We start from the raw sequence: 70,220 nt of genomic DNA, 5'->3' as shown, positions 1-70,220 counted from the left end.
TGTCCATAGGACAACAATCAGTCGTACACTGCACAAATCTGCCCTTTATGGAAGAGTGGCAAGAAGAAAGCCATTTCTCAAAGATATCCATAAAAAGTCTCGTCTAAAGTTTGCCACAAGCCACCTGGGAGACACATCAAACATGTGGAAGAAGGTGCTCTGTTCCGATGAAATCAAATCCAACTTTTTGGCCACAATGCAAAACGATATGTTTGGCGTAAAAGCAACACAGCTCATCACACTCAACACACCATCCCCACTGTGAAACATGGTGGTGGCAGCATCATGGTTTGGGCCTGCTTTTCTTCAGCAGGGAAAGGGAAGATGGTTAAAATTGAGGGGAAGATGGATGCAGCCAAATACAGGACCATTCTGGATGAAAACCTGTTGGAGTCTGCAAAAGACCTGAAACTGGGACGGAGATTTATCTTCCAACAAGACAATGATCCCAAACATACAGCAAAATCTACAAAGGAATGGTTCACAAATAAACGTATCCAGGTGTTAGAATGGCCAAGTCAAAGTCCAGACCTGAATCCAATCGAGAATCTGTGGAAAGAGCTGAAAACTGCTGTTCACAAACGCTCTCCATCCAACCTCACTGAGCTTGAGCTGTTTTGCAAGGAAGAATGGGCAAGAATTTCAGTCTCTCGATGTGCAAAACTGATAGAGACATACCCCAAGCGACTTGCAGCTGTAATCGCAGCAAAAGGTGGCTCTACAAAGTATTAACGCAAGGGGGCCGAATAATTTTGCACGCCCCACTTTTCATTTTTTTATTAGTTAAAAAAAGTTTCAAAAATCCAAAAGATTTCGTTCCACTTCACAATTGTGTCCCACTTGTTGGTGATTCTTCACAAAAAATAAAAATGTTATATCTTTATGTTTGAAGCCTGAAATGTGGCAAAAGGTTGAAAAGTTCAAGGGGGCCGAATACTTTTGCAAGCCACTGTATATAGCGCCGACAGTTTACGCAGCGCTTTACAACATTAGGGCAGACAGTACAAGTACAATACAATTCAATACAGGAGGAATCAGAGGGCCCTGCTTGTTAGAGCTTACAATCTAGGAGGGAGGGTCAAGTTATACAAAGGGTAATAGCTGTGGGGGATGAGCTAATGGAGAAAATAGTGCAGTTGTTAGATGGAGGCAGGATAGGCTTCTCTGAAGAGGAAAGTTTTTAGGGATCGCCTAAAAGTGGATAAAGTTGGAGACAGTCTGACAGATTGGGGTAGGGAATTCCAGAGGATGGGCAAGGCTCGGGAGAAGTCCTGAAGGCGGATATGGGAGGAGGTGATGAGGGAGCTAGAGAGCAGGAGGTCTTGGGAGGAACGGAGAGGGCGATTAGGTTGGTATTTTGAGACGAGGTTAGTGATGTAGCTGGGGGCAGAGTTGTGGATGGCTTTTTAACTTATTGTTAGTATTTTGAATTTAATTCGTTGGGTGAGTGGTAGCCAATGGAGGGATTGGCAGAGAGGGGTAGCAGACACTGATCGGTTTGTAAGGTGGATGAGTCTGGCAGCCGCATTCATGATGGACTGAAAGGGAGGAGTCTATTTAAAGGTAAGCCAATGAGGAAGGAGTTGCAGTAGTCAAGGCGAGAGATAACCAGGGAGTGAATCAGGAGCTTTGTGGTTTCATTGGTTAGAAAGGGACATAGTTTAGAGATGTTGCGGAGGTTGAGGCGGCAAGCTTTGGAAAGTGATTGGATGTGGGGCTGAAAGGAGAGTTCAGAATCCAGGATAACACCAAGAACCCTGACATGTGGGGACGGGTGGATGGTTGTGCCATTGCTCTTGACAGACAAGTCAGGGGAAGAGGCACGTGGGGGAGGAAATATTATAAGCTCGGTTTTGGACAAGCTGAGTTTGAGGAAGTGGTGTGACATCCATACAGATATGTCGGTTAGTAAGTTAGTGATTCGTGAAGAGACTGATGGAGTGAGTTGAGGGGTGGAGAGATAGATTTGCGTGTCATCAGCATAGAAATGATATTGAAAGCCGTGAGAGGCTATCAGCTGACCCAGGGAAGAGGTGTAGATTGAAAATAAAAGAGGTCCAAGAACAGAACCTTGGGGGACCCGACAGAGAAGGGAAGAGGAGTGGAGGAAGTAGAATTGTAAGTGACACTGAAGGTGCGTTGGGATAGGTAGGATGAGAGCCACTGAAGAGCACAGTCATGGAGACCGAGGGAGTAAAGTTTTTTGAGGAGGAGGGGGTGGTCAACCATGTCAAAGGCAGCTGAAAGATCCAGAAGTAAGAGTACAGAATAGTGTCCGTTGGTTTTTGCAGTTAGTAGGTCATTTGTGAGTTTTAAAAGAGCAGTTTCTGTGGAATGTTGAGGATGAAATCCAGATTGAAGGGGATCAAGAAGGTTGTTTTTAATGAGGTGGTCACTCAGTTGTTTGTAAACCAGGCGTTTACAACCAATATACAAACAACAAATATATCCAAGAGAGTTAAAATGATAGAAAAAGGGGGGGGGGGGAAACAGTTATATGGCAATATAACAACCAGGCTCTCCCCAGACTAAATTAGGAGCAGCCCATAAGGCATAATTACTGACCTATGCATTAAAGTGTCTGAACAAGTAAACCCATAAGTCAGTCTTCGTCTCATAAAAACATAAAAAAACCCCCAAGAAGTATTAGGTCACTTTCTAGGTAGCCCATCCGGTTTAAATACTGGGGGGGGCCTAAGATGACTCCATCTAGCCTCCTCCAGCATGTCCATTGTGGTCTTTTTAAGCATTGTATCCTTTTTTTGTTATGTTGCTCTATTAATAAACCTTTTTATGACAGGTGGAGCATTGGCTGAAGGGTTCCAAGTTCGCATGTTTGAATTTCAGAACTTTGAAAGAAGGTTTGAGGTAAGTTTTTGTCAGTGATGATAAATGTTATTTTTCTGTCGTTATTTCAGATTATTGAACTGTCTATTTCTGTCTGGGCAGGAGTGCATCTCACAGTCAGCTGTAAAAACCAAATTTGAACAACATACGATGAGAGCCAAACACATAGCAGAGGTTTTACGGCAAATCATGGAGTCTGTGCACGTGGCCGCCCAGGAACAGAGGTAAGAATGTGATTTTAGACCATGGCGTGACCGCTATAGGAGAGTATGCCACGGTGTAGAAATCTCCCTTAGTAGTCTGTGCAGTAAACAGAAATGAATGAAACAACACATGACTTTTCTCCGCTAAAACCTCATTGCTTCAGCTGTCTTTGTTTTCAAATACCGTATTTATCGGTATTTCGGTATCGGTATTTTTTTCAGGGGAAAATAGTGGGTGCGCGTTATATGCCGATCCCCACTGTCTGGAGGAGCGAGCGCCTCCGATATACACATAGCCGAGTGTACTGTGTACTCGGCTCAGCTCGGCTCCGCTCGCAGTCACGCCCAGTCCCGCCATTGGACCTGTGTTATGTCCATCATAGGAACCGGGCCAAGGGGCGGGACTGCAAGAGGAGCTGAGTACACAGGACATCCGGCTCTGTGTATCTCGGCGGCGCTAATTTTAAACAATGAGGCTGCAAATGACACTGGGCAAGGCTGCAAAGGACACTGATCATTCTGCAATGATGGACAAGGCTGCAGATGGGCACTGATAAGGCTGCATTGATGGGCATTTAAATGTAAGGTTTTTTTTCTTAAACTTCCCTCCTAAAAGTTTTTTTTCCTTTAAAATTCCCTCCTAAACTTGGGTGCGTGTTATACGCAGATAAATACGGTAGTTTGTTATAAAATTTTGAAAACAGGTGCTTTTTTTTTTTTCTCCTTCATTGATGTGCACTGGTAGGTGACACTGATGGGTGGCACTGGTGGGCATTGATTGGCTGCACTGGTAGGTGGCACTGGTGGGCATTTTACAGGCTGCACTGGTGGGCATTGATAGGTGGCACTGTTGGGAAAAGGTAGGTGGCACTGGCGGGCGCAGATTAGGCAGCCGTGGCTCTCTGTGTGAGGGACCGTTGTCCCTTTGACAGAAGCCGGTGATCAGCTTTTTTTGTTTTCAGCGTGAGGGGAAAAAATAAACGATTACTGATCTTCTGTTTACATCACCTGATCAGCTGTCAGCTGATCACGTGGTAAGGGGCCAGGATCGGCCCCTTACTCCGATCCGTAATCAGCTGTGGGGGGCGCGTAGGCAGGTCATGCACGGGAGGACGTCATATGACCAGCGCTTTGCCCATTAAAGAGGAAGTAAACCCTGATGGGTTTTACTTCCTCTTTTGCTCCCTGCAAAGCCTGCAAATTAAAAGCATAATGAGCTAGTATGCATCGCATACTAGCCCATTATGTGACACTTACTTGCAAACAAATCCATCGCTGTCCCCTGTGCAGGCTGCGTCCATCTTCGCCCCTCTTCCTTCCGGGGACCGCGGACTCCGGCTCTGTGACTGGCCGGAGTCCTGGCATGCGCGGGAGCCGTCAGTAACGGCACACGCTGGGGAAGAGATGACACGGAGGTCCGTTTCTTCACAGCTCATTGAAGAAGATTACATCATCGGCGCACTACAAGTGAAATATCTCCTAAATGGCGTACGTTTAGGAGATATTTCCACTACCTATAGGTAAGCCTTATTCTAGGCTTACCTATAGTTAAAAGTCAGGAGGGAGGGTTTACAACCAACTTTAATGGCTCCCAACAGCATTTCCTTTCCTTTACTTCCCTGTTATGCTGCGCAGCCCCCAAGAGGGATAAGAGGAAGCCCCGTGTAAGCCTAATTGTAACTTGGGGCTTATATAAGGCTGTAAACTCTATCTTTGCCTAATGTGTTGATGTTGGGCAGTCGTACACCTTTTTCTGCCGGCTTCCCATCAGCCTTTAAGGGTTGTAAATGTGGCAATTCCTGGGCTTCCTAATCATGTGATTGGACTATCGCAGTGATCATGTGATTGGGAACAGTTAGAATGGCTACCTTGCAACGTAACCAGGAGCTGTGAGTGAAAATGTGGTCACAGCGCTGGGGGTTTACTAGCTGTATGCATATATACGGCAGTACAGCAGAAAGCCCACCTGCATGCTGCGGCATATATTTTATAGATGCAGGAGGAAGGGGTTAAATAACAGTGTTGCGTACAAGAAAGGGGAGTGAGTCGGATGTTCTCTACACCTGGATGTACTGAGTATTTCTCTTTGCTCCCTGCAAACAAATGGTACAGTGATATGAGGCAAAGGAAAGGCAAGTCTGTGTTGCTGGTGGTCATTATGTGCACACATTGTTTTGTTCTAAGTTGGCAAATGACAGGTTCATTTTATCTACTTGTTGCCCACCCACAGTAGTTGTACTGCGGACGAGTATGTTGGTGGAGCTCTTCTGGGTTTGCTGACTGGGCTGTGATCGGCACAGCGGGTCTCAGCAGCCCGGTTCTACTGGATCACAGGAGAGCCGTGTGTGTGTGTATCTTGACTATGTTCCCACAGCGCAGGGTTTTTTATGCTGCAGTACTTGGTTGATAAAGAGTAAAAACAAGAGACGTTTATTGCTGTATATGCAACCTAACTGTAATAAAGTAAGAGGGTGCAGTTTAGTTTTGAGGCTCGTTTCACGCTGTCATGTGACTTGAAAGTTCAAAGTCGCATGAAAAGTCGCACCTCATTAACTGCAATAGAACCATTCTAATTGGTGCAACTCAAAGGTTCCTGCACTACTTTGGAGCGACTTGCATTGACTTTTGTTAACGAAGTCGCAAGCAAGCTGCAGTGAAGTCACGCAGGATGTTGGCTGTCAGCGCAGATGTGAACCGGCACTGAAGGGCAAAGCAAAAGGGGTTTTCTCGCTGTACACTAAAGGATATCTGTCAGGGTGGCTGTTGCTTGATACAAAAAGGTTTCCATGCAACACTGCTGTAGTCCAACTCCTAGATATTATACTGTACATGACGTTGGGGATGTTTTTGCTCTACCATTAAACTAGCACTGCTTCCAGTTATTGGGTATGACATTCTCTAGCGCCTCCATAGTGACAGGTTCTCTTTTTAATGTTTTTTTTTTTTTTTTATTGGTTGCCTTTCATTCTAGAAAATAATGCTCCGATATCAGGAAGCAGTATGCTTAAACTCAACAGTTTAAGGGACTATCTCAGTCCTGGTTCTCAGTCTTCCCATCATATACATCAGAATATGTCTCATTCTCTCTGCAGAGTTTATTGCCTGGAAAAGCGAGAAGAATTCAGAGACAGATTGGAGTTCATTGAGAAACAACTGGAGCTCCTCAGCGAGGACTATAGACTGAAAATCAAACAGATCACAGACGAGGTGGAGCGACAGGTAAACGACGTTATAGTTTTCAATGGAGTTCATCTTAAAATCCAAATTCAGCAGACCTAAAAAAATGTTCCCTTTGCCGAGGGTCTGCACCCCTACTGCAAGGGTTAAAGCGTTTGTTAACCCCAAAAAAAAAAGTTTTAATCTGGTTTCCTTAAAGCATTTTATACAGCACAGTACTTGTGCTGTGAAATTTTGGCCCCCTGTAACACCTGGTTGATCCTACCAGTTTCTCCCCTCCCCTGTGTAAACTGACCATGGTGTATCATGGCTGCTGAGCCCCTGACACCGTGGTCAGTTTACGTGCCTCTGTCATCCGCAGCCTGATATCTGCAGCTCTCCTCTCTGCTCCTGTGTCCTCCTCCCCCCTCCCCTCCCTGCCTGCCATCTCCTGTGTGTGAGCCACCCCTCCCCTTCTATTATTATTATTCAGGATTTATATAGCGCCAACAGTTTACACAGCACTTTACAATGTATAGGGGGACAACACAATTACAGTACAGTTCAATACAAAAGGTACAGGAGGGCCCGGCTCGTAGAGCTTACATTCTTCTATCACCATTCCCAGCAGTATACACATTACTGCTCCCAATCACTGCAAGCCACTCTGCTAGGATTATATGATGTGTGTGTGTGTATATACTATATGCCATGTTCTAAAATTCTTCTTATAAATACCGTTTTTATTATCCCTGTTCAGCGGTCATGTGACCGGCCGGTACTGTATGTATTACAAAGAGAGGGGCTGAGCTCTCCCCCTGACGTCTGCCGGGCGGTCACGTGACAGCCCGGCACCGTCTTCCACCGATGTTTGTATTACAGAGGGAGGTCGCGTGACCGCCGACAGACATCAGAGGGAGAGCTCAGCCCCTCCCCCTGGAATACATACAGCAGAGAAAGACGGCGCCGGGCGGTCACATGACCGCTGATCAGGGATAAGAAAAACAGTATTTTTAAAAAGAATTTTAGAAAATGGCATTATACACCATATAATCCTAGCAGAGGGGCTGGCAGTGGCTGTGTGCACTGCCTTAACTACCACTTTAACTGCTCCTGCAGGTTTAGGGGACCTGTAAAAGTAGATTTACTTGCCCAATCCTCCGTGCTGCAACACCAGTCCTATGATTTTACACAGCGGGTCCCGATGTCCGCCGGAACTGCTGATCGTTCGGTACTCTGGCAGAATGTAAACAAGGCAGACTGTCATTCTACAAGCACAGAAGACATAGATCCTGTGAAGCAGGAACACCGATCCATGTCTTCAAGCAGTAAAAGCACCTCCCTCACAGTTAGTACCCACCCCCTAGGCACACATTTTAACCCTTTGGTCACCTCTGCTGTTAACCCCTTCCCTGCCAGGTCTATTTGTGCAGTGCCAGTGCATATTTTTAGCACTGATCACTGTAATAATGTCACTGGTCCCCAAAGTGTCAGTGTCTCATTTTTGTCCGCCGCAGTCCCGCTATACGTCGCTGATCGCCGCCATTACTAGTAAAAATAAAAAACATCCCATAGTTTGTAGACGCTATAACGTTTGTGCAAACCAATCGATATACGCTTATTGGGATTTTTTTTTTTTTTTTTTACCAAAAAAAACATGTAGCAGAATACATATTGGCCTAAATTTATGAAGAAATTAGATATTTTACATCTTTTTAATGGATATGTTTTATAGCAGAAAGTAAAAAATATATATTTTTTTTTCAAAATTTTGGTCCTTTTTTAAATCGGGCATTTATTTTAACCTATAAATGTCAGGTGTCCAACGCCATGGCTGAGGAGATCCGCCGTTTGTCTGTGCTGGTGGATGAGTTCCAGTTGGAGTTTCACCCTTCTCAAGTTGTCCTCAAGGTTTACAAAAATGTGAGTGACCCGCTCCTGTTATTAGAAAGTTCCCCCGAATTCAGGTCCTGGCATCTTGCGTAACCAGTCGGACTGTGTTTTTTTTTTTTTTTTTATTCTTTAGGAGCTTCACCGCCACATTGAGGAGGGGCTGGGGAGGAACCTGTCTGATCGATGCTCCAGTACGATTTCCGTGTCACTGCAGACCACACAGCAGGAGATGATCGGTAAGAGGAAGGCTCTGGGACAAATTGTATAGCTGAAAAAAAGTAGCAGAGCTGCCCGTAGTTAATTTAGTTACACAACAATCCAAGATTTTGGGGAGCTAGAAGAATCCAGAGCACTTGCAGTGGAGAACATACAATTGCTGTGTAGAGTGTCCATGGTGGGAATTGCATCCAAAAACCCAGTACTGCAAGTGCCAACATCATGTTGCTACTTTTTTTGTTTTTTTTTGTTTTTTGTTTGTTTGGTTTTTTTTTTTTTATGCACCTGTTCTTTTATGATTTCTTTTGGAGGAAAAAAAAATAACTATGACTTAGATCTTATTAAAGGGATACTTGTAAACTTTTAAAAACATAACAAAGGATTCCTGAGCTCTAGTATCTAAAAAATACACCATAGTAGCCTGTCTTTTGGCAGCCTTTATCTGACTGAAGCCTCAGGCTTGGCTGTTGTAAAGCCAAGAATACATGGATCGAAATTCTGCCAGTTCAGCAGGGACCAGTTGAGTTTCGATCCATGTCTGAGTAGGCTGATTTACATTCTATTCTTGCCGGCGGATATAGCCACAAGCAGTAATCGGTGTGCTGTGCTGGCCAGGAAGGCTGCACAGCCCCTTTTTTTCCCCTGGCAGAATACAATAGATCTGCATGAGGCATTCCCCCATCAACACTGACTGAAAATCAAGTAATCTATGGGATGCATACAGCAGAACTTCAGTCATTTTCTCATCTTTCCATCTATTAAATCTTCTGCCCTTGTTGTTTTATTTTTGGATAGTAAAACATTTTTTTTTCTAAATACCTTATATACAGCCCACTTCCTGTTTCTTGTCTGGTAAAAAGCCTAGGCTTATGACGACATGCACAGCCTTCTCTCTCGAGTCTGACAGGAAGAAAGGGGGGGGGGGGGGGGGTGAGTCATAAGAGGGCCAATGAGAGCTGTAGAGCTGGAGGTGTGTCTGTGTAAATCCAGGAAGTGAACAGGCAGGAGCTTCAGGTGCCCACAGTTAAAATGGCTGCAGCCAGACTCAGTGGAGGGAGATTTCTGCAGCATATTTGACAAGTACAGAATCCCGGTATATATAAAATAATATGCAAAGTGGTTGGAGGGAAGCTTCAGAATGGCAAAGATGTTTTTATTACAAATTATGTGAGCGGACTGCAGTTCCTCTTTAAGGGATTTCTCGGGCCCTGATGATGTGGATAGCTGTAGGTTTAGTTGTTGTGTCAGTGTAGCAGTTGGGCTGCTCCCAGATTCGTGTTTCCATCTACTCACTGAGGGGCTCTGGGTGAAAACTGAGATGAGGATGAGGAGCACCAAAAGGAGGAACCAATAAGGTGGTTAGGGAAAAACTTTGGCTTTTCTAATCATTTAAAAGACAAAATGTTTTGGGGTTAAGAGAATCCCCCATCTTCAGGGCTTGGCTGTACATGAGAGCAATTGGCCTGTGTTTCTGTTATTGAAGTAGTAAAGCTTAAAGGGGTTGTAAACCCTCAAGGTTTTTCACCTTAATGCATTCAATGCATTATGGTGAAAAAAACCTCCTCTGCTGCAGCAGTCCCCCCAGAACCCCCTTTTTACTTACCTGAACCCGGTCTTTCCAGCGACGGGGACGAGCATACCAGCTCCAGCCGGTGTCTCAGGTCCTGATTGGATAGATTGAAAGTAGTTCAGTTTGTTTTTTTTGTTCTTTTGTTTTTTGTTTTTTTTTAAACAAACCTTTACATATCCTTTTAAAGGGGTTGTAAACCTTCGTGTTTTTTCACCCTAATGCATCCTTTGCATTAAGGTGAAAAAGCACCTGGCAGTCACCAGCCCCCCAACCCCCCCATTTTACTTACCTGAGCCCCTTCATCTCTTCGGCGGGGATGCGCTGTTCTTCTCTCCACGGGGTCCCGGCTCTTGATTGGATAGATTTATAGCAGCGCAGCTATTGGCTGCCACCTGCTGTCAATCAAATCCATTGACACTGGGGGCGGGGCCGAGTCCGGTCTGTGGACGCAAATGCTGGACTCGAGAGCCCGCCCGCAAGGTAACCCCCTCGGGAGAGCGCTTCTCATAGGGGGGTTATATGATGCGGGGAGGAGCCGCGAGAGCTGCCGGGGGACCCCAGAAGAGGCGGGGAGGAGCCACGAGAGCCACCGGGGGACCCCAGAAGAGGCTGTTCGGGGCCACTCTGTGCAAAACTAGCTAACAGTGGAGGTAAGTATGACATGTTATTTAAAAAAAAAAAAAAACGATACTTTGCAAACACTTTGATTCAAACAATTTTTTGCATTGATGCATTTGGCCAGCTTGACTCGATCAATGTATGCATATCAGATATTGATGAGATCGCTGGGGATGCTGTAAATTACTGTAGAAGCTTGTGCTACTTATAGTGAGAGACGTGATCTTCCAGGATCTCTATGAGCAGCTTCCCCTCCACGCACTGACCACAGGAGCTTGCACATTCGGCACCTCCGTCAGTCATAGAACGACTTGTAATTTTTGTAGTAGCGCTGGCTACTGCAGTGACTTGCAACGTCCCCAGTGGCCCTCTGGATATCCAAAGTGCATACCTTTTTTATGCATTACCTTTCATAATAATGGTGCACATAGATTTGTCAGCTTTCAGTGTAGGTATTGACTCTCTCTGATCCCCTTTCTGTTCTTCCCTATGCAGAGGGCCTTCAGCCCCTCCTTCCTTCTTCTTCCAGAACACAGATGGACCTGCTGGTTCCCCGCCAGTGCTTTAACCTTAGCTATGACCTGAGCTGTGATAAGCTTTGTGCCGACTTCCAGGAGGATGTTGAATTCCACTTCTCTCTGGGCTGGACGATGCTTGTCAACAGGTTCCTAGGACCTAAAAATGGTCGCCGTGCCCTGATGGCCTACAACGACCAGGTATGTAGGAAATTTGCAACTCGGCAGGAACTGCTGTATAAGGATATGTAATGGTTCTCTTATTGGGAAACTTACACTTCTGTTTTATTACCTGTCAGATACCTAGAAATATGCCTTTAACCCCAGTAAATCCCAGCATGCCTCCGATGCAGCAAGGTGCCATGACACAGGAAGAACTGATGGTTTCCATGGTAACTGGGTTGGCGTCGTTGACGTCCCGGACATCCATGGGCATTCTAGTGGTGGGAGGTGTGGTAAGTGTGTGTTTGTTTTTTTTACCTTTTTGGCGTATACTTCCTACTACTAAGCTGTTATTGCTAATATGATATTACTTAGTTTATCTAAACCCAGGGAAAAAAGTGTAATATTGCGTCTTTACGAGACGAGGAGAGAACAAAAAGGTGGGACTTTAAATGAGGCAATGAATGGGTAGGTTCATCTGCCTCCATCACTAATATATATATATATATATATATATATATATATATATATATATATATATATATATATATATACATACATACACACGAAAAGGGGGAGGGCTGGGTGGGACTTCATATGAAGCACGGCTAAGTATTGAGGTATGCAATCACATGATGGTAATGCCAAAGAAATATACCTAGTATAATTAAAGATAACGTGATAGATAGTATTATCACCTAACAGTTTATTGTACATAGTTCACAATAATAATAATAAATACATGTATAATAATTTCAATTCATAATAAGGATAATCATGTTAGTAATAATAAAATTGCATGTTATTGAATCCCAGAATCACATGATTGAAATGATGTAGCATACGGCTAGGCAGGGGCGTTGCTAGGTCTACAAAAGATCTGGGGCTAGAGCCCATAGCAACGTAGTAAAGAAAGTCATACGCTTGGGCGGGCATACACATGTATATAATATACGTGTGTGTGTATATCCCCAGAGAGCCTCCCCCTTGCATCAGGGTTCCCAGAGAGCCTCCCCTCCCTTTGGGGACCCCTGCAGAGACTCGGGGCTATGGGCCTGAGATTCGGGGCTATAGCCCCAAAAGCCACCCCCTAGTGACGCCACTGCGGCTAGGATTAAACAATAAAATATGTAGTTAAATCTCAATCACATGATTGCAATGATGTAGCATTCGGCTGGGGCTCTACGCGTTTCATAGAAACGTCCACTCGTCAGGAGCACTAACAATCAGAATAATTCTGTAGTAACAAAAAAGCAGAATGAACAGATGTTTGACACACATGGAACACTGGACAGGAACTGTTATGACAATAGAACACCACACCCTCTTCTCTTTTCCATAACCAAGGGCAGATGCTTTGTAGTCCTCAGATAGCTGGGAACAAGGAAACGGCTGTCAGCAGAGTACAGATTAGTTATCAGCTCACAAACCTTCTTGCAGGATCAACTGATATTTTTTGCACTTCTTCATCTAAAAAAAAATCAATAGTATGGTTAACAGACAAAGGGGGAAAGTTAATTGTTAGGATTTCCATACATTTTAATCTATGCTTGATGTGGGTTTGCCTCAGTGGTGATGCGTTTCTTGTGGCATTATTTGCAGGTCTGGAAAGCCGTAGGCTGGCGTCTTATTGCATTGTCGTTTGGACTTTATGGACTTTTGTATGTCTACGAACGCCTCACCTGGACCACCAAAGCGAAAGAACGCGCCTTCAAACGCCAGTTTGTTGAATACGCAGCTGAGAAGTTGCAGCTTATTGTCAGCTACACCGGATCCAACTGCAGCCACCAAGTCCAACAGTGAGTAACACCGCCCGCCAGTCTCTGTAGCAGCTTCAGACGTGAGGAAATTTATGTATTTTATACAGTGAAGAAAAGCCTGTTTAAAGATTTAGTTGGAAATCAGGCTTGTGGTTGGGAGTGTCTTCTGTGTAACCTGATGGGAGGAGAGGGAGGTACTTCACCACTTTCTGCCCATGTTATAGCCGAATTACGGCTTCAGCGCGGACTTCTTTCCGTGAACACGCAGGACACGCGACCGGCATGCACTGTGATCAGCGAGTCCTTTGGACTAAGCTGATCACACAACAGAGTAAAGGGCCAATCACAGCTGGCCCTTTTGCACGTGATCAGCTGTCAGCCAATGACAGCTGATCAGGAAGTAAACAGAAGCCGGTTATCGGCTTTTTTTTTTTCTCCTCACGATCAGCGTGAGGAGAAAAGAATAAAGCTGGTAACCGGCTTCTGTTAGGGTGACATTGGTCCCGATCTGTGCCACCTACCAGTGCCCACAAGTGCCACCTATCAGTGCTGACCAGTGCCGCCTCATCGGTGCCCATCATTCACCATTTATATAATGAATTTTAAGTTCTAGGGAAACTTTTTTCATGCTATTCAGTTTCTTGCTGAACTGCTGCACAGATCTGGAAGAAATACACAAAACACACCAAGATTTAAGTAAGAATACACATGACAAACGGGTTTAGTCAATGTTGTTTTTTTTTTTTGTTTATTCCAGAGTTCAGCTTTAAAGAAAGAGGCAGGGTAGCATAATTCTGCAGAACTGCAAAAAATCAGTTCCTGGCTTGTTTTTCAGCTTTGTAAATCTGTTATAAAACTATTGGGAGAAACCTTTGAAGCGGTGGCGGCTGGTGCTCAATTTTACTGGGGGGGGGCCGCGGCAAACTGACCCACCCACCCACAGCGCCCCTGTGCCCCGTATGATCGGCTGCCACTGATATGAAGGCTGCTTTTATTAATGCAGCCAGGCATTTTTTTTTAGGATAGGCTATAGCAGGGGTCTTCAAACTTTGTAAACAAAGGGCTGGTTTACTGTCCATCAGACTTTAGGAGGGCCAGACTGTGGCCAGTTGTAGATCAAGCCTCCGTGTCAGTGGTGGTAGACAATGTCTCGGGGTTGGTGGGAATAAAAAAAAAGAAAAGTGGTCTGTGCCTGTGGTCAGTAGAGGAGGAGGAACTGACACACCGCATCTCTGATCTCGGTAAAGAGCCAGTGACGTAGGCTTCTTACCATGTGATCAGCTATGTCCAATCACAGCTGATCACGTCGTAACCAGGAAGTGCAGGTTTTTGGCTTTTCCTTATTGACAAGGCGCAAGTAGAGGAGAGACGATAAGAGGCTCTCCTGCCGGGGGGGGGAAGGAAGTGGGGGCGTCTGCGCTGATAATCAGCGAAGACCTATCAAGTGCCAGCCCATGCCCACCAGGGATGCCAATCAGTGCCTCCTCATCAGTGCCATCTATCAGTGCCATCTATCAGTGCCCATCAGCACACATCCGTGAAGGAGAAAACGTACTTATTTACAAAATTTTATTACAGAAACAAAAAATAATACTTTTCGTTTTTTTTTTGTTTTTTTTTTTGTTAAAGCGGTTGTATAGTCTTTTTTTTTTACTTTTACCTACAGGTAAGCCTATAATAAGGCTTACCTGTAGGTAAAAAAAATATCTCCTAAACCTTTACGGTTTAGGAGATATTCCCCCTGCTATGCACCGCTGATTGCAGCGGCGCATGCGCACAGGGGATTCTCGGCTGAAGCCCGGCAGCTGCAGGACCTTGCCGAGTAAGAAATCTCCCGCGCGCATGCGCGGGAGTGATGACATCGCAGCTCCAGCCACTCACAGCGCTGGAACCGCGATACCCGGAAGACACGCCGAGGCAACATGACAGCTCCCTCGGCGTGGACCAGGTAAGATACTGACGCCTCGTTCTAAGGTAAGTATTTCATAATGAGCTAGTATGCAGTGCATACTAGCTCATTATGCCTTTTGCTTTACAGGGTTAAAAAAAAAAAAAAAAAAAAAATTTGCGGGTATACAACCGCTTTAAGCAAAAAATAAAAAAAACAATGGTAATTACATACCGCCAAAAGAAATTTCTATTTGTGTGAAAAAAATGATAAAAATTTCATATGGGTACAGCAGTGCATGACCGCGCTATTGTCGTTCAAAATGTGACAGCACCGAAAGCTAAAAATTGGCCTGGGCAGCAAGGGGGGGTATAAGTGCCCAGTTTTGAAGTGGTTAATCAAATTTGTTTTATGGAATAAACAAACATTTCCTGAACACAGGTCTACCAGCTCTGTTCATTAGATAGTTCATTAAAAGTTTATACAAACATACATTTAAAATTCCTTGGTTCCTCTGTGCACTTTCCACTTTTCTAACTCTGCCCCCTTGCCCTCCCACAGGGAGCTGTCCGGCACCTTCGCCCACTTGTGTCAGCAGGTGGACATAACCCGGGAGAACCTGGAGCAGGACATCGCCGCTCTGAATAAGAAGATCGAGGTCTTGGATGGCTTGCAGAGCAGAGCTAAACTATTGAGGTAAATTTCTGTGCTTCACTTTATACTTGTGTTTAATGACCGGTTGCCCTCTCCCATGTGACAGCATTTGGACCTAAAGATTGGCCACTCAGGCTTGGGCACCGCATTCTGAGAGAAAGATGAGAAGGTCACATGCTCCCCCAAGCCCAGGGTATACATCATATGGAAGATGAAGCCATGCTGAGAACCCTTTAGGGCACATTTTACATTTTTGTGGTGCATTAAAGTGGTTCTAAAGGCAGAAGGTTTTTTTTATCTTAATGCATTCTATATATTAAGATTAAAAAAAAAAAAAAAAAAAAACTCCTGTGTGCAGCACCCCCCTAATACTTACCTGAGACCCATCTCGATCCAGCGATGTTGCATGAGAGCCTCAGGTGTCCAGGACTCTCCCCCCTGATTGGCTGATACGCAGCAGCGGACGCTATTGGCTCTCGCTGTTGTCAATCAGTCAGTGAGCCAATGAGAACAAAGGGGGCGGGGGGAGATCCACAGCTCCGTGTCTCAATGGAGACACAGTGCAGCGGCTCGGCTCAGATGCCCCCATCCCCATGCTGCTTGCTGTGGGGGCAGGAGGGAAGGGCCAGCAGCATTGTTGAGGGACCCGAGAAGAGGAGGATCTGGGCTGCTCTGTGCAAAACGATTACACAGAGCAGGTACGTAGAACATATAATAAAGAAATGATGCAGCGCTATGATAGTACAAAATAGAATAAGTGATATTGAAAATAATCCCACAAGGGAAAACTAAAGCAGTTACTAAAAATAAAAAAAACATAAAATGAATTATATTTTTTACATAAATAAGTTGATTCGTGCCAAAATAGTGATAATAAAAAAAATCATCATATCATAAATAAGTGCCACAAAAGGATAATTAATCCACCAAAAAGAAGACAAAAAAATGTGTGATAAATAGTGAAATCAAATAAGATGAAACACCAAATGACATCCAGGCACTATTTAACGCCATAAATAATGAAACAATAAATGTATATAAAGTCCCATAACAAACGGTGCAAAAATTAAATTAAAAGAGTAAATTGTCCATGAACATAAAAAAGATGCTAATCCAGAAAATGTGGTATAGATGGGTCCAATCTCCCATATGCTTAGCACACCCGAGCGAGTAATGAGGCTCCTTACGACTCAGATGACCACCCAGGTGCTTTGTTTAAAAAAAAAAAAAAAAAAAAGACTTTAATATCACTTTAACCACTTCATGCGAAATGACGTACCTGTATATTGCTTTGAGGAAGTGGATATACCGCAGCTGGCAGACATTTTTTATTTAGAGCCGGCGGGCGGCTTTCTAGTGATAACAACTGATGCGGCTCTGCCATGATCACCAGGTGTGGCAGGGGACATTCCCACCACCAACCCCCACCCCTCTCCTGCTGCTCTGCCCAGGTCTCCTGTCCCACCGGAAGACCCGAGCGACCAGCCGGCACAGCGGCTGGCTGGGAACCTGAACAAAGCCGGAATCGGCTTTGTTGGGGTCTCCAATGTAAAAACCCGGAAGCAACGTCACTTCCAGTTTACTCGGCTGCCGATTTAAAAAAAAAAAAAAAAATTCAATATTCCAAAATACCGATTTTTGGCGTTTTGAATACTTTTAAGTGCAAAGGAGGGAACTTTTTTAAAGCGCCCAGTTCCCGCGCACCAAAGAAAGCGCATACGTAAGTCGCGCCCGGAAATGTAAACGGTGTTCAAACAACACATGCGGTAGACGTGGATGAAAGAGTTTGGGGTGGAGGAATGTGACTGACCTGCACAGGGTCCTGACCTCAACCCAGTAAGAACACCTTTGGGATGAATTGGAGCGGAGACTGCGAGCCAAGCCTTCTCGTCCAACATCCGTGCCTGACCTCACAAATGTTCTTCTGGAAGAATGGTCAAACATTCCCATCGACACACTCCTAAACCTTGTGGACGGCCTTCCCAGAAGAGTTGAAGCTGTTATAGCTGCAAAGGGTGGCCCAACTCAATATTGAACCCTATGGACTAAGGCTCGGTTTCCACTTGTGCGACTTGTCATGCGACTTGGGACTGCAAAGTCGCATGACAAGTCGTACCCCATGATTTCCAATGAGTACCGTTGATATCTGTGCGACTTCAAGTCACAGTGACTTCAAAGTAGTCCCTGTACTATTTTGGTCCCACTTTGATGCGACTTGAGGTCCATAGACCTCAAGAATACACAGGCGTTGCTTCAAGTCGCATCAAAACCGCGCGACTTTGGGGTTACATACATATAGTTACATAGTAGGTGAGGTTGAAAAAAGACACAAGTCCATCAAGTCCAACCTATGTAAATTAGTTGCATTGCATTAGTGGAAACCGAGCCTAAAGCCTCGTACACACGATCGGATTTTCGGCAGGGAATTGTGTGATGACAGACTGTTGGCCTAAAATCCGACCGTTAGTACGCTCCATCAAACAATTGTTTTCCAACTTTCCACCAACAAATGTTGTATAGCAGGCTAGTAAGTTTTCGGCGGACAACGGTCTGTTGTCAGATCCTCCTATCGTGTGTACACAAGTCCATCACACAAAAGTTGAAAGTACAAACACGCATGCTCGGAATCAATGCTCACCAAACACGACATTAGCAGAAGGTGCCCAAAGGGTGGCGCTCAAGAGCTGAAATTCCTCGTAGTATGTCACTGCGTTTATGTTTGTTGACCGACAATTGTGTGCCGTTTGTATGCAAGACAAGTTCATGGCACACGCCCTTCGGACAAAAGTCTCAGGCTTTGTTGGTCAACAATCTCATCGTGTGTACGAGGCTTAAGACTAGGATGCCATTTAAAGTTTGAGTGCGTGTAAAAGCAGGCGTCCCAATACTTTTGACAATATAGTTTAACATACATTGCCACAATGCTGAAGTGCAAATCGGCCTTTAAACTACAGAGCAGTGTATTTAGGAAATGTTCTTGTCTTCTAGGAATAAGGCCGGCTGGCTGGACAGCGAACTGAACATGTTCACTCACCAATACTTACAGCAAAGCCGATAGGACATCCGGTATCTTCATATAATCACAATATTTCCAATACGTTTTTCTTCTCCTACCTTTCTCACACCTTATCTGTGGTATACATATGAAATGTGTACAGAGATCACCGGGGGGGGTCTGTCCTGCCATCTTCTGGAAGTTCTATAATTTCATGCAGCTCTTAACCTGCTGCTGCAAAGGATGCTGGGAAGATGAAGAGGTGTCTGGGAAAGATTTGGATGCTGCTTTGGCAAAAAACACTTTAACAGAATGAAAATTGGCAAGTGACACGGGTAACATTGGGGTAGAATGAAGGACCTCGGGGCGTATGATGTCTCTGCTTCCTGTATCAATCAGCGCTGTGCCAAGACTGCCATTCCAGATAGTAGATTTTCAACTGGAGTTTGGAAATAGATAACAGAATAGATATGGAAAATACGTAACCCAATCCATAATCTTCTAGCAGTGCATGTCAACTTCACAATGTGGGTGAATCTATCTTATTGAGTTAATGTTTGGCCTATCAGTTCCCAGAGTGACATCACTGAGGTACGTCCGGCTCCATGTGAATTGGTAAGGCTGGCCATTGACCAGATCGGCCGTCAGCTCTACATCTAACCCTCTTGAATTTTTGGACTTTTTTAGAGATAATCTAATTTATATTTTGTTTCTGTAATGTATAGAATGTGTCATTTTTTTTTTTTTCTTTTTTTGTGCCATTTGTCCCATTTGGCGAGATTTGCCTTCACTTCCTGTCCCACAATAGGAGGTAAGTGCTCATCCTTGGCTGCAGCAGTACTTTACCCAGGATTTTGTGCACATGGCCCAAAGGGTGGGAGATTTACTAAAACTGGAGAGCGCAAAAACTGGTGCAAGCTCTGCACAGAAACCACCTTCCAGGTTATAGTCCCTGTTCACTTTGATGCATATTCCGCACCGCATCCAAATTGCACCCCGTTGTGTATGGCGGGCCTCATATAAAAGTCCCAGCTCCTCCTCTGTCCTGCAACTCACAACGGGGATGGAGGCCCATCATTTGGCTGTGCCAGGTCACACCTTCCTTTATGCTCCCCGTTGTGTATGTTAACGACACACCCCGAAATCAGTTTGCAAAACACAGTGAGATTTACAGAATCTGACCGCTTGGGTGTTCACACCCATGCGATCCGATTCTGATGCAGCCAAAAAAAGGCTCCTGCACTTTTGGTGCAGATTCAGTGCGATTTGAGCCATAGAGAATGGCTCAAATCGCACTGCTGAAGAATCGCATGTGATTTGAACAGGAATGCGGTGCGATTCCTGTTCAAAGTCGCATGCTGTTCCCACATCGCATAGTATGAACCGCCATTTATTGTCAAAGCTTAAAGGGGTTGTAAACCCTCAAGTTTTTTTAGAATGCATTAAGGTGAAAAACCTCCTGTAATGCAGCTGCCCCTCTCCCCGAGCCCCCCCCCTTTTACTTACCTGAACCCGGTCTTTCCTGCAACAGGGACGAGCAGCTCCAGCCGGTGTCTCCGGTCCTGATTGGATAAATTGATAGTAGTGCAGCCATTTGGCTCCCGCTGCTGTCAATCAAATCCAATGATGTAGGAGCTGGGGGGGGGGGGGGGCGGGTCCGAGTCCTGCTGTCTGTCAATAGACGCAGCGGCAGGACATGGAAACGTGCCTGCCTGAGTGCCCCGAGGGAGAGCGCTTTTCCAACAGGGCACTCGAGAAGAGGAGGAGCCAGGAGCACCGCTGAGGGACCGCAGAAGAGGAGGATCGGGGCTACTCTGTGCAAAAGCAACTGCACAGAGGAGGTAAGTATGACATGTTTATTTTTGTTTTTTAAAAACACAAACCTTTACATATCCTTTTACGTGAACAAGCTGAAGTTAGAAGCTGATTGGCTACCATGCAACAGCTGCACCAGATTCTGAGCATTCCAGTTTTAGGAAATCTCTCCCAATGTGCCCTGCCCTATACACATTACAGTCTTTGCAATCTCTCTTGTATATGTAGCGCAAGGGCCTGCCTGCTTAGCCAATCAGAGCCTCACCTTATATAGTTTTGGTAATTCCTAGAGGATATTGTACAGAGGTTGTACAATCCAGATTGTAACATGAATTGTCAGTTTTAGTAATTTTGCTCTCAGACGGGTATAGGACAATCTATGCAGCTCGTAGGTTTAGGCAGTACAGTCTCTCAATTGATGAAGTTTTGCTTTGCGTTGAAAATCCTTTTTCTTTCTGTGACACGTCTGCTTTCAATCATTAACTAACAGAAAAATGGAACCGATTAACTAGTCGGGAATCTCAGGCACAAAATGTGATTAGCCGTACAGATTTACTGCGAAATCCACCAGTCGTAATCTGATCATATGTGTTCCCTGTAAAATATTAAAAAGAAATAGGCGAGAGAAGTGCTGGATCATACACAGGAAACCTTATAAGGCCAGACTGTACTTAAAGGGACGCTTCACTCATACAGGAAGTGTATAGTATGATAGTGACGTTCCTTTTTCTTTTTATTTATTCGGATGTGCAGTTTCTCCTGCAGCATTGCCTGCATTGTCTTTATTTTGTAGATTTTTTTTATGGGTTTTCCTGTCAACTGCAGGCCTATTTTATTTCTGCTGCCCTGGGATAGGACTGAACTTGGCTGCTTTTGTGTCATGTCTCAGGACAACGGAAATCATCCTCCTGATGGAGGTTAGAGATAGAGGACAGAAAACTGCAGAAAGAAGCTTTAAAGCAAAAGGAAGGTACATGGACAAAAGTTGCAGGAGGGTTTGTACAAGGACCGGTAGATGGAAGTTGGCTAAAGAATTAATTTTAAAAAAAATGTTCCAGTGTTTTTGACTTTTTTTTTTTAAGTTCAGTACATTGTTTACTTCTATAGGAACCATTTAAGCCCAAGTTTAAAAAAGAAAAAAAAACTTGGGCTTGATTTAATTTTTTTTTTTTTTTTTTTTTTTTTACATTTTTGCATGTCTGCTGTAACACTTGACAATAAAAAAAAGTAAAAAAAAAAAAAAAAAAAACCAGCACAAGGGACAGTTCTTGCATTTAATGCTAAGTGTCTCTTGTACTGGTGTTGGCTCTCATAGTCAAAGTCTTCTAACTGCTGACCTTAAAAGCAGCTGTGATGCTATTTGGATTTTTTTTTTTTTTTTTTTAATACAGAGTTTCCAAAGATGAAGATGACAAATACCTACCCCTCCAGCGGGTGCTAACCCATATTTTTGGTTTGATTGTAGGAATATGGCCGCCTGAAGAATTTTAATATCCAAATGCTTTTGGGAGTGTCATATACCTGGTCCCCCTCTGTGGTTCCTTATACCCCCCCTCGACACTGTTTTGTAGAGAAGTAGAGGCCTGTGGATGGAAGTACAGAGAGCGCAGGGAGGACCAGGCATCTGACTCTTCTGAAAGTAATGGATATGAAAATTTTTCAGGCGACCATTGCTCTGCATGACAGTGAAGATCTGGTTCCCATTAGAGCAGAGGGTGTCAAACTGGAGGCCCTCCAGCTGTTGCAAAACTACATGTCCCATGAGGCATTGCAAGGCTGACGGTTACAAGCATGACTCCCACAAGCAGAGGCATGATGGGACTTGTGGTTGCGCAACAACTGGAGGGCTGCCAGTTTGAGACCCTTGCATTAGAGGGTGCGAAGTATTTTGCAGGCAAATTCTCAAGCTTTTTTTTTGGATAGCAACAGTCAATTTAAAGGGGAGCTAAACCCATCAATTTAACAGTTTAAAAAAAAAAACTGTTACATTCCTGGCATACCGGGAATTCTAACTGTCACATTTGCTTGTGTTCTCAACCAAACTATGAACCCATCAAATGGATGGAGTCCTAACTGATTGCATGTGCAGCACCATGGCAGTTGCAGATCAAACGGATGCTAAGGCTCGGTGTACACCTATGCAGTTTTCTTTTTGAAGCAAAAAGGAAGTTCTGAACAGCCACACTCCGGAATATAACCTTTATTGTAAAAAATCCAAAAATACAGGCCACAGCAGAAAATGAGACAAACGAGCTGACGCGTTTCACACTTAACAGCGCTTAATCATAGCTACCCTACCACCGAAAAACAATGTGAGATATATATATATATATATATATATATATATATATATATATATATATATATATATAAAATATATATACACGAAAATATATTAGATTATTTTTGGATTTTTTACAATAAAGGTTATATTCCGGAGTGCGGCTGTCCAGAACTTCCTTTTTGCTTCATTTGCTATATGCTTAGCCTGCACCTGGTATTCCAGTTTTGAGGAGAGTCTTGTATCCATATATCCACCTGGAGCGGTGATCCCTTCCCCTCCCCCTTCTGTTTCCAGTTTGCTTTTTTGGTCGTTTTGCGGCAAAAACGCTCTACATGCTTTTTTGCAGCTTCTCTATTGAACTAAAGAAGCAAAAAAAAAAAAGTTCGCATTTAAAAAAAAAAAATCCAAAAATGTAGTGGCTGAAAAAAAGCATAGATGTGAACTTGTCCCATAGGAAACCATGTTAAATGGACTGTAGCGTGTTTCTGCAAAAAAAAGCACTAAACAAATGCATAGGTGTGAACTGGGCCTTAGATGGCAGCTTCCTTGGTGGAAAAGGATAGGAGGGTTTAGTTCCGCTTTAAAGAAAGCAAACATAAGAAATATGGAGACTGTCATTACTGGTTTTCTAAAAAAAAAAGAAAAAAAAATCCATTCATTATGTTGCTGGTCCATTGCTTGAATACGTTGAGTCATTGACTTCAAGCAAGTATGAAAAGCTGGAGTTCTAGCATAACTTTCTGCATGCTTGTTATGGGGCAGTTGCTAGATGCTTCAGCAAGCGGGGTCAGTATGGCAGTCTGGCAGGAGGTCAACATTGGCAATCTCCCTAGTTTAAGGCGAGTACTCCTATTGTGAGTCCATTTTGGTTATGAAGGGAGGACGTTACCTTTTTAAGGGCATCGTCAGATCAAGCAGGAAGATTTATGACTCTGCTGTCATTCATCAATTCTAATACTAAAAAAATTGGAGCATAGAGTAACTTTGCACTGACCCCCCCCCCCCCCCCCCCAACCTCGCCATTCCCAAATCCCGGCCCTGTGACTGCACCCCTAAACACTAATTTATCCAGATATGAAGGTTTCCTTCCCTCGATGAAGTGTACCTCCCCTCTAAACCTTGGCACGCAAAAGCTGCGCCCAGTATGATATAAGGAAGTGTAGTCTTTGTATGTTCGTGTTGGTTACTGCTGAAATATTACGATTTCTTTCTTGCTCTGAAATAAATTAAAAATATTTAGCTAAAATTGTGCTAGCCATTTTGGCAGCCAGGGAAGGGCACTGATCTAATCGCTGTCAACCCTGATGCGCCAGATGGTTAATAAAAAGATTTTTTTTTTTTTTTTGTAAAGTGTACCTGTCACCTGTATCTGTGGAAGCATTTTGTGGGCTATTCAGCCTATCACATCTTTAGGATCTCACGACAACACTGATACATGCTGAGAAGAGGCAATGTTCCCCAGGTGTTGTCATCACTGTACAGACTGGATAGGCTGCATTCTGAATATTACTGGTATTCTGAAAAGAAACTTGTTCTCAGAAAAATGGAGGTCGCAATTGCCCTCTTTCTCTGAAAAGTGCTAGTTGCCTGGCTATCGTGGTGATCCACAGGCTTCCTTTCTGTGTCACTGACCTGAAGTGTGCAGATAAAGTTCCACCTCACCCCCTCTCTCTAAAATCTGCAGCCTTGTTACGGGTCTCAAAGTATTTAGAAACCTGGTCTATTTAAAGGCTAAGTTTACCTTTTCCATGTGAAGGTGGGTTGGTGATACTATAGAGGTAGGTAGGTTTATACACACTGATACTTTTTCGGAATGGTCAAGGTGACGGGATCTCTTAAATGTCAGAGAGAGCCAGGGAACTAGGACTATCAGAACCAGGTCAGCAATGTAAACCTCTGCATTTCTTGGTGCAGGTTTACTTTAAGTCCACAAAATGACTCCGCAGATTTTCGGGTGATTTGAACGCTAAATGAACTTGATGTAAGGAGCTTTGGATAGAAGGCGCTTCAGTGACGCTAGGTGTTATGCACTTTATTTACTAGAACATTGTTTAAGTCATGGGTCAGTTGTAAAATTGATTTATTTTCTACGATTTATTTAATTTTTGCATGTCTGCTGTAACACTTGACAATAAAAAAGAGAAAAAAAAAACGGCTACCGTCCTCTATTGTGTATTGTCTTTAATCATATTGCGAATTGTGATGGAACGCCTGGCACCCAGCCTGGGTGCGCCCGCCAAGATACAGCTTCCTCCAGTCTGGAACAAGGTATTATAGTTAAACATTGCACCCAAGAACTAGATGACACTAGCTTAGATGCAAACTGGAACTCCCTTTATTGAACAGAAATACAGGTTTTTATACACTTCTTCAAAAAAAGGGGCAGTCACCACATGAACAATAAGAACAAATATTACACATTGGGATAAACATCCCACACTGATTAGGTAATGAGGTAAAGTTAACACAAGACTAATCCCACCATGTAGGAACCTCCAGGAGGACTAGCCAACAGACAGAAACAATAGGTGACTCAATTAACTCTAATAACAATATGACAAAGACACAACGCCTCAATAAACAGATTGAGGAGACAGGTTCATGCACAGATGTCTATTTAAATTGCCCCCGAATGCGCCAAAAGTAGTGCAGGAACTACTTTTGGGAATCGGTGCGGCGCCGTAAAGTCAGCGTCACACCGATTCGGACCGTGCCATTGCCAGCAATAGGCGGCGATTTGACATTTCAAATCGCATGTCAAAATCTCCCGCTGTGAACGTGAGCTCACGGAAAATGATAGGAAAGTCCCCGTCTCCCAGTTGCATTCCTGTGTTCTCACATAGGCTTCCAGTGGAGACTACAAGGGGCTGTTTTCAACACACAGGCATGGTCTGCTGTTGTCACCATCACGAAGCCCACCCTGGGAAATGCCATGCAGCCAGCACTAAAGTGCATGCACAGTTGTGATTGAACAGTACTTATTGGCAAATTTAAGGCTTACAATATCTTTATATCCTTTTCCATCTATATAAAGTTCCATTACCTTGTTATGCAGGTCTTTTGCCAGTTCGTTTGCTCTCCATGGCTCAGTATCCAGCCTGCTTAACGCATTCACATGAGGGCTAACCAACTCAATTACTATTTTATACACGGTCACTAATTGCACATTCCAGGGGATGGAAACTTAATCAGGGCCATTTGGGTGATTTCTGTTATCATTCACATTTAAAAAGGAGCCAAACAACTATGTGATAATAAATGGCTTCATATCATCATCTGTATCCTTAAATAAAATGGATATGGCATGATCGGGCATATCTTCAATATCGACGCCAACATTTCACGATTTCTGCCAGGGTTTGCAAACTTTTGGGCACAACTGTAGACAGGATGTGGCTGCAGGAGATCATCAGCAACTAGATACAACCAAAGGTGAAAACACATGAAAGCAAGTTTGTTTTTTTGGGTTGTTGGTCAGTTGTAAAAATGTAGGAACATTTCTCAAGACAGACCAAGCCTCAGGAACTTAAAGAGGAACTGCAGTCTGCTCACATAATTTGTAATAAAACATTTGCCATTCTGAAGCTTCCCTCCAACCACTTTGCATATTATTTCATATATAATTGATATTTATTTTTTATTTATTTGAATGGTTGAACTAGATGGGCTTGTGCCTTTTTTCAACCGGACTAACTATATACATATACTGTGATTCTGTACTTGCCAAATATGCTGCAGAAATCTCCCTATAGTGAGTCTGGCTGCATCAATTTTAACTGTGGGCAGCTAAAGCTGCTGCCTGTTCACTTCCTGGATTTACACAGAGGCACACCTCCAGCTCTCATTGGCCCTCTTATGACTCGTCCCCCCCTCCCGGCAAACTCACAAGAGTAGGAGAGAGCTGTGCATGATATCATAAGCCTAGGCTAATGACCAGACAAGAAACGGCTAGTGGGCTGTATAAGGTATTTACTGTCAGAAAAAAAAAAATGTTTTACTATCCAAAGTTAAAACAACAAGGGCAGAAGATTTAATAGATGAAAAAAAATGACTGAAGTTCCGCCCTAAAACTATATTCTTATTCTCCAAAAATAATCCATATATCTACACTACTTAGGAGCTTAGCTCACTGACATGGAAATTTATAGATAGGCAACTCCTATCCTCATATTGATTACTTGTTCCAAATTAATAACTACTGCAGTAGGGAACAGACACAAAAGATACACTCTGCATCTTTCCAAATAACTGTTCTGCTTTATTATGACGCAATTGAAGGTTATTATACACATGATTACATAGGTATCACATTTAATATTACAATTGTAAGTTTATGGTAACAAGGGGCGTAACATAGGCAGGCTAATTCTAATCAGGACTCGAAAGAATGCAAACATGAAAACATCATTATTAGTGCTGTGTGCACTGTGACTGAACTCCAGAGATGCAGTCGGGAGATGGGAGAACGTTGTAGAAAGTCAACCATCACTGCAGCCCTCCACCAGTCGGAGCTGTATGGCAGAGTGGCCTGACAGAAGCCTCTCCTCGGTGCAAGACACATGAAAGCCTGCATGGAGTTTGCTAAAAAAAAACACCTGAAGGACTCCAAGATGATGAGAAATAAGATTCTCTGGTCTGATGAGTCCAAGATAGAACTTTTGGCCTTAATTCTAAGCGGTATGTGTGGAGAAAACCAGGCACTGCTCATCACCTGTCCAATACAGTCCCAACAGTGAAGCATGGTGGTGGCAGCATCATGCTAGTGGGGTTTTTTTCAGCTTCAGGGACAGGACGACTGGTTGCAATCGAGGGAAAGATGAATGCGGCTAAGTACTGGGATATCCTGGACGAAAACCTTCTCCAGCGTGCTCAGGACCTCAGACTGGGCCGAAGGTTTACCTTCCAACAAGACAATGACCCTAAGCACACAGCTAAAATAATGGAGTGGCTTCACAACAACTCTGTGACTGTTCTTGAATGGCACAGCCACAGCCCTGACTTAAACCCAATTAAGCATCTCTGGAGAGACCTAAAAATGGCTGCCCACCAACGTTTACCATCCAACCTGACAGAACTGGAGAGGATCTGCAAGGAGGAATGGCAGAGGATCCCCAAATCCAGGTGTGAAAAACTTGTTGCATCTTTCTCAAAAAGACTCATGGCTGTATTACATCAAAAGGGTTCTTCTACTAAATACTGAGCAAAGGGTCTGAATACTTAGGACCATGTGATATTTCAGTTTTTCTTTTTTAATAAATCTGCAAAAATGTCAACAACTCTGTGTTTTTCTGTCAATATGGGGTGCTGTGTGCACATTAATCAGGAAAAAAAAATGAAATTAAATGATTTTAGCAAATGGCTGCAATATAACAAAGAGTGAAAAATGTTAGGGGGTCTAAATACTTTCCGTGCCCACTGTACAAAATAGAATACAATTATATACAGAATAGAACAAAAGTTGTGATTCTTACACAAAGACTGGGATTTTTGTAAGGAGATAATACGTCTATATTCAAGTAGGCATAGATGAGTAAATAATTAAAAAATATAATTTTTATTAAATTATTAAGATACAAAACTTATATATAAATATACAAAAATATGACCATCCAGTATTGTGTTCAAAATTCAATCGTGTCTTTCAGCCAACATGTTTCGCAAAGATTAATTGCTTCATCAGGGCATAGATCGACATCATAGGTTCATTTGAACTATATAAACAACAGATAAATAATCTAGGGTTATAAGATGGTCATACATATTAATATAACCACATAAGGTACATAATCAAAACTATCAATCTAGTAATCTCACCTACTGTTATGAATCTAAAATCAATGCACACACCACCATTGCCAGGTGTCATCCACTGTACCAACTGGTGCAAAAAATCCAAGGGTGCCAGATCCCAACTGGATAATGCCAACAGGGGAACTGGACCACACAATAGCAGGACAAAGGTCTAATAAAGTATAAAAAGAAAAGAAAATAGAGCCAATAAGTTCCTAGTTCCAAGAAAAATGATGATTAATCTATACAATATGGCACTAATCACTCAGACTATGCCAAAGCATAACATAAATGAGTGAAATATAGTCATGGTCATATATGTTAAAAGATACACCTTACAAAGTAGAGAGCAGATAACTATATCCATATATAGGATCATATCTGGTGCATAGAAGAGGTTTTGACTATCTGTAGTTAGTTTTAAAACACATAGTGCCCTGCAAACTGCAGGCAACTAAATGGGAAGTATTGATATTAACTTGAGCAATAGATAGGGTTGACAAAAAATATATAATATATATAAGGGCCATATAGCATTTGTATAATGCTGTATATGACTAATACAGGTCCCCAGATCCTATATTGTAAGTGGCTGCCAAGCCCCAAGAAATAAACAAATAAACAGCCACTGTGTATTACTGCATAACAAGCAGATATAACATACAATGCATAAGGTCCCCAAAGCAACCAAAAGCTATCCTAGATAGCCAAAAAGTAAATACCTGCAGAGGCCGACGAATCGTGATTGATTACTACAAGGTGTCTCCTCCTGCCAGTAAGGACGGACCGGTGCCGAGTGTGTCTGTCAGACTACACACCGGCGCCGCCATCTTTTGTTATATACAGAACTTCCAAATTTCCTTTACACTCACCTTTTCCGAAAAAATGAAAATGTGAATCCACACCCCCTGTCCACACAGTACTTGCCTCCGTGGGTGATGAACTGTTGGTGCCCAGCTATTTGGTACAGATTGATTAAAGCAATGCTCTGTGCCAGCGCTGGCCAATCAGAATCGCACTGATCCATCTGTTCTGTCTGTGTGGCCAGTGACGCCTCACTTCTGGATGTAAGTACAGTTGAGGATAGACTTTGTTAAAGCTTTCGGAACGCCAGTCAAAGCCCCTGTTACTCACTACATAAAATGGTTAGCTTACAGTCCTGTTTACACCTTGCTTTTGCTTTGCTTCAAAAATTGTACCCCCTGGAACTTCAGTGGTGCTTCAAAGCCTCCATCGAAGTCTATGGCAAAGCTCGCTTGAAGCCCCACCGAAGCCTCATTGAAGCCCCAAGCAAAAGCAAGGTGTAAACAGGACAGTAAGCTAACCATCTTTTTTTATAGTGACAGGAGCTTTGACTGGCGTTCAGAGAGCTTTAACAAAGCTTTTCAAAAGCCATGTTTTGAAGCAAGTGTAAATGAAGTCTTAAGGGCTTAATGAAATTGATTGTGGTTTTTTTTGCCTCCTTTTAACGTCCTCCATGAGCTCACAAACCTCTCCTTTTCTCCGTCGCTTCCTTTCTTTGGAACAAGCAGTACACTTTGTTGCGGTCATGGGCACTATGCACACTACACATCCCATAGTCCCCAGTTTGTCATGGCAGTGAGCAAAAGAGGGAGGGTATCTAGGTTCCTACATATAGTTGGACCAGGGAGCGTGAACGTTGGCACCCTCTAACAGGAAGTCAGATCACAGCAGCAAAAAAAGGGATATGGAGGAGGCTGAGAGCAAAAGAAATGACAACTTGTAGTCTTCATTGGGAGCCAGTGTGGCAGGGTGACAACACAGGTGCTCAATTTGGGGAAAAGGGGTCAAATGTGGTCACCCTATAACAGGAAGTGCCTGAAGAAGAAGGTCCTTCATGGCAGGATCGCCAGGTATTATTTTAGTAAAAGCTGCAAATGTTAAAATCTACTTTTGAAATTATATTGACATGTTAGGAGCTTGTGTGAGATCTGAATTTTTTTTTTCAAAGGGACAGTGTAAAAATAAAAAAAAATTAAAAATGTAAAGCGCCCCATCCCTCCGTGCTTACACAGCTGGGGGACTGTGTAATGTAAAGGGATCCAGAGGTGCAGGGCTGTGTAATGTAAAGAGATCCAGAGGTACGGGGGCTGTGTAATGTAAAGGGATCCAGAGGTGCAGGGGCTGTGTAATGTAAAGGGATCCAGAGGTGTAGGGGCTGTGTAATGTAAAGGGGTCCAGAGGTATGGAGCTATGTAATGTAAAGGGGTCCAGAGGTGCAGGGCTGTGTAATGTAAAGGGGTCCAGAGGTGCGGGGCTGTGTAATGTAAAGGGATCCAGAGGTGCAGGGGCTGTGTAATGTAAAGGGATCCAGAGGTGCGGGGCTGTGTAATGTAAAGGGATCCAGAGGTGCGGGGCTTTGTAATGTAAAGGGATCCAGAGGTGCAGGGGCTGTGTAATGTAAAGGGGGGTGCAGGGGGCTGTGTAATGTAAAGGGGCCAGAGGTGCGGGAGATGTGTAATGTTATCTTCTTTTATTAGCAGGTGAATGCGGCACTCCATGCATTCACATACATTGAATCTGGCCCTTAAGTGGAAAAAGGTTGCTCACCCCTGGTTTAAGGTTTCCTCTCGGTGCAGGTTCTCTCACTCTTGGCCATGTTACTGGTGTGTGGGAGATTATGAAGGTTTAATATAAATACATTTTGGAAGGAGTAGCACATTATTTTTCTTTTCCAGTATTATTTATTGCATTTTTCCTATAAAGGACACAAGAGATTTTTGAAGATCCATATACAATATCCAGAAAATATAAGAGGTAAATTACCAGTCATTACAACTTTTCAGCAAACTCCTTTCTCACAATAATCACACCTGTTAGTTCACATATAAATGATAAAGAACTATGCAGAATTAAACATACAGTGGGGTTAATTTTACTAAAACTAGAGAGAGAAACATCTGGTGCAGCTGTGCATGGCAGCCACGAGTGTCCCCATGGAAAGCGGCTCTCCGCAGGGGGCACTCGAGAAGAGGAGGTAAGTATGACATGTTTGCCATTTTAACTGTGGGCAGCTGAAGCTGGTGCCTGTTCACTTCCTGGATTCACACAGAGGCACACAGACAGACTCACACCACTGCTTGCCTACATATTTCTCCTCTTGTGATGAATACACATGGATCTTTGCAGTCTCCTCCTATCTCTCCCCCTCTCTCATCCAGCCCCTCCAGCTCTGCAGCTCTCCTTGGCTCTCCTATGACTAATCCACTCTCCTGCCCCGGCCCCTCGCTTTCTGGCATGATGTCATAGTCCTAGGCTAATGACCAGACAAGGAAGAGGAAGTGGGCTGTATAAGATATTTACTGGCAGAAAAAAAAATGTTTTACTATCCAAAGTTAAAACAACAACAAGGGCAGAAGATTTAATAGATGGAAAAATGACTGAATGGTCTGCTTTGACTTCTGCCTGTTCTGTCTGCTCGGGGGCGCGCAGCGCGGCGATCGTGGATGAGGGCGTGTCCCTCGTGACACAGCCCATCCCTGATCAGGGTAAAGAGCCAATGAAATTACTGTTTAAAGTGTGAGAGCGCTGAAAGCTGAAAATTGGTCTGGGTAGGAAGGGGGTGAAAGTGTGCGGTATTGAAGGGGTTAAACATGTTCATTATGAACAGACCAGGCCTCAGATAGGTACTTGGTTGAGGCACAAGGGGGTCTGGCTGCAGACTGGAGCTCCATGTTTGTCAGGAAACACGTGGCCTCCACTCCACCTTTCTGGCAACGAAAGGGTTAAAGTTTATTTTAAAAAAACTGTGGAGGTCCTATGTTTCCTGTGGAGCTCCAGTCTGCAGCCAGATACCCGGGAAATGCAGAGGTGACAGGAAACATCATGTGGAACTCCACTTCCACCAGTTGTGTCTATTGTCTATTTAATGTTTGTGACATTAAAGTTCATTTAAAAAAAAGTGGAGTGGAGGGCACATGTTTCCTGTCAAACGTGGAGCTCCAGTCTGCAGCCAGGTCCCCTTGCTCGGCTGAGGTGGTCTACTTCCTGTGTCTGGGATCCAGGCATTATGAATGGAGCTCAGAGCTCTGTATTGTGCAGCCACAGTCATATGGAGGGTGCAGACACTGCGGAGGGACAATGCAGCTGGATCTGGTAGGTGACTGTGATCTCTGTAACCCTTTCTCTCCCAGAGGTCTGTCTGTACACTCCATTGGCTGGCTCTATAACTTCTGTATCCTGCTGGGTGCTGTGCATGTATTCTGTTTATGGTGACCTCACAGGTGGGACTTCCACCGATAACTATGCAGTATAGTGCACACCGATTGTTTACAATCTCTGTTGGCCTCCCTGTGACCTGAAGGCATTTGGGATGATCCTGCACACAGCACAGCCAGCTTAACAAAAGGAGGACACGCCCACCAAACTTGTCGCCTTGACAACCAGGAACAGAGCGCGTGATACAAACATCGAACAAACTGCCAGCTTCACGTGTGATCCTCCTGTGTGGAGCCTCTGCAGGTGAGTGTTCATTCTGCACAGCGCAGACCTGACCGCCGTCCCTGCAGCCTTATACCACCATCCAGGGCGACACCTTACACCCGGGATCGCATGGCGGCCACAACACCGAGCCTGTGCGCCCTGGATCCTGTGAGAGCGTTTTATACAACTTTTCATTCACTTGGTATTATTGTGCAAGATGTTTGTGCCTGTTAAAAAAAAATATATATATTTTTGTTTATCAAAATGGTGGCTGGTATGTACAGACACCTGTCTGTTAACTAGTATAACTAGCAATACCGTCCCCCACCTGTCTATTAACTAGCAATACTGTCCTCCACCTGTCTATTATTAAATAGTATAACTAGCAATACCGTCCCCCACCTGTCTATTAACTAGTATAACTAGCAATACCATTCCCCACCTGTCTATTAACTAGCAATGCCGTCCTCCACCTGTCTATTAACTAGTATAACTAGCAATACCGTCCCCCACCTGTCTATTAACTAGTATAACTAGCAATACCATCCCCCACCTGTCTATTAACTAGCAATGCCGTCCTCCACCTGTCTATTAACTAGTATAACTAGCAATACCATCCCCCACCTGTCTATTAACTAGCAATACTGTCCTCCACCTGTCTATTATTAAATAGTATAACTAGCAATACCGTCCCCCACCTGTCTATTAACTAGTATAACTAGCAATACCATCCCCCACCTGTCTATTAACTAGCAATGCCGTCCTCCACCTGTCTATTAACTAGTATAACTAGCAATACCGTCCCCCACCTGTCTATTAACTAGTATAACTAGCAATACCATCCCCCACCTGTCTATTAACTAGCAATGCCGTCCTCCACCTGTCTATTAACTAGTATAACTAGCAATACCATCCCCCACCTGTCTATTAACTAGCAATGCCGTCCTCCACCTGTCTATTAACTAGTATAACTAGCAATACCATCCCCCACCTGTCTATTAACTAGCAATGCCGTCCTCCACCTGTCTATTAACTAGTATAACTAGCAATACCGTCCCCCACCTGTCTATTAACTAGTATAACTAGCAATACCGTCCCCCACCTGTCTATTAACTAGTATAACTAGCAATACCATCCCCCACCTGTCTATTAACTAGCAATGCCGTCCTCCACCTGTCTATTAACTAGTATAACTAGCAATACCATCCCCCACCTGTCTATTAACTAGCAATGCCGTCCTCCACCTGTCTATTAACTAGTATAACTAGCAATACTATCCCCCACCTGTCTATTAACTAGCAATGCCGTCCTCCACCTGTCTATTAACTAGTATAACTAGCAATACCGTCCCCCACCTGTCTATTAACTAGTATAACTAGCAATACCGTCCCCCACCTGTCTATTAACTAGTATAACTAGCAATACCATCCCCCACCTGTCTATTAACTAGCAATGCCGTCCTCCACCTGTCTATTAACTAGTATAACTAGCAATACCGTCCCCCACCTGTCTATTAACTAGTATAACTAGCAATTCCATCCCCCACCTGTCTATTAACTAGCAATGCCGTCCTCCACCTGTCTATTAACTAGTATAACTAGCAATGCCGTCCTCCACCTGTCTATTAACTAGTATAACTAGCAATGCCGTCCTCCACCTGTCTATTAACTAGTATAACTAGCAATACCGTCCCCCACCTGTCTATTAACTAGTATAACTAGCAATACCGTCCCCCACCTGTCTATTAACTAGTATAACTAGCAATACCATCCCCCACCTGTCTATTAACTAGCAATGCCGTCCTCCACCTGTCTATTAACTAGTATAACTAGCAATACCGTCCCCCACCTGTCTATTAACTAGTATAACTAGCAATACCGTCCCCCACCTGTCTATTAACTAGCAATACCGTCCCCCACCTGTCTATTAACTAGTATAACTAGCAATACCGTCCCCCACCTGTCTATTAACTAGTATAACTAGCAATACCATCCCCCACCTGTCTATTAACTAGCAATGCCGTCCTCCACCTGTCTATTAACTAGTATAACTAGCAATGCCGTCCTCCACCTGTCTATTAACTAGTATAACTAGCAATACCGTCCCCCACCTGTCTATTAACTAGTATAACTAGCAATACCATCCCCCACCTGTCTATTAACTAGCAATGCCGTCCTCCACCTGTCTATTAACTAGTATAACTAGCAATACCGTCCCCCACCTGTCTATTAACTAGTATAACTAGCAATACCGTCCCCCACCTGTCTATTAACTAGTATAACTAGCAATACCGTCCCCCACCTGTCTATTAACTAGTATAACTAGCAATACCGTCCCCCACCTGTCTATTAACTAGTATAACTAGCAATACCATCCCCCACCTGTCTATTAACTAGCAATTCCATCCCCCACCTGTCTATTAACTAGCAATGCCGTCCTCCACCTGTCTATTAACTAGTATAACTAGCAATGCCGTCCTCCACCTGTCTATTAACTAGTATAACTAGCAATGCCGTCCCCCACCTGTCTATTAACTAGTATAACTAGCAATACCGTCCCCCACCTGTCTATTAACTAGTATAACTAGCAATACCGTCCCCCACCTGTCTATTAACTAGTATAACTAGCAATACCGTCCCCCACCTGTCTATTAACTAGCAATGCCGTCCTCCACCTTTCTATTAACTAGTATAACTAGCAATTCCATCCCCCACCTGTCTATTAACTAGTATAACTAGCAATTCCATCCCCCACCTGTCTATTAACTAGCAATGCCGTCCTCCACCTGTCTATTAACTAGTATAACTAGCAATGCCGTCCTCCACCTGTCTATTTAACTAGCAATGCCGTCCTCCACCTGTCTATTTAACTAGCAATGCCGTCCTCCACCTGTCTATTTAACTAGCAATACCGTCCTCCACCTGTCTATAAACTAATGTCACATCTAATATATCCACAGCCGGTCTATAACCTAGTATAGTGTTGAATACCAGCCACCATCTATTAACGTGTATTCTTCTCTTCCATCCACATCTGCACTGATGGTCCGCATCGGAGGGCTCCCCCTACAGGAAGCTGAAAGGATCACTGGTGGCAGTGATCTAAGCTACAGCACTCTTTTGTAGGAATCCTGGTTGAGAGAGACTGATCTAGTCCATGTCAGTGGATGACAGCTGCCCTCTGGTTGCATTTTAAACCCCATTTTATATATTCTTTGCCTCAAGGTTTATGCATATACTATGAGTTTCTCTGTTACACAGGATGCTGCGCCAGTACTAGGGGTGCCACCTCATCCCTTTAAACCCCAACACACATGAATTACACAGGTTCTGAGGCTAATTTAATGCAGATAAGGCACCAAGTGGGTTTATTTACCACCTTAATCAGCCACAGAACCTGTGTAATTCATATGTGTTCGGGTTTAAATGGGTCAGGTGGCAACCCTAGCCGGTACAATGGTGGTGAATTCGTGTTTCATTATTGTGTAGTAAATGTCAAATCTCATTTGTTTCCAAAGACAATCTGATGTGAGAAAATGTCTACTTCCGGGGAACTGGAGGAACTGCGCAGATTGAACAAGTCTCTCCTGGAGCGTCTGGCGAGAAAACAAGACCAGTTTAGGAAACGGAATCCTGCAAACAGCCCTGCACCGAGCCGAGACCAAGATGGAGGCACAGCAAAGGTAAGAACGCTGAGAGGAGATCCATGTCATGACTGTGTGCCCAGAGGTGCAAGGCATTGCTTTATCACCTCATAGCCAAGTATGGAAGTAATGACCCCTAAATATTTCATTTCTCTCACAGCCAGCCTTGTGACTGTCACATATTGTGATTTTTACAAGCTCAATATATTCCATAGGTCCCAACTGTCCCTGGATTTCGGGGAACTGTCCCCCCCCCCCCCCCCCCCCCCATCAACATAATGACATTTTTAAAGTGGGAGTACAGTAAATATATCTGACGTGTGCACCGTTTAGGACAGGGATATGCAATTAGCGGACCTCCAGCTGCTGCAGAACTACAAGTTCCATGAGGCATAGCAAGACTCTGACAGCCACAAGCATGACACCCAGAGGCAGGGGCATGATGGGACTTGCAGTTTTGCAACAGCTGGAGGTCCACTTATTGCATATCCCTGGTTTAGGAGATATTTACTTTAGATGCAGCTGGTGGCGTCATCGGCACATTGCGCGCTGAAGGAACGGCATACTCGAGCGGTGCCATAAACAGCTTCTCTGACGCACATGATTTTTTTTTTTTTTTCCTTTCATGCGGTTTACTACCACTTTTTAAATAATAATCTCCCATTTTTTTCAACCCAGTGACATCATCACCAGGTCTTTGTACTTCTCTATGCAATGCAGACAGAGCATGGCTGGTGGGAGGGGCTGGCTGGGTGCTGTACATCATTTCCTGAGAACCTCACAGCACCCGGCCTCAGTACTTCTCTCTAGAGCCCTCAGCCCTGATACAAGCAGTGGGCTGGCTTTTGGTAGGGAACACGTGAGCCTGAGCCTAGATGATGCTGGGTGTCCTCCAGCCAGGAAATGAGGTGGGCTCTCTCTGACTTGCTGCAGCTTCCTAATGCCCATGGAAGCTCGCAGTGTGCAGTGAAACCTGAGTAAGCAATTTCAGCACAGCAAAGGAGCCGGTACAACTGTGCAAGACTGAAGGGAAGCCCGGAGGTCAGATTTAAATACATTTTTGGATCAAGAGGTTTATTGAGTGAAAGAAGAGGGACTCACAGCAACCAATCAGAAGCCACCTTGTATGGGTCTGACATCAGCACTTAGTGCATTGCCCCTATCATTGTTTGTTTATCTTTTAGTAAGTAACAAACCCAGCATGTTTCCCGGAGATGATTCTGGTCTATCAGATAGAAATGTATTTGGCTCCATTGTATGACACGTCTTGCTTTACCCAAGATATCTAATAGCACATTGTTGGTTCTTTAGGTCTGGAAGGACCGTCCTCGAATAAATAGAAAGAAGGATCCCCCTTTATCGGCCACACGCGATTTATCATCACTCGCTAGAAAAGGGCTATCTTCCCCCAAGAGGACCTGTCATGTGGAGTCTTTGGATCCTCTCAGCTCCACGTTATGTCAGACCGATGTCTCCTCTCATGGCCTCCATCACAGTTCATCGGAGAAGGTCAGCGCTGGTGATGGCGTAATAAGAATCCGATCACCTGTGAAACGCCTGACCACTGCAAGTTCTATGGCAGACTATGTTCCTCCAGACCTGGAGGGGGACCCGCCTCCGATCACCAGGCAGTATGTGGACCACTTAATGGATGAAGGGAACATGAGGGCCAAGGAACCAAGGACTCCGAAATCTATTCTGGTCACACCAAATCGAACTCCCAAGGTACAATGAATTCTGAGTGTGTGTTTAAAGCTAAGCTCCAGGCAGATATAAAGGACACAAATAGCCGCTGCTCTGTGTCCATTCACACACAGAGCTGTGGCTCGGCCCCACCTCCTCTCTCTTCTAATTGGCTGTGATTGACAGCAGTGGGCGCCAGTGGCCCCTGCTGCTGTCTCCGCCTATACAGAGGGATAGTCCCCAGAGAGCCAAGGCTGTCGTGCACATCGCTGGATCGCGATGGGGCTCAGGTGAGTATTGGGGGGGGGGGGGGGGGGGCTGCTGCATAGAGAAGGTTTTCTGTCTTCATTCATTAATCCTTTTTAATAAGGTGCTATAGCGAAGAAGCACACTCAACACAATACAGACATTTCCTTATTTTTCATCCTTTCTATCCCCATCATCTTCTCCTGGCTGTTTCCACAACCAGTTTACTCAGTGAGGGCCATATCCATCAGGCACTGAGGGTCTCTGAGATCAATGGTCAGGGCTGTCTTAATATAGATTGGACCCTGGGCAAACGTTTTTCTTGGGCCCTCCCGAATCCACTTATTAACTATTTGTGGGCAGTGCGGGCTCAAGGGGAAGCTGCCTTGGGCCCCACAACAATGACCGGGCCCGGGACAGCTGCCCCTTTTGCCCTGTGTTTTTAAGATGGCCCTGTCAATGGTCAGTAGTTGCATCTGCAGATCCATCCAGGAGACTTCTCTGAATTTATCTAAATTCTTTTTTGTAGTATAAGTCATAAGTTCTGCCGACACCAGATTTTGCAGCGTTCCATCACACTTCTACTGAATGAGTATATGTGACCAGCCGAGACATCCGTTCTTCTCTGAATTTATTTCTGTTCTGCTAGGTTTGTTTTTGAACAGACCCACCCATAAGCGCAAAAGTGCACACATGAGAGCGCACACGCCTAGGGCATTGCAGAAGGTTTATTGGTTACAGCCAAATGGATACTCACAAAAATAAATGTATTCAGGCGTTGTATGACATTGAGGGGTTCATTTACTGGAGAGTGCATAACATGGTGCAGCTCTGCATACGGTAGAAACCAATCAGCTTCCAGGTTTTTTTTTTTTTTGATAAAGCCTAATCTAACGAGCAGAAGTTAGAAGCTGATTGACTACCATGATCCCCTGCACCTAATTTTGCACTCACCAGTTTTAGTAAATCAACCCCACAATCTCAATCCAGTACGGGAATAGCGTGGCCAAATACACTGTGATGCTGTGCTGGCAAGCTGACGTGGGGACATCCCCTTCTGAGTGTGTGTGTGTGTGTGTGTGTGTAATATTTTATTTATATTTTATTATTATTCTGCTTCTCATTTATTTTTTTTAATTTTTTTTTTTTTTTTTTAGAGAGATCACGGACGTGTGACTTTCCTATCTAGCTCTACACCTCCTCGTAGTAACCAGTGGACTGGGCACCCCTTACTGGGCTATGACTGGATTGCAGGTGAATACAAATATGTTTAAATCCTAACTCCAGGTATCTTGTGGCTTTAAATAGTTTGTTTGGACCAAATATGACTAAGAAAATGTAGTTGTCCAGTTAACATACGCATACAGACTCTGCTATATTTTAGACTGGCGTATGTCCTCACCTGGGAGCCACAGGTACTGTGTACAGCCGCCCATAGAAATTAGTGGCTGTATGCAGGAATGAGCAAGTACTAGAATAAACATGCACATGAGTACGGACATGCACCCCTAGAGTATGTCCAGGGGTGTCTGTGTGCATGTGTATCTGCTTCCATCCATGTACAACCATTGTTTTTCTATGGGTGGCTTTACATAGCACCTGTGGCTCCTGGACTGGGTAATAAGCCCAAAATTTTACATCATACAGCCCCAGTTATACTTTTAAATTTCTTGTCCATCCAGTTTTCAATAATGGTCTGTCCTGCAGGGCTGCTGGAGGTCAACTCAGGGGTCACTAATAAACCGGATGAGTTCTTCTCGGACATCAGTGAATTCCGACGAGTCAACAAAGAGGAATGTGTTCATGATTTATTCTCTGGGTGAGTGTTCTGAAGCGGGCATCGGTTAGGGCTGCAATTATGGGCACTGCTTCATATCTACACAATAATTTTACGATCTACTTAAAGCGGAGTTCCACCCAAAAGTGGAAGTTGTGCTTTAAGGACTCCTGACCCCCTGACATGCCACATTTGGCATGTCATTTTTTTTTGGGGGGGGGTACCTAGTTTTGACAGGTACCCAGCTCCCACTTCCGCTCGGTGCTTCCCTCCCTGCAATCTTCTGGGACACGTCACAGGTTCTCAAAGATTGCCTGGCCATTCAGGACGCGCAGCACGACTCGCGCATGCGCAGTGTGCACCCGGCTGTGACAGCTTGCGGCTTCACACTATTGATGAGGGGGAGAGGAGAGGGAGAGATCCGAGGCTTCGGGCGGCTGCATCGCTGGACCGTGGGACAGGTGAGTGTGTGTTTATTAAAAGTCTGCAGCTACACTTTTTGTAACTGCTGACTTTTTTAATAAACACAAAATCGGAAATTGGCTGGAACTTCTCTTTTTTTCTCTTTAAATACCGGGCATTTTCACCCCCTTCCTGCCCAAGCCAATTTCCAGTTTTCAGCGCTGTCGCAACTTGAATGACAATTGCGCGGTCATGCAACACTGTACCCAAATGAAATTTTTATAATTTTTTTTCCCCACAAATAGAGCTTTCTTTTGGTGGTATTTGATCATCTCTGTGGTTTTTATTTTTTGCACTATAAACAAAAGAATAGCGACAAGTTTGAAAAAGAACACAATATTTTGTACTTTTTGCTATAATAAATATCCCCATATTATTATTTTTTTTTTAAAAAAACTTTTTTCCTCAGTTTAGGCCGATACGTATTCTTCTTCATATTTTTGGTAAAAAAAATCGCAATAAGCGTATATTGATTGGTTTGCGCAAAAGTTATAGCATCTACAAAATAGGGGATAGTTTTATGGTAATTTTTATCATTCATTTTTTTTTTTTTTTTTTTTTTTTTTTTACTAGTAATGGTGGCGATCTGCGATTTTTATCGGAACTACGACATTGCGGAGGACAGATCGGACACTTTTGGGACAATTCACATTTTTATACAGCGATCAGTGCTATACAAATGCATTGATTACTGTATAAATGTTACTGGCAGGGAAGAGGTTAACACTAGGGGGCGATCAAGGGGTTAACTGTGTTCCCTAGGGAGTGATTCTAACTTGAGGCGGTGGGGGCTCACAAGGGGAGGAGACCAATCGGTGTTCCTCTGTACTGGGAACACACGATCGGTCTCCTCTCACCTGTCAGGACGTGGATCTGTGTGTTTACACACATAGATCCATGGTCCTGCTCTGTTAATGGGCAATCGCGGGTGCTCGGCGAACATAGGAGCTGCTGGGCACACGCATTGGCTCTCGAGTGATGCGCAGCCCCCCCAGACGGCCGGGAAGCCCAGGACGTCATATGACACCCGCCCAGGTTGGGAGATCCTTCCTGCGGACGTCATATGACTATGGCTGGGATGGGAAGTGGTTAAATTGTGGCTTATCTGTCTGCTTTTGCAGCCCATGTGAACTAGCCGTAAGTTTGGGCTCTTATCTTTAATATTTGCCTATCTTCGTTTTCAGCGCTCCCCAATCCTGTGTAAACTAATAAAGTAGTTTAAATAAGGATTTTTTGCTGACTAGCTGGGTAATCTGTGTATTGTTTTAATCATAATGTGCTGCCCCCTACTGAGGGGGGACTGTCATCACAGCATGCTAAGTTTTCTAGGTGTTTTTTTTTTTTTTTTTTTTAAAGCGGAGTTCCACCCAAAAGGGGAAGCTCTGCTTGTTTTCTGCCCCCCCCCCCCCCCCCCCACATTCGCACAGTTTTACACACTTTATGCATTTGCAGTAGGGAACCGGCTGTGAAGCCGCACGGCTTCACTGTTGGTCTTTCTTACAAGGAATGGCGGCAGTACCCGAGAGCCAATTGAAAAATTGGCTGGGGTGCCGACATCGCGGGCTCCCTGGACAGGTAAGTGTTCTAATATTAAAAGTCAGCAGCTGCAGTATTTTGTAGCTGCTGATTTGAAATTTTTTAAAGCTCTGCTTTAAAGAGAGATTTTAAAGCAGTAACACTGTTGTGGAGATATATACTTTTATTGTCAAAAATATTGGGCCCCTTTCTGGGAAGGCTGGCCACAAGGTTTAGGAGTGTGTCTATGGGAATGCTTAACCAATCTTCCAGAAGCGCATTTGTGAGATCAGGCACTGATATTGGACGAGAAGGCCTGACTCTGTCTCCACTCTAATCTATCCGAAAGGTGTTCTGTTGGGTTGAGGTCGGGACTCTGTGCAGGCCAGTCAAGTTCCTCCACCCCAAACTTGCTCATCCATGTCTTTATGGAACTTGCTTTGTGTACTGTTGCGCAGTAATGTTGGAACAGGAAGGGGCCATCCCCAAACTGTTCCCACAAAGTTGGGAGCATGAAATTGTCCAAAATGTCTTGGTATGCTGACGCCTTAAGAGTTCTCTTCACTGGAACTAAGAGGCCAAGCCCAACCCCTGAAAAACAACCCCATACCATAATCCCCCCTCCACCAAATGATTTGGACCAGTGCACAAAGCAAGGTCCATAAAGACATGGATGAGTGAGTTTGGGGTGGAGGAACTTGACTGGCCTGCACAGAGTCCTGACCTCAACCCCCCCCGATAGAACACCTTTGGGATGAATTAGAGCGGAGATTGCGAGCCAAGCCTTCTCATCCAACATCAGTTCCTGACCTCACAAATGCGCTTCTGGAAGAATGGTCTAACATTCCCATAGACACACTCCTAAACCTTGTGGACGGCCTTCCCAGAAGAGTTGAAGCTGTTATAGCTGCAAAGGGTGGCCCAACTCACTATTGAACCCTATGGACTAAGGCTCGGTTTCCACTTGTGCGACTTGTCATGCGACTTGGGACTGCAAAGTCGCATGACAAGTCGTACCCCATGATTTCCAATGAGTACCGTTGATATCTGTGCGACTTCAAGTCACAGTGACTTCAAAGTAGTCCCTGTACTATTTTGGTCCCACTTTGATGCGACTTGAGGTCCATAGACCTCAAGAATACACAGGCGTTGCTTCAAGTCGCATCAAAACCGCGCGACTTTGGGGTTACATACATATAGTTACATAGTAGGTGAGGTTGAAAAAAGACACAAGTCCAACCTATGTAAATTAGTTGCATTGCATTAGTGGAAACCGAGCCTAAAGCCTCGTACACACGATCGGATTTTCGGCAGGGAATTGTGTGATGACAGACTGTTGGCCTAAAATCCGACCGTTAGTACGCTCCATCAGACAATTGTTTTCCAACTTTCCGGTTGGGTGGGCCAACTCAATATTGAACCCTACGGACTAAGACTGGGGTGTCATTAAAGTTCATGTGCGTGTAAAGGCAGGCGTCCCAATACTTTTGACAAGTGTGTGTATTAGTCTCTAGTTTTCCTTGTGGTTTTTGCAATAAAATTACTTTTAGACTAGGAAAATCAGATTAATCAAAAATTAAGAATTCAGATTCGCATATAAACATTACTCTTATGGTTTATGATCTGTTTGAATTTCCTAACGTGTCACTTTATTTATGTCTAGAACTAAACAGGAAGAATCCTCTGAATCTGAGGAAGAGCCGGTCCTCTCTCTGGACACTCACCAATGTATGTGAATTCAGTCCTGATAATTACAATCCGCATTCTTGAGATCCTCTGCTAACATCTCCTCCCATTTTTTTTTTTTTTTTTTTTTTTTTTTTTAATATCTTCCAGGTGTTTACTGCTACAGGGTCAACAGCCGTCTGTTTATATCCCCCTTAGGAGCGGAGTCTGCCTGTCCTGTCTGTAAGAAGCGCAGGGGGCGGCGCCGCACAACATTGGATGAACCGGCTTATGTCAGGTTTGTCTGCTACTTGTCAATAGCATAGTAAAGCTGAACCCTAGGCAAAACGTTAACAAACTTAAAGTGGATGTAAAGCCTGACATACACCCAGTGAAGTGAACAGCCTCAGATGATACACAGAGATGAAACAAATCTCCCTACATACGTTTTACATGTATATCTGCTGTCTTCATCTTTATATACTATTTAGAAAGTGAACATCATGTTAGAATTTTCTCTTCCTGATTCACCTGTGGATGTGGATTCTTGCCATACACTGTGAGACAGCTGATTGGAGGAACTGCACACACCCCCTCTCCACAGAAAAAGGAAGAAACCATGCAGAGCTGTGCTGTGAATACACCAGCTCTCTGCTAATCTATTCGGACACAAAATTGTCATGCTGATAACAGAAGAACAGAGCAGGAGAAAGCTACGGGACATAGTGCTTTGAAGAGAGATAAGAAAACACTGCAGATATATGTGCCCAGCTCAAATTTAATGAATGGAGTTTACATCCACTTTTAGGCCCCTATCACACTGCAGCGCCGCTAAAACAGCGCTGAAGCTGCAGTCATTTCTGCCGTGCTTTAGCGACAATTTTGCACTGGTTTTTGGGCGCTAGCGGGCCAGCCTTTTATTAAGGTCACGTGACATTTAAAAAAAAACTCAAAGACCCATTTTGCTGCACTTCTGTACTTTTCAGGCACTTTGGAAGTGCTGTGCCCATTCATTGTAATGGGCAGAGGTGTTTTGGGATCGTTATTTACAGCGCTTCCCAACGCGCTCCAAAGATGCTGCTTGCAGGACATTTTGTAACGCCCCGCAGGCGCCCCCACCCAGGGTGAAAAGACCCATTTCAATGAATGGGAGGCGCTTTTCAGAGGCTATTTCTAGCGCTAAAACGCCTGAAAACATTCTCAGTGTGAAAATTGTCTAATGTATGAAGTGTCTTCCTGACAAAAGGTTGGTAATTCTGTACAGCCAGTCTTGTGATCTAGACCCCTCTATCATCTGACTGGCTCTTACCAGAGGGAGAGAGGCTTGCTCCACAGTGGGGGCACCTATGTCTAAAGGGAGGATTTGGGATTTTTCCTAGTTAATTTGCAGTCCCGAGGATTCCCCGAAATGCTTGATCAGGCACAGCGCAGATCTTCCAGATACAAAAGCATATCCGTTGCATAGAGATTAAGGCTGGGTTCACATATGAGCCACATTCGGCTCACAGTAGGGGGTCCAGTGCGTCCTAGTTCACCGTTTCAGGTCCGATTTCAGCCCTAATTTTTGGTTGGGTTCGAACCTGAAACTGACCAAAAGACGCACAGCGCTTTTGTGCAAATCGCACCGGACCCGCTGCGGAGATATGTGAACCGGCTCCATAGAGAGCTGGTCAAAATCTCCTGCTATTGCGATCTAGATGCGGAGAAACCGCATCCAATTCGCAATGATGTGAACCCCGCGTAAGGGTTTTGACCCAAATGGAGACCTCTAATTTCTGGGTGTGTTCTATTTGCAATTACCAATGGTTCCACGGCCAGTGCATAAAGCAACGGAGATATTGGGCATCCCTGCTGCGTACCCCTAGATAGGGGGAAGGGATTGGAGACCCTACCATTGACCTGAATCTGAGCAACTGGAGCCTGGTATAAAAGCTTAAGCTGCTTGATAAAGTTTGTTCCGAATCTGCAAAGACATTCCCATAAATAGTCCCATTCCACCGAAATCGAATGCCTTGGCGGCATCCAAACTAACCACTACTCGCGAACCAATAGAATGATTGATTGGTGGACTGTAGGTTCATAAAAAGTCGTCTAAGATTAAAGGCTGTATTTTTATTGGCCATTAACCCTATCTGATCCAGGTGTAGTATAGATCCCTCTATCATACAACATAGGCAGGTCATGTGGTTACTTTTTAGCAGCTCTGTCACCATCTACTCCAGCCTGCTGATTGGACAACAAAGGAGCTGCAGCACACTGATCATCACACTGTTGGCTTTCACTATACAATCTGATTGTACATTCCAAAACTATATCACAGGAGGACGTATCAGCTTTGGATTCCACCTCACTTTCCTGGTGCCATAGTAAAGGTAGATCTCCCCAACTGTGGGACAGACAGCGATAAATACGTGTGCAAGAAAGTTTTGGCGAGAGTTTACTAAAACTGGAGCACTCAGAATCTGGTGAATCTGTGCATAGTAACCAACTGCCTCTAAACGCCCCTCCATGTTAGCCTATGTGTCCATACACACATAAACTTTCAGAGCCATTTAGGGGCAGTAGAAAAAAAAGACAGCCTGTGTTTCCAGGAGCAGAGGCTGTTGAGCTGTAAAAACAAAACACGCGGCTAAATGTTTGGCGGTTTTAGGTGTTTTTACATTTTATAGGGAGTATTTTTACTGAACAAATGCCAAAAAAACACTGAAAAACACCCATCAACGCTATTCAAGAAGGTGGCTAACCACGCGCTTTCAATGCTGCTTGTTCCTGGCAGCAGCCCTGACCTTTATTTAAGCGTCCCGTGTGCATGAGGCCTTAGGTTGTATTGTCAAAGCTTAATTGAACAAGCTATAGTCAGAAGTGAATTAGGGAGCCTAAAAAAAAGAAACTAATCCAACCATCACATCTAAGAATTGGTAAGCTGCAGTATAATGAGATATATATTATATTATAATATTTTTTTTTCTTTGTTTTTGGGTTTAATACCACTCTGAAGACACTTTGATAAGTGAGGCCCAGTTTTCAATAGTATTGGGGTTGTTTGGTAATTCAGAAAACATTTGATCTGGTTCCTTATTTGGTGTTTTATTTATTTATTTTAGGGTCAGTATTCCTAGGTCTACTCTGCTCCCTGCTTACAAGTACAGAGCTCATCGGAGGAAAAGTTTTGACCCTACGGACACCTTGGCCTTGCCATCGGTAATTAGTAATGTGTCTCTGCATTTCCATCAATTGTTAAAAACACACTGGTGGGTCATTCATCTGCTGTGTAAATTGGTCCTAGTATGTATTTGAAACGGGGACCTTCAATTGTAAGTTCCTTGAGGGCAGGGATTAATGTGAGTGTACAGTATGAGAAGCACTGCGTAAATTGATAGAAATGCCTGTAAGACAGGGCTTGACAAATTTGCTTGGAATCTAGGAGCCAGCTAAAAAAGTTAGGAGCCAGGTTTTTTTTAAACGACCGACAAAGCTTTATTTTCAATATAAAAAATAACTAATCTTAAATTTACACAGAAAAAGACCGCCCTGCTAGAGGCCCGAATAGCGTCACTAAAACGACGGTAAAGCGGCGCTAAAAATAGCGCCGCTTTACCGCCGACGCCCCCCGCGGCTCGGTGTGAAAGGGCTCTAAGGGTCCGATCAGGTCCGCCTGAAAAACACAGGCGAACCTGATCAGACAGCCCGTGTGAAAGGGGCCAAGCAGGGAGATAACAAATTATTTATTTTTTTCCTAATTAAAATTAATTTAACAGTTTTTATATAAATATAAATAAATAAAAAAAAAAATCTATTACGAAAAAAAAAAAAAAAAAGGCTATCCCCACATTCACTTCCTTCTCTTCTCCACTTTGGGAAGGAGATGGGCAGTGAAAACAGGCAGGTATTTCGCATTAGCATTGCATTAGCATTGCTGGTTGCAATACCAACGGCCACCACAAGATGGCGCCAGATTTCAGAAGGACGCCAGAACTACCGAAGAAGGCCGCAAAGCCGGGGCCTCAATTACCGGCCGGCGCGGCCCGACGTGATCGCACGGGGGGGGGGGGGTCGGAGTCCGCACAGAGACAGGATACCCCCAGCTGTGCCGCCCCAGGCGCCAGGTCGCTAATTCTAGTCGCAAATGCGACCTGGCGCCCGGGGTTTGTCGAGCCCTGCTGTAAGAAATCAATTACCATATTTATTGGCGTATAACACTCGCCTTAATTTTAAGAGGGACGTTTCAGGAAAAAAAACTTACATTTTAAATAAAGAACTTTGAAGCAAAATAAGGGTCAGTGCCCATCAATGCAGCCTGATCAGTCCCCATCTGCAGCCTCACCATTGCATCCTGATCAGTGCCCATCTGCAGCCTAGTTATTGCAGCCTGATTAGTGCCCATCTGCAGCCTCGCCATTGCAGCCTGATTAGTGCCCATCTGCAGTCTCACCATTGCAGCCTGATCAGTGCCCATCTGCAGCCTAGTTATTGCAGCCTGATTAGTGCCCATCTGCAGCCTCGCCATTGCAGCCTGATTAGTGCCCATCTGCAGTCTCACCATTGCAGCCTGATCAGTGCCCATCTGCAGCCTAGTTATTGCAGCCTGATTAGCGCCCATCTGCAGCCTCGCCATTGCAGCCTGATTAGTGCCCATCTGCAGCCCCGCCATTGCAGCCTGATTAGCGCCCATCTGCAGCCTCGCCATTGCAGCCTGATTAGCGCCCATCTGCAGCCTCGCCATTGCAGCCTGATTAGCGCCCATCTGCAGCCTCGCCATTGCAGCCTGATTAGCGCCCATCTGCAGCCTCGCCATTGCAGCCTGATTAGCGCCCATCTGCAGCCTCGCCATTGCAGCCTGATTAGCGCCCATCTGCAGCCTCGCCATTGCAGCCTGATTAGCGCCCATCTGCAGCCTCGCCATTGCAGCCTGATTAGCGCCCATCTGCAGCCTCGCCATTGCAGCCTGATTAGCGCCCATCTGCAGCCTCGCCATTGCAGCCTGATTAGCGCCCATCTGCAGCCTCGCCATTGCAGCCTGATTAGCGCCCATCTGCAGCCTCGCCATTGCAGCCTGATTAGCGCCCATCTGCAGCCTCGCCATTGCAGCCTGATTAGCGCCCATCTGCAGCCTCGCCATTGCAGCCTGATTAGCGCCCATCTGCAGCCTCGCCATTGCAGCCTGATTAGCGCCCATCTGCAGCCTCGCCATTGCAGCCTGATTAGCGCCCATCTGCAGCCTCGCCATTGCAGCCTGATTAGCGCCCATCTGCAGCCTCGCCATTGCAGCCTGATTAGCGCCCATCTGCAGCCTCGCCATTGCAGCCTGATTAGCGCCCATCTGCAGCCTCGCCATTGCAGCCTGATTAGCGCCCATCTGCAGCCTCGCCATTGCAGCCTGATTAGCGCCCATCTGCAGCCTCGCCATTGCAGCCTGATTAGCGCCCATCTGCAGCCTCGCCATTGCAGCCTGATTAGCGCCCATCTGCAGCCTCGCCATTGCAGCCTGATTAGCGCCCATCTGCAGCCTCGCCATTGCAGCCTGATTAGCGCCCATCTGCAGCCTCGCCATTGCAGCCTGATTAGCGCCCATCTGCAGCCTCGCCATTGCAGCCTGATTAGCGCCCATCTGCAGCCTCGCCATTGCAGCCTGATTAGCGCCCATCTGCAGCCTCGCCATTGCAGCCTGATTAGCGCCCATCTGCAGCCTCGCCATTGCAGCCTGATTAGCGCCCATCTGCAGCCTCGCCATTGCAGCCTGATTAGCGCCCATCTGCAGCCTCGCCATTGCAGCCTGATTAGCGCCCATCTGCAGCCTCGCCATTGCAGCCTGATTAGCGCCCATCTGCAGCCTCGCCATTGCAGCCTGATTAGCGCCCATCTGCAGCCTCGCCATTGCAGCCTGATTAGCGCCCATCTGCAGCCTCGCCATTGCAGCCTGATTAGCGCCCATCTGCAGCCTCGCCATTGCAGCCTGATTAGCGCCCATCTGCAGCCTCGCCATTGCAGCCTGATTAGCGCCCATCTGCAGCCTCGCCATTGCAGCCTGATTAGCGCCCATCTGCAGCCTCGCCATTGCAGCCTGATCAGTGCTCATCAAAACAGCCTCACCAGTGCCGGATTACGCAGCCGGGATTTCCTGTGTACTCAGCACTCGCAGTCACACACAGTCCCGCCTCCTGGCCCGGCTCCTATGATGGACAGAACACCGGTCCAATGCCAGGAATTGTGACATCTATGCTAGGAGCTGGGCCAGGAGGCAGGTCTGTGTGTGAGGGGAAAAAAAAAGGAATAGAAAAACTGCGCTAAGAAATGTGTGAGTGAGTAGCTCAGAAATAAATCATAAACTAATAACTGTGAAAAGCAGCAATTCAAAATATATGACACCCATATAACAAATCAAATACACAAACACCTGAATCGTGCTAATAAATAACCATAAAATATATAAATTGATAATCACAACCCAAATTGTGTAATCTATATTAACCAGACTGGATTGATGTGATGCACAAAGTCAAATAAGTATAGATAATAAATTTAAATACTATAAGTCTCTGTGATCACTAATAGTATGATCTTAATAACCAGACTGGATAGAAATGATAACAGAATCAAACCAAAAAGGGAAGTCTCTATGTACAGTGATAAAATTTGTCATCCACCCGTGCAAAACAGAAGAAAAAAAGCAATAAAGTCCACATAAGAAGGCCTTCAACTGTTGTATAGTGTAGAAATGTGAGCCACCACCGGTATAGAAGGGGTTACTCCTTACCAGACAGACATGATCCCCCATCAGGCTGGATTCACACCTATGCAGTTTTAGTGCTTTTTGCATTTTGCAGAATTGCACTACAGTCCATTTACCATGGTTTCCTAGGGAACACGTTCTGTAGTGCAAATCTGCAAAATGCAAAAAGCACTAAAATGCCATAGGTGTGAATCCAGCCTTACAGAGGATCATGAAAGGCATGTCAGCTGTGATGGTAAGTGTATCTCCCGTGTTGGTCTGCCGCTGTACCTCGGATCATCACATTGAACAGATCGGCTCAGATGGAAAGCGTGGCATGTAACGTAAATAGGAAAAACTTCGATCCTGTAAAACCTTTTAAATTTATTCAGTATAAAAATACAAAAGCACACTTACAGAAGATGCTTCATAAACAAGCCTAAAGTCCGTTGCGACGGCCAAACACACTCGGACAGACCCGTCCTGCTGGAAGTAAGAGCAATGACTGGAGATGACGTCAGCGCGTCGTCCTGCTCCGCCCTTTCGTGATAGGTCACGTCATCCAGGTCTGTGTGTGACTACGAGCGCCGAGTACACAGGAGATCCAGGCTCTGTGTAACCCGGCAGTGCTCACCCCATCCTTCCCCTCTGAGGCTGCCAGGTATCGGCGTATAACACGCACACATGATTTGCCCCCATATTGTCAGGGGGAAAAAATGTGTGGTATACGCTAAAACATACAGTGTTTATAAAACTTTTATATAAAAAAAATTGATTTATAAATCATAGCAGGCAAGTGGTCTTCCAGATCCAACACTGTGCATTGGAAATGGAGACAAGACAGCTGCGGAATGTACTATTCATTCGTACAACTACTTTCTCTAGAAAAATACTTTCATGTCACAATCCTAATTCCAAGAAAACGGTTTATGTAAATATTGGAGATATTCGGCTGGTGTTTTCTCAGCTGGTGCTGTGGTCGGCTGTATAATCCATACAGGTCGTCCAGAATGTTGTAAGCAGCTGGGAAGTGCATGTTGAAATAATGTAGCAATCCATTTCCTGTCTTCCAGCATTGTTTGGCGGGATGGGAAAATGCCGTTCCATCGTGCGACCTCCGCGTCAGCAGCCTCGACCTGAAAACGTCCGTAGGACCCAGCGCAATGACTGTGGCGTCATCCGCTAATGTAACCATGGTAAGGAGATAGACAGCTATCTATCTAACTGGCTGTCATACTGCTGCAATGGCTTCAGCACTTTCTTGGTCACTGGCCTATGTAAAACAGGAGTTTCCTGATCTGCTTACTTTTTCCAAGTCCGCAGCTGAAATTACAGATGCTGGAGGATCAGCATGATAGCCAGGCAACCAGAATTTTCAGGAGGTCAGGCAGTCTCTGTGTCTCTAAAAACCAAGTCAGCAATGGTAACAATGGAGTTTCATCTCCAACACATGAGATAAGTTAGAGCCAGGATGGAAAAAAATCAAAAAAATTTGATTTTATTTATTTTTTTTAAATCTGATCATTTTAAAATTCTTTCGGAGTAAAAATCTATCTAAACAGTTTTCTATTTAAGATACATTAATAATTTAGTTTATTCAGCATGAAATGGAGCTTAGTTATGTAGCATGAGGCTGTATATTCTGCAATATTTACTTTTTTGGTAAACTCATTCAATGAATCCGAGTTCTGCAAGCTGAGATAACATGCACTGCATTGATGCATTCCCACAATTTTACAGTAGCCATGAGATAAAACAAAGTTCAGGGATATTCCTTTTATCCCATTGATTTGCAAATCTATGTACACTACAAACTGTATGATTTGAATTTGTTCTGATATCGCTGTTTTGCTAACCTGACAGCTTATTATTCTAAATAGGAAACCTTCATTTTGTTAGCAAATATTAAAGATTCTAACTACCAGCAAGAATAAGTCCTTACATTTAAAGAGCACCTGTCATTTCAGATCCATCATGACAGCGCCTGTTAGCGGCATCCACTCATCTGCTGCCGCCACGTCCCTCTCCTTGTTGAGTCACTGCCGCATCACCAGCCCTCCCATTAAAGTGAATGGGACTGTTGGTGAGTCAACAGCGGGTCAGAGGAGGAGCCGCTGCGGGACAGAGATGACAGCTGCTCTTTAAAAAGTGTGATTTAAATCAAGCCTTTTTACTAGTGATTTAAATCAAATCCACCCTGGTTAGAGCCTGCTGCTGTTACCAAGACTGCTGCCAGATTACAGCTACTGCTGGAGACTAAGGCTGGATTCACATTTACGCGTTTTTAGTGCTTTTTGTATTTTGCAGACAGACCGTGTTCCATAGGAAACCATGTTAAATGGACTGTAGTGCAAATCTGCAAAATGCAAAAAGCACTAAAACAGCATAGATGTGAATCCAGGCTAAAACCTCATACACACTATTCGATTTTCTGCAGATTTTTCTCTTAATATTTACCACAACCATATAATATGAGGTCAATTTGTATGAAATCAGGCAGGCTTTTGCACTACATAGTTAGTCAGGTTGAAAAAAAGACACAAGTCCATCTAGTTCAACCATTAAAAAAAAAAAATTAAAAACAAATTCATACAATCCCATATACCCAATCCTATAACCACAGGTTTTGATAAATCTGAACATAAAAATCTGCAGAAAATCTAATCATGTGTATGGGGTCTAAGAACTTGACTCTGCCCCCTTCTGGAAATGTTAGTTTCCTAGCTATCCTGCTGACAGCGAGTATGGAAAAAAAAAAGGCTTCTCACTATCTGTATACTTGAAAGCCTTTGTGTATATTATACGAGTAACCTTTCAAACGGAGTGAAATTGATCTTCTAAGCCTGGGCTACATTATTTTTACTGAGGGTCACTTTTATTTAACCGCTTGGTACCATCGCCTCCCGGCCCATTAAGGGGTTTCAGATGCCCCGGGGGTGGGGTTTATGATCATGTGACCGCTGTGATTGGATGGCACAGTGGTCACATGATCAGAAAACTCCTGATGGCATATGGCATATAGAGCACCCTTGTGCTCTGTATACATGGACATTTTTCATTTGTACCTTTGTATCTCATGTTACAATTTAGATACCTATATGACTTGTAACAATGCTTTTTTTTTTTTTTAAATAATTCAATAAAAATCACAATTTAAAAAAAAAAAAAAAAAGAAAACTCCTGATGGCAAGTAGCAATTGGGAGCTTTCCGTTAACCACCGGGAGAGCGCACGCTCTAAGCACAGCTGTACGCAAATATGCGGTGCTTAGCATTAAGGCCCACCCACCGAGAGGCCACGTATTTGCCCACTGTTGGCACCAAGAGGTTAAATAGAACTACGGCCTCCCATAAAGAAATCTACATTCCTGCAGTACTTTCTTATAAGTGTACCTGCACTTGGTTTCCTCTCTTACCTCCCTGTAAAGTCCCACAAGAACCTGACGGTGAAGTCCATCCTAATGCAGCTTCCTGTGATGAGGTGGAATTGATGCCGCACAGCAGCTGAATTCAGAACAGATTTGTCACGCTGATGCGGGTTTTGTCTGATTGCACTACAGTGGGATGACCGCATGTCGCAGGGGGTGTGACCATCGACTTAGTCACTGCTGATTCACAAGACTGTAGCTTTTAAAACATTTTCTCCAGGAGGTTATTAGGTCAATGATGTCACGAGCACCCCTACTCCTTTGTCTACGTTAGCTGCGGGTTGGGGAATCCCCCCCCCCCGCAGTTAATTGGCGCAGGACAGCTGACTTCAGAGTTCAAACAAACACAAGCTGAACCCTACAGTGCTAACCAGAGTATATTTTCATTTCCAGGACAGTGCGCCTTACTACGCTTCGAGGGCGAGGTCTGAGAATCTTCTGAATCTGTCCCGTTCCATCACTTTCCATCACAATGAAGGCAAATAGTCTGTATGCAGAAGAAGCAGAGCGCCCCCTTAACTCTGTCTCCACGTTCCAATTCTCAGGGAAGAATGGTAACCGCAAGCAGCTGGTGAAAAACCTTTTATCAAAAGACGGTGTGAACTGATTTTTAACAGGAATCCTTTTTTTTTTTTTTTAAGGATATATAGTATATGTGAATGTTAAATGCATTTATATAAATAACCTGATCTATATGTGTTTTTATATCTCCAATCCTTAATCTAGCTTTTATATATTTGTCTGTCCACTTCCTGTTTACTAATGAAGGACGGTGATTGTACTTTACTGCTTCTGTTCTCTAAGTGCAGGTCTGTAGCTGGCTATAGACATTACAGATTAGTTGGATATACATGCATGATGTGATTTCTCTGGATACAGGTGCCACCTCTTTCTTAAAGCGGACCTTCAGTCATTTTTTCATCTTTCCATTTTTTGCCCTTGTTTTTAACTTTTGGATAGGTGTGGAGGTGTGTGTCTGTGTAAATCCAGGAAGTGAACAGGCAGCAGCTTCAGCTGCCCAAAATGGCTGCAGCATATTTGGCAAGTACAGAATCACAGTATATATAAAATAATACGCAAAGTGGTTGGAGAGAAGCTTCAGAATGGCAAAAAATGTTTTTATTGCAAATTATGTGAGCAGACTGCAGTTCCTCTTTAAGCATTTGAGGACACCAGACATGCTACACATGCCCAGAAAACCTCATCAAGGTATACAGGATGTGTAGAGCGCATCCAGTCCCTCCACCCCTCCTGCCACGCCCCTTCTCCTGATTGCTTGCAATTCTTGGCTCTCAAAATGAAATCAGGATTTGCTGTTCCTATTAAAAAAACACCTGACACTTCTGTATCTCCATTTCATGTATCTGCTGATCAAAGGGTTGAACTTCGATGTGCAGAGATCCGTAAAGCAACCTGACAAGATTTAAAAAAAAAAAAAAAAGGTTTTCAATAAAATGTCTTATTTACCCTTATTTTAACCTAATCAGCCATAATTAACTCCTTCCCCCGCTCCCCCCGCTATTTTCATGCTTTTTAAATCTTATTCAGTTACCATTGGGCTTTTTTTTTTGCTTATTTGTTTTGGGGGGGTGTATGTGGTTTTTTATTTCATTCTCTTTTTACAACATTTTTACATTAAAGCGCAAAATTGAAAGAAAAAAAAACAACCTTTTATTTTCTTTGTAACTTTTGTAATGCTTTGTACCAGTTTTTTTTTTAAGTGTCAGTTTAAACTGGACAAATTATAGAATTAAATACTATTATAATTTAATATTATTATACTTTTATTCCACAGTACCACTTTTTTTTCCCAAGGCGTCTTTCAGGACAGCACCTGAGAGATAGCGACTCCTCCCACCGGAACCAGGAAACACCTTCTTCCTCCGAACTTTTAAAGGGAGGCGCCTCCCTACCATACCTCAGTTTTTGTGTTTCCTCCAGCCCGGAGGGAACATCTTTTGGGAGGGTAGTCAACGTCTCTTAGGTGCTCCTGGGAGACGGGGCTTCCTTCTCTTTTTCTGCCGCAAGAGACCCGCTGTCCTCCCGGCCTACCCAAGCATCAGCAGCGGTAGGAATTGGGCTCCTCTTCCCCTCCTAGTGCTCGGTGAGAGCCGAAGATCCAGTGACCCGCTCGGTCGTAGGAGCGGCGGTGCATGTGCACCACCGACATTTTGCCGACGGTCGCGCCGGAAGTGACAAAGCAGGTCACTGGGTCAGCGAAAGCGTCATTTCCGGCGTGGACGCAAGGGGGGAGGAGGGAGGACAGGAGCTGGCGCCTATTTCCGCTTCCGTTCCTGTGCAGATGCACTATGGGAGTCTGGAAGCGGCATATGAAGCCACGAGTGGAAAGCTGCACACCAGAGATGGAGGACTCAGCGTCTGCAGCGGTGGAGACAGGCACAGGCGCCAACAAAGCTCAGGTAGGAGCAGCGGTTTAAAGTCTGTTTTCTTCCTTTACCTGGGTTTGGTCTATACCTCCCTTTTTTTTTTTTTTTTTTTTTTTTTTTTTTTTTTTTTTTTTTTTTTCTCTACCCCCTAGTGGCAAGGGGCCTGTCTGGGCACTAGAGGCTGACTGGTTTCTTCTTAGTGCACCTGTGGGTGATTCTTGTGAAGCTGAGACTGGGTCTCACTAAAAGGTCCCCTGGTTTTTTTCCCTTTTTTGTTTTTTCTCTCGCAGGCTAAAAGCTCTGACCCAAAAAAAGAGATGTCCTTCTTGCAGGGCCAAAATGGGAGAAAATTGGAAAAAAGCCCTGTGCAGTACATGCATCACTTCTTTAGTCAGGGAGGAATCGGCTTCGGTTTGTGATGACCTGGTTGCCTCTGTAAAGAAGGAACTATATGCCACAATGCAAGCTTTTCGTGACTCTTTAGTTAATCCAGCTGCTAGTCAGCCATCCACGTCTGAGGCTTCCCAGGGTTCCCTTTCTATCCCGGTAGTGGAAGCTTTATCTGAAGACCCCCTCAACCAGGGAAGAGCAGTCCCCTGCTCCTTCCGTTAAAGATTCGGGTGAGGAGGCAGAGGTGGCCCCTTCCAAATTTAAGCTATCCCTAGAGGAGGTAGACGAGCTTCTTAAAGCTATTCATGTTACGCTTGGCTTAAGTGAGGAAAAGAAGGAATTATCTCTTCATGACCGCATGTATGCGGGATTAAATGAACCTAAGGGCCGAACATTTCCGGTCCATTCGTTCATTTCTGATGCCATTGCTAAAGAATGGCAAAATCCAGAGAGAAAACCCTTTTTTTCCAGAGCCCACAAAAGGCGCTTCCCTTTTGAGGAGGACCCTTCTGCGGTGTGGAATAAGGTGCCCAAGTTAGATGCTGCATTTTCCCAGGTCTCAAGATCCACAGACCTGTCCTTTGAAGACATGGGGGTTCTGAAGGATCCAATGGACAAACGCGTGAATCTTTTGCTTAAGAGATCATGGCAATCAATCATGAGCAATTTGAAGCCAGCAATGGCCACAACATGTGTGGCCAGGAATCTGGAATACTGGGTGAACCAGCTTAGATCACATATAGTGGCAGATTCACCCAAACAAGAGATCTTCGATTCCTTTCCTACCCTGATCTCTGCAGTGGCTTATATTGCGGATGCTTCGGGTGAAGCAATTAAAATGTCAGCTAGGTCTGCAGCTTTGACAAATGCTGCAAGAAGAGCTTTATGGCTAAAAACCTGGCCAGGGGATACAGCTTCAAAGAGCAAACTTTGTGGGATTCCTTTTTCAGGTGACCTTCTTTTTGGCCCTGATCTAGATAATATCCTAGACAGAACTGCCGATAAAAAGAAGTCCTTCCCGGTCAAAAGGAAAAAGCAGGCCCCAAAACGTCTTTTTCGACCTCAAAAAGCTCAAGACCAGAACAGTAAGTTTCGGGGGAGGAGGAAAAATTGGTCCGCACAAAAAACGAAGGGTAAAGGCGGAATTCTCTTCCGTCCTCCTTCACAGGCCGAGAAATCGCAATGACTCGTCCCTGCGGGTTGGCGGAAGATTAGGGAGTGTCTTCCGCAGTGGTCAGGGATAACTTCAAATCAGTGTATTCTGACCACTCTCTCGCAGGGTTATACTCTCGAATTTTCCAGAAGCCCCCCACAAAGGTTTCTGTTAACAAATACCCCTCGAGATCCAATAAGGGCCCTGGCCATGAAGTCCTCTCTAGAGGAACTGATGCAGCAGGGTGTAGTAATCCCAGTGCCACCAAAAGAACAGCGGGAGGGGTTCTATTCGCATGTCTTCCTGGTAAAAAAAACAACAGGAAGATTTCAATTATTTCTCAATCTAAAGCCGCTAAACGTAGCCATCAAGTACAGAAAGTTCAAGATGGACCCAATTTTCACTGTCAAAAATCTACTGACTCCAGGTTGCTTCATGGCGTCAGTGGATTTAAAAGATGCATACCTACATGCTCCAATCTCATCCCAATACCAGAAGTACCTCAGGTTGGCGGTAAGGTTGGAGGGCGGAATTCAGCATCTACAATTCAGAGCCTTACCCTTCGGGCTATCTTCCGCACCGCAAATTTTCACCAAGGTGATGGCAGAGGCACTAGCTCCGCTGCGTCTTCAAGGAATTGCAATAATTCCTTATTTAGACGATCTGCTATTTTTCGCCCCCTCGAGAGGAATTACAGAGAAATTTAGGCAGAGCATGCAGCCATCTGGAGTCTCTCGGATGGATTCTAAATCTCCAAAAATCTTCCCTGAACCCATCTCAGGAGATTCGGTTTCTAGGGTATATAATAAATTCTGTAGATCAAAGGATCTTTCTTCCTTCAGAGAAGAAGGAAAAGATCCAGGATACAGTGTCTTTACTGCAGACCAACCAGCAGCTGACGGTAAGGCGGGTCATGTCAGCTCTGGGTGTTCTGACTTTGTCAATGCCAGCTGTTCAGTGGGCAAGGTTACACTTCAGACATCTGCAGGCCTTTCTTCTGAGATCCTGGGATCACAATTTGGAATCTCTAGAATCGGAAGTAAAAATTCCAACCCAGGTGAAGAGGTTACTATGGTGTTGGAAGAGGCAGGATATCTTATTGGAGGGGTTAGTCTGGGCCTTTCCGATCAGAAAAAGGCTGACAACCAATGCCAGTTCCTGGGGGTGGGGGGCCCACCTAGAAAAGGGTTTCACTCAGGGAAACTGGTCCAGGAAAGAGGCGACAAAGTCCTCAAACTGGAGAGAGCTCAAGGCGATTGACTTGGCTCTGAAGTCATTCGCTCAGGGTCTTCAGGCTCAGCACGTTCAAATACTAACAGACAATGCCACGGCCGTGGCTTATATAAGCAGGCAGGGAGGTACAAGGAGCAAATCGCTGCAAGTACTAGCCATGGACATTCTTCGGTGGGCAGAAGGACACTTGCTGTCTCTATCAGCAGTCCACCTAAAAGGGTCCCTGAACAGGGTGACGGATTTCCTGAGCAGAAACCCCATTCAGGAAGCAGAATGGTCTCTGAACCCAGAGGTTTTTGCTATGATTGCCAAAAGATGAGGGCTGCCAGAGGTGGACCTGTTCGCCTCAGGAGAATGCCCTGGTTCCGCAATTTTTTTCCCTAAACAGTCACGACGGGTCACTAGGGACAGATGCTCTGGCATATTCATGGAAATTCCATCTTTGCTACGCTTTCCCCCCATTCCATTTAATTCCCTTAATATTAAGGAAAATTCAGAAGGAAATGGTACCAGTCATCCTAATCACGCCCTTTTGGCCAAGAAGGGCCTGGTTTTCAACCGTTCTGAGAATGGCGGTCAAGCCTTATTGGCATCTGCCCCTCAGGCACAGTTTACTATTACAAGGTCCCGTAAATCATCCAGAGGTAGCCACTTTGGCGCTCACAGCCTGGTATCTGAAGAGCAGCTCCTGAAAAGCAAGGGCTTTTCCAACCGGTTGATTTCAACACTATTATCAAGTAGGAAAAAGGTGACTAGGGACATTTATTCCAAGGTCTGGAGGGTTTATAATACATGGTGTAATTCATCTGCCCAGGACCCAGGGAGTCTTGTTACCATTCTTGAATTTTCACAGGATGGAGCCGACAAGGGACTAGCAGTTAGTACCTTGAAGGTGCAGGTTTCTGCGCTCTTACGAGATCCAAACCAGCACCGCTTAAGTCTTTTCCTAAATGGGATCTGTCAATAGTCCTTCAGTCTCTAACAAAGAGTCCCTTTGAGCCGTTCGAAGAAGTGCCACTCGGATATCTCACTTTTAAGTCTGTGTTTCTGATTGCCATGGTCTCTGCACGCAGGATCAGTGAGCTTAACGCTTTATCAATTAAGGAACCCTATTTGTTTATCTTTCCTGATAGGGTTATACTTAGGTCAGATCAGAAATTCTTACCAAAGGTAGCTTCACTACAGAATCATGTTCAGGACATTATACTTCCAACTTTCTGCCCCAACCCAGCAGGGGAGAAGGAGACTTGTTTCCACATGTTGGATGTCAGAAGGACTTTGTTATGCTATTTGGAAAGAACAAGGTCCTTTTTAGACGTTCAAATTCACTGTTTGCGCTTTTCTCGGGCAACAGGAAAGGTTGCCAGGCTTCTAAGGTTTCTTTAGCAAGGTGGCTGAAACTATCCATTTCAGAGGCCTATTCGCATGCAGGTGTGTCTCCACCAGCAGGAATTTGTGCGCACTCAACAAGAGCACTAGCAGCCACTTGGGCAGAGAGAGCTGGTGCCACCACTGAACAAATTTGCAAGGCGGCAACATGGTCGAGTTTTCACACATTCGTGAAACATTACAGGCTGGACCTCACATCTACTAATGATCAGGCGTTTGGCAGAAAGGTCCTGCAAGCTGTTGTCCCGCCCTAAGTGGGTAAGTCTCTGTTATCCTCTCAGGTGCTGTCCTGAAAGACGCCTTGGGAAAAACCAAATTCGACTTACCGGTAACTTGTTTTCCAGAAGTCTTTCAGGACAGCAACATCCCGCCCTATTGTATTTAATATACTATGCTGTGACTAACGTATGTGTTTATGTGTTCCAGCCAGGGCCGGAGGTCTTCTCTAATACAACTGAGGTATGGTAGGAAGGCGCCTCCGTTTAAAGTTTGGAGGAAGAAGGTGTTTCCTGGTTCCGGTGGGAGGAGTCGCTATCTTTCAAGTCTAACTTGTTTTTTTTTTGTTTTTTTGTTTTTTTTATCAATATTCTTACATTTTTTTTTTTTTTTTTTTTTTTAAGTTTTCCAACATTTTTGTCTACGGATTGCATAAAAAAGAGTCAGTCATTTTTACAAGACCATAGCACAACAATAAAGCCTATATATATTACTTTAAGTTAAAGTGGTTGTTAAGCCTGAAGGTTTTTTTCTTCATGTATCCTTTGCATTGAAGGTAATCCTAAAATCTCCTCCCCCCCCCCCCCCCCCCGGGCAGTCATATTGGACTTTAGGTTACATAGTTGGCGAGGTTGAAAAAAAGACTCAAGTCCAACCTATGTGTGTGATTATATGTCAGTATAACATTGTATATCCCTGTATGTTGTGGTTGTTCAGGTGCTTATCTAATGTTGTGGTATTTTTTTATTTTTTGTTTTTTTGTTTTTTTTTTTTTTTTTATTATCGATGCTCCCCGCTGAGACCACCGCCTGTGGAAAAGAATTCTGCATCCTAATTGCTTTTACAGTAAAGAACCCTCTACGCGGTTTAAGGTTAAACTGATTTTCTTCTAGTTTTAGTGAATGACTACATGTCTTATTAAATTCCCTTTCGCGAAAACGGTTTATCCCTATTGTGGGATCACTAGTACGGTATTTGAACATTGAAATCATATCCCCTCTCAAGCGTCTCTTCTCCAGAGAGAATAAGTTCAGTGCTCGCAACCTTTCCTCATAACTAAGATCCTCCAGACCATTTATTAGCTTTGTTGCCCTTCTCTGGACTCTCTCCAGTTCCAGCGCATCCTTCCTGAGGACTGGTGCCCAGAACTGGACAGCATACTCTACGTGCGGCCGGACCAGAGTCTTGTAGAGCGGGAGAATTATCGTTTTATCTCTGGAGTTGATCCCCTTTTTAATGCAGATCAGAAAGGGGGTTACAGTGGTGGGACAGAAGAACTGGGTACAGCAGTGGGGCAGATGTTCAGGGGGGTACAGTGGTTGGGCAGAACCACTGTGTCCTGTACATGTCCTGTGTGCATGTGCAGCCTACCTGTGTCCTGTGCATCCTCCCTGTGGCGATCTCCATCCTCAGACGGCGGCCGGCGTGTGATGATACTGTTCGGCGGCCATTCCAGAGTTCAAAAGCCGCGCCTCCTCCTCGACTGTGATAGGCTGACCACTGACTGCCTATCACGGACATTCTCTCATTCTCATACCACGGACGAGGATGAGAGAATGTCCGTGACAGGCTGTACACTGACAGCTGTTCAGCCTATCACAGACGAGCAGAAGGCGCGGCTTTTGAAAGCTGGAATAGCCTTCGAACACTATCATCACACGCCGGCCGCCGTCTGCCTGCATGACATGCTGATCATGCAGACAGATGGCGGTGACTCGAGTATAAGTCGAAGGGGACACTTTCAGCCCAAAAAAAAGGGCTGAAAAATTCGACCTATACTCGAGTATATACGGTAAGTAGATTACAGCATTTACTTTATAAAAAATCCTTTTCGTGATTGAGTGTGAAGTTAACATTTTTTTTTTGTTATAAAATCGGCACGCTCAATTTCTTTGAACAAATTTTTCGGCACACTGCTCAAAAGGTTGCCTACGCCTGATATATAATATGGTGTTTTGCACATTGTTGCATTTTTGCAGTTTACTTGCTATTTATTTAGCAGGCTAATATCATTTATTTAATTTTGATCATTCATAATTCATACAGCATTGATTTTCACATTTTGTTGCACTTTAGCTATTGGAGTTTTGTTTGCACACTGTTTTTAAATTTGTAGTATTTACACAATAAGGTATACAATTATTTGTAAGATTACATATATGTTGTAGAATACTGTGAACCTGCGCTAATCTCAACTGTCATCCAACCCTTATTGACCTACATCAATATCGATAAAGCTGTGGTTTAGTCAGTTTAGTTGTCACATATATATCTTTGGCGCTGTTATAATCTTTTGTACTTTTTGTATTTTTTTTGAAGGCCTTCTTTGCTTTTATATGCATTTTTACGTTGCTTTTTAGTGTGCTTTTTTTTGGCTTTCCCTATTCAATTTTTAACAAACAAAATTGGTCTTTATTGAAAAATGACACGCTACATTAAATACAGAAAATATGTGTCCAGGCAATATATGTAGTGAGGTTCCCTATTCTTCTCTAGTAAGATAGTCAAATCAGCATTAACAACTTCAGCTGTAATGGCAAAACCCAGATATTTGTACTGATCCGCCAGGCCACATGTACAAGTCACCCCAAATTCCTTTTTTTTTTTTTTTTTTTTTTTTTTTTTTTGTGAATACAATTTTTTTCCTTAAAATGCTTTATCATTTCCCTTTGTGTAAATGCAGTAAGTAGTCGCTAAACCTGCTGCCTCTTCTCTCTGAGCCAGCCAATGTGACCATTCTGCAGGATTCTACTATGTAGGTGCGGGCAGGAGGCTAAATACCTGAGATGGGGAATTTAGGGGGCAATGGGGGGTGGGTGATCATGATCATGTCAGAGGAGATGAATATCTGAGATGGGGAATTTAGGGGGCAATGGGGGGTGGGTGATCATGATCATGTCAGAGGAGATAAATATCTGAGATGGGGAATTTAGGGGGCAATGGGGGGGTGGGTGATCATGTCAGAGGAGATAAATATCTGAGATGGGGAATTTAGGGGGAAATGGGGGGGTAGGTGATCATGATCATGTCAGAGGAGATGAATATCTGAGATGGGGAATTTAGGGGGCAATGGGGGGTGGGTGATCATGTACTTTAACATGCAACAGTCATTGTTTTTAATGGTGCTATTTTATATCTTTGTGCTGTTTTCGGTTTCTGATCTCGCAGAGAGGGAGGAACAAAGTCTGTTCCCATGTGTCTCTCTCTCTCTGTGTAATGCAGCCTATGCCAGAGGTTGGAGAGATCCCATGCTCCCCGATCAGACTGGAGAGCCTGGGAAAGGCGGTGGGGGGATGGATGCAAAGCACAGAGAAGAAGTTAACATTATTGAAAGGAATATACCAAACCATTTACCGACTAAAGCATCGTACACACGGTACGATTGTTGGCCAACCGAGCGTCTGATTTTTGTCAAAAGGGCGTGTGCCTGGATCTTGTCTTGCATACTAACGGTACACAATTGTCGTGCCACAAACACCAATGTAGTGACTTACTACGAGGAATTTCAGCTCTTGAGCGCCACCCTTTTTGCCCCTTCTGCTAATTTCGTGTTTGGTGAGCATTGATTCCGAGAATGCATGTATTTTCGACTTTTGTGTGACAGATTTCTGTACTGACCATACAAAAATCTGACGTCAAACCATTGTCTGCTGAAAATTTACTAGCCTGCCATCCAACATTTGTTGGCGGAAAATTGGACAACAGTTGTCAAAAGGAGCGTACTAATGGTAAGATTTTAGGACAACAGTCTGTCAACAGACAATCCCCTGCCAACAATCGAACCATGTACGAGGTTTTAGAGCCCATATAAAAAATATTTTCTTTATTGGCTCAAGTAAGCACCAAAACACAAACTACCATCCTCAAGAGCCCTAAGGGCAGTACAATAAGTGCTGAACGGCCATAGGTTGGGATCCAGGGCTTTATGCACTGTTCTTGTACAAACTGAAACCCATGTTACATGGGTTGAAAAAATATACAGGTTCAACCAGTATAAAAATACAAATAACTAGAAAACCTCCATTTACAGAAGCCAATACCCAGAGTTGATCCATACCAAGGTAAAATAAAACTCTATAAAGCATGGTCCAACTTTCTCAAGGAGGGGGAAAAAAAAATTCCTTCCTGATCCCCTAGAAGGCAATCAGATATTCCCGTAATCAACAGTCCCTGTTGTTGTTACCTATAATATGCCTGATTATAATATCAAGTTATATTTGTGCATTTAGGAATGCATCCAGCTCTTTTTTAAAAGCATTAAAGCGGAGTTCCACCCAAAAATGGATCTTCCGCTTTAAGGGAAAGTGACCCCCTGACATGCCACATTTGGCATGTAATTTTTTTTTGGGGGGGGGGGGGCGGAAACCTGCAGCGCCGGAAGTAGGTTCACCTCTCCCCCCTCCCTCTCGGCAATCATCTGGGACACGTCACAGGTCCCAGATGATTGCCCGGCCAGTCACAGTGCGCGGCTTGCGCATGCGCAGTGCGTGCCCGGCTGTGAAGTCACAGCTGGGGTCCCAAAGGGACAATGCCGGCGCTGCAGAGAGGAGGGGGAGAGGAGCGGGCTTCATTCCCCCGCATGGCTGGACCCTGGGACAGGTAAGTGTCCAATTATTAAAAGTCAGCAGCTGCAGTATTTGTAGCTGCTGACTTCAAATTTTTTTTTCTTAGTCGGAACTCCACTTTAAGTTGGCCAGGACCAGTTCTTGAGGGAGTCTATTCCACATTTTTACAGCTCTTGTGAAGAAGTCTTTCCGTATGTGAAGGTTAAATCTCTTTTCCTCCAGGCGTAAAGAGTGGTCCTTGTCCTCTGTAATGACCTGAACATGAATAACTCAACACCAAGTTCACTATATGGACCGCTTATGTATTTATACATGGTGATCATATCCCTCACTCAATCCCAATTTATCTTTCTTCATAGAATTCAGTTCCTCTAATCTTTCCTCATAGCTGAGCTCCTCCATGCCTCTTATCAGTTTGGTGGCCCTTCTCTGCACTTTCTCCAGTTCCCCGATATCCTTTTTTGAGAACTGGTGCCCAAAACTGAACTGCATATTCCAGATGAGGTCTTACTAAGGATATTATTGTGCGGCCTTAACGCGGGCGATCCGGGACACGTGGTCACTCTAGTAGATGGTACGCACTGGGGTCTATAAAAAGCTTCTTCTGGATGGTGATGTACAATGACCGCATGGGTGTAAAGCTAACCAGCTCCATCCAACTATCAGAGGTTACAGTCTTTGGTATACTTAGCTCATCATTAAACGCAAAGGGCGGGTACCTGCTTGTGTGTTATCGGAGGATCTGTGACATGCAGTACATCTGAAACTGACACAGGAATTACACCAGGACATTGTGGGCAGAATACTGTAACCTTGTGTGAAGCCACAAAACAGAAATTTGCATCATCTGGAGAGACATACACACCAATGTGGGTTCTTGGCCCCGCATGACCTTGATACATCCCTCATCCCTAAATATGATGCTGGGAATGAGGTGTGGCAGTTACTGTCATTTTGATTTGAAAATAGCACCAAAAAAGTCCTGTAACTTTAACCTGTACCGAAGCGAGTCATCCTTGTGCCCAGTAGAGCTCAACATTCGATGCTGCATGAAATCTACACACAGATCTCTAAAGCATCATTTTTTCCACCAAGCTAAACTTAAATCATCATCAATAACAAATCTATAAATGTAGATGTACATTCAATTACTGAAATCTGTGCCCTGAAAAAGTATTCATACCCCTTGAAATTTTCCACTCTTTGGGCCATACTCTCCATTTTCGGATGATGGATTGAACAGTGCTTTGTGAGATGTTCAAAGCTTGGGATATTTTTTTATAACCTAACCCGGCTTTAAACTTCTCCACAACTTTATCCCTGACCTGTCCGGTGTGTTCCTTGGCCTTTATGATGCTGTTTGTTCACTAAGGTTCTCTAACAAACCTCTGAGGGCTTCACAGAATAACTGTATTTATACTGAGATTAAATTATGCACAGGTGGACTCTATTTACTAATTAGTTGACTTCTGAAGGCAATTTGTTCCACTAGATTTTAGTTGGAGGTATTGGAGTAAAGGGGGCTGAATACAAACGCACGCCACACTTTTCAGATATTTATTTGTAAAAAAAAAATATTAAACCATTTATCATTTTCCTTCCACTTCACAATTCTGTACCACTTTGTGTTGATCTATCACATAAAACCCCAATAAAATACATTTACGTTTTTGGTTGTAACATGACAAAAAAGGCCTGGATTCTTTCCTAAATGTATATAACATAACTGGGTACTGACATTTATAGGTAAAGTTGATCCAGGGAATATCCGATTGCCTCTTGGGGGATCAGGAAGGATTTTTTTCCCCCTGCTGGAGCAAATTGGAAAATGCTTTGCTGGGGTTTTTCACCTTCCTCTGGATCAACTGTGGGTATAGGATTGTGTGTATGGGATTGTATGGTTTGTTTGTTTGTTTTTTTTCTCTCTTTTATTGGTTGAACTAGATGGACTTGTGTCTTTTTTCAACCAGACTAACTATGTAACTATGACAAAATGTGGAAAATTTCAAGAGGCAGAAATTCTTTTTCAAGGCACTGTATATAAGCTTTAAAAATAATGTAATTTCAAAAGTCATTTTCAAATCTGCAGCTTTAATATAAATAATACCTTTTGATCCTACCAAAGAAGTTTGTTCAGGCACTACCTATTATAGGGAGACAACCAGTGTCCGTTGGTGTTTTTTTTTTGGGGGGGGGGCAAACAGTTATACCGTCTACAAACTATGGGATACAGCGGGTAAAATAAGTATTAAGCACGTCACCATTTTTCTAGGTAAATATATTTTTAAAGGTGCTATTGGCATGACATTTTCACCACATGTCCGTAACAACCTATGCAATCCATACATACAAAGACACCAAAATAAGATCAGAAATTAGGTTATTTGTAATAAAATGGAATGACACAGGGAAAAAGTATTGCACACGCTAACTGAAATGTATTTAATACTTTGTACAAAATCCTTTGTTGGTAATAAGAGCTTCAAGATGCCCCCTGTATGGAGAAGCTAGTCGCATGCGTTGCTCAGGGGTGAGTTTGGTCCGTTCTTCCACACAAACAGTCTTCAAATCTTGGAGGTTCCATGGGCCTCTTCTATGTACTCTGATCTTTAGTTCTTTTCATGGATTTTCTATTGGATTCAAGTCAGGTGATTGGCTGGGCCATTCTAACAGCTTTATTTTCTTTCTTTGAAACCAATTGAGAGATTCCTTGGCTTTCTGTTTGGGATCATTGTCTTGCTGAAATGTCCACCCTCGTTTCATCTTCATCCTCCTGGTAGATGGCAGCAGATTTTTTTATCAAGAATTCAAGAATGTCTTGGTAATTTTTTCCATTCATCCTTCCTTCAATGATATGAAGTTTGCCAGTACCGTATGCTGAAAAACAGCTCTACCAACACCATGATGTTCCCACCTCCAAACTTCACTGTTGGTATGGGGGGTGTTTTCGGTTGATGTGCCATTTGACCTCCAAACATGGTGTGTATTATGGTATCCAAAGAGTTAAATTTTGGTCTCATCTGACCAGACTATCATCTCCTAGTATTTCACAGGCTTGTCTAAATGTTGTGCAGCAAACTTTAAACGAGCTTCAGCATGCTTTTTCTTCAACAATGGAGTCTTGCATGGTGAGTGTGCATACAGGCCATGGCGGGTGAGTGCATTACTTATTGTTTTCTTTGAAACAATTGTACCTAATTCCAGATCTTTCTGAAGCTCTCCACAAGTGGTCCTTGGCTCTTGGACAACTCTTCTGATAATTCTTTTCGCTCCTCTGTCAGAAATCTTGCGAGGAGCACCTGGTCGTGTCCAGTTTATGGTGAAATTATGTTCTTTCCACTTTACAGGAGAGGAGTGTGGAGTGTATGGCGGTGGGTAATATGTACAGGAGAGGAGAGCGGAGTGTATGGCGGTGGGTAATATGTACAGGAGAGGAGAGCGGAGTGTATGGCGGTGGGTAATATGTACAGGAGAGGAGTGCAAAACCCAGATATTTGTACTGATCCGCCAGGCCACATGTACAAGTCACCCCAAATTCTTTTTTTATTTTGTGAATACAATTTTTTTTCTTTAAAATGTTTTATCATTTCCCTATGTGTAAATGCAGTAAGTAGTCGCTATACCTGCTGCCTCTTCTCTCTGAGCCAGCCAATGTGACCATTCTGCAGGATTCTACTATGTAGGTGCGGGCAGGAGGCTAAATACCTGAGATGGGGAATTTGGGGGGCAATGGGGGGTGGGTGATCATGTACTTTAACATGCAACAGTCATTGTTTTTAATGGTGCTATTTTATATCTTTGTGCTGCTTCCGGTTTCTGATCTCGCAGAGAGGGAGGAACAAAGTCTGTTCCCATGTGTCTCTCTCTCTGTGTAATGCAGCCTATGCCAGAGGTTGGAGCGATCCCATGCTCCCCGATCAGACTGGAGAGCCTGGGAAAGGCGGTGGGGGGATGGATGCAAAGCACAGAGAAGAAGTTAACATTGAAAGGAATATACCAAACCATTTACCAACTAAAGCCTCGTACACACGGTACGATTGTTGGCCAACCGAGCGTCTGATTTTTGTCAAAAGGGCGTGTGCCTGGATCTTGTCTTACATACTAACAGTACACAATTGTCGTGCCACAAACACCAATGTAGTGACTTACTACGAGGAATTTCAGCTCTTGAGCGCCACCCTTTTTGGCCCCTTCTGCTCATTTCGTGTTTGGTGAGCATTGATTCCGAGCATGAGTGTTTGTATTTTCGACTTTTGTGTGACGGATTTCTGTACTGACGATACAAAAATCTGACGTCAAACCATTGTCTGCTGAAAATTTACTAGCCTGCCAACCAACATTTGTTGGCGGAAAATTGGACAACAATTGTCATAAGGAGCGTACTAATGGTAAGATTTTAGGACAACAGTCTGTCAACAGACAATCCCCTGCCAACAATCGAACCGTGTACGAGGCTTTACAGTCCATATAAAGAATATTTAAGCACCAAAACACTAACTACCACCCTCAAGAGCCCTAAGGGCAGTACAATAAGTGCTGAACGGCCATAGGTTGGGAACCAGGGCTTTATGCACTGTTCTTGTACAAACTGAAACCCATGTTACATGGGTTGAAAAAATATGCAGGTTCAACCAGTATAAAAATACAAATAACTAGAAAACCTCCATTTACAGAAGCCAATACCCAGAGTTGATCCATACCAAGGTAAAATAAAACTCTATAAAGCATGGTCCAATTTTCTCAAGGAGGGGAAAAAAAATTCCTTCCTGATCCCCTAGAAGGTAATCAGATATTTCCGTAATCAACAGTCCCTGTTGTTGTTGCCTTTAATATGCCTGATTATAATATCAAGTTATATTTGTGCATTTAGGAATGCATCCAGCTCTTTTTTTAACAGCATTAAAGCGGAGTTCCACCCAAAAATGGATCTTCCGCTTTAAGGGAAAGTGACC

The 70,220-nt window shown here is 44.1% G+C and overlaps 2 protein-coding genes across 4 annotated transcripts; both read left to right on the top strand.

The window, feature by feature from the left end:
• Window positions 1–2,800: 2,800 nt before the first annotated feature.
• On the top strand, window positions 2,801–22,628 carry MFN2 (mitofusin 2; the record flags this gene model as incomplete). The annotated part of the gene is given in 10 exon segments (XM_073603524.1): window positions 2,801–2,868; window positions 2,950–3,071; window positions 6,143–6,269; window positions 8,025–8,129; window positions 8,233–8,335; window positions 10,999–11,219; window positions 11,318–11,473; window positions 12,783–12,979; window positions 15,390–15,524; window positions 18,471–22,628. Coding segments are annotated over 10 exon segments (1,304 nt in total), but the record flags the coding sequence as incomplete, so codon positions are not given.
• A 9,687-nt stretch (window positions 22,629–32,315) lies between these two features.
• MIIP (migration and invasion inhibitory protein) lies at window positions 32,316–55,607 on the top strand. Of its 3 annotated transcripts, XM_073603521.1 has the most exons (11): window positions 32,316–32,482; window positions 32,691–32,848; window positions 36,327–36,491; window positions 37,764–38,177; window positions 39,539–39,635; window positions 40,089–40,200; window positions 43,799–43,863; window positions 43,972–44,098; window positions 46,905–47,001; window positions 51,583–51,705; window positions 54,329–55,607. In XM_073603521.1, the coding sequence occupies exons 3-11, from the start codon at window positions 36,345–36,347 to the stop codon at window positions 54,419–54,421; spliced, it is 1,275 nt and encodes a 424-aa protein (XP_073459622.1). In that variant the 5' UTR covers window positions 32,316–32,482; window positions 32,691–32,848; window positions 36,327–36,344; the 3' UTR covers window positions 54,422–55,607. The 3 variants fall into 3 exon arrangements, with proteins under 3 accessions (XP_073459622.1, XP_073459624.1, XP_073459623.1); XM_073603523.1 differs by lacking the exon at window positions 32,691–32,848; XM_073603522.1 differs by lacking the exon at window positions 32,316–32,482 and having other exon boundaries at window positions 32,490–32,848.
• Window positions 55,608–70,220: the final 14,613 nt, after the last annotated feature.

Source organism: Aquarana catesbeiana, linkage group LG10 (assembly GCF_042186555.1).
Source record: "Aquarana catesbeiana isolate 2022-GZ linkage group LG10, ASM4218655v1, whole genome shotgun sequence".
NCBI classification, from domain to species: domain Eukaryota; kingdom Metazoa; phylum Chordata; class Amphibia; order Anura; family Ranidae; genus Aquarana; species Aquarana catesbeiana.
The sequence above is the reverse complement of the archived record's forward strand: the minus strand, read 5'-3'. Positions and strand labels throughout refer to the sequence as shown.

Bases quoted from the DNA above. Each gene is read 5' to 3' on its own strand.
- MIIP (XM_073603523.1), top strand. From the start codon at position 36,345: ATGTCTACTTCCGGGGAACTGGAGGAACTGCGCAGATTGAACAAGTCT. The intron at 44,099-46,904 runs GTTTGTCTGCTA...TATTTATTTTAG, and splicing joins GATGAACCGGCTTATGTCAG to GGTCAGTATTCCTAGGTCTA. The intron at 47,002-51,582 runs GTAATTAGTAAT...CCTGTCTTCCAG, and splicing joins ACACCTTGGCCTTGCCATCG to CATTGTTTGGCGGGATGGGA.